The sequence below is a fragment of the Peromyscus eremicus genome, chromosome 8b (genome assembly GCF_949786415.1).
Source record: "Peromyscus eremicus chromosome 8b, PerEre_H2_v1, whole genome shotgun sequence".
Taxonomy (NCBI): domain Eukaryota; kingdom Metazoa; phylum Chordata; class Mammalia; order Rodentia; family Cricetidae; genus Peromyscus; species Peromyscus eremicus.
In genome coordinates, this window is record NC_081424.1 from 50467666 (window position 1) to 50539754 (window position 72089).

Sequence of the window (72089 nt, forward strand, 5' to 3'; positions counted from 1 at the left end):
ATTTTTATGATGGTGTAAATTAATAAGCATGAAGATGTGGTTTATGGACCCTAGAGGTCTCTAAGAGTCATGAAGTCAACAAGGTAAAAATGTATTTTAACAATTCTATAAAGTCATGTGGCTTTTATTAGATTAAGTTGGAGATAATATGGAAAGCATGGTTGATAAAGCTGCCAGCACTGTGAATCAACTCTGTTCTGCTACTCACCACTGTCTTCCTCACATTCACGGTACAATAAAAAGAAAACAAGCCCCACCCTAGACAGATACATCTCTGCACTTTGACAAGTTGTGAGCTTCTGTATTAACCACACCCCACTGCACAGAGATGCTTCTCTGTTGAGGTCTGAACGTTATCCTGTATAGAGATTTATATTTAGAAAGCAGTTTGATACCATGTCCATTAACAAACTAACAAAAGTAGGTTTACCCATGGATTCTGTGAGGTCTGCAACCGAGTTCTTGGCCAGATTTACAAGACATGGGAAGAGTTTATTCCTGTGGATGAGGCCTTAAATCTAATCAGAAAGTGCTTTTTACCTCTATGACACTCATGCTATATATCTTGACAGGCTTGTCATTATTGTAGCTGGCAGGAGTCACAGCTGGGAAAGACTGATGACCACTCTTCTTCCCATTGCAACCTGAAGAGCATCTTCTGGTACTGGGAAAGCTGGCCAGCAGAAAGGAAGCTTCCAGAACAGTATCCACTTCACTTTTCCAAGTCCTGTGACCAAAAATGTATGATATCTTCAGCAAAGGGGGTCTTATCATCAAGTCCTGGTGGACAACCAAGAGTGATGACAATAGCTTGCACTGTTGGGGAGAATCTTATCCCTTTTGCACCAACAACTGCAAGAGAAAATGGCATCGATGCATGAATAAAAGTTAAGTTTATAAAATTTCAACCAGTGGAGGCTGAGGAGATGGCTCAGCAAGTGGAAGGACTTGTGCAAGCACGAGGACCTGAGTGCAAATCCTTAGAACTCACATAAAAATCTGGGTGTGGCTGTTGGAGTACTGTGACCCCAGCACTGTGCAGCTCAGATATAGAAGGATTGCTGGGACTCTGGCCTCCAGCATAGCTCCAGATTCAGTAAAAAGAGAGTAAGGCATCATTGAGCAATAGAAGAGGACACCCAACATCCTCCTCTGGCCTCTGCACACTCATTGCACGTACATCATGTGTGCATAGACTACACGTATATACATTACACACATATAAACACAAAGAGATCCTGACCCTTGACATGCTGTGTGAGGAAATAGGAAGTACACACAGAACACTTCGGCCACCACAAGCCACAGAGGGTTGCCACTTACAAGGAAAAGCCCTTGGGAGGTTGTAACAGCTCTAATGGGAACCATGTACTTTTTTTACCATGGGACACTACTTTTATTTGAAGAATGATTGAAAGACAGCTGTCTACATTCAGAACCATATGTTTGGCTGATATTTTATTTAAAACAAAGAAGGTGAGTCTACCACTTCTGATAGGACTGAAAGCATTAATTATCAATGAGGAAGTTCTGGCTTCCCAACAAAACTGGAAATATTAAAAAAAAAAATTTAAAAAGAGCTCAACAGCATCACAATATTGAGAATTTCTCCTACATGGTGTGGATAGCTGTTAGTAGAATGGAGTCCTTTGCCATTTGGAAAGTGATAAAATGCCATGAACTAATAGTCCCAAAAGACCTTTGGGCAATATTACAAAGTCATGATTCAGTAGATTATTCACTCAAAACAGGAGATCGGCTGAAGAATCTGCAAGTACCACAGGAGCTAAGTGTGGCTTCAATTCCCATAACCCAACTTCCCATTAAGAAATGAAGACATGGTACTAACTGAGTTTAGTACCAAAGGAAAATAGCCACAATTATTTATAAAGACTGCTAAAACTTTCTCCTCTTTCCAATCACATATCTGAGTAAATTCAAGCATTCTTGTTTTCTTTATATACTTCAATCACCCATGATGCACCTGATTGAGACAGAATCAGGTATGAGAACTTAATTACCTACTTCTAAACCATACAGTTAAAGGAATGGCCCGGGCATAGCACCATTCTTCCTACTGTTTTTTTCCTGTTCCTAGAGGAAAATTGGGGAAGATAATCCTTAAAAATAAATAAAATTACTTATTTTTCTGTGTAATGTTTGTATTGTTAATTTTACTAAATTGATAAAGAAATGTGGTTTTCTAAATTTCTCAGTTTCAACGTCTAATGTGATGAATGATGATAAACACAACCTACTGTATTAAGTACTTTTCTCACTACTGCAACCAATTACCTGGTGAGATGCAAATTTTAAAAGGAAGGGTTTATTTGGGCTTATAGTGTGAGGGGATACAGTTCTACATGACAGGGAAGGCATGGTAATTAGGAGTGAGGTAGTTGGTCAGGTTGTAACTGCAATGAAAGAGCAGTGTGTGGACAAGAAGTAGGGCTGGCCTATAAATCCAGGGACTACCCCCCCCAATGATCCATTTCCTTCAGCAAAGCTCCACCTGCTCCAGGGTCTACAACATCAGACGAAGACCAAGGGTTCTAACACATGAGACAGTTTGGTATATTTTACATTCAAGCTATAACACCTGCATAAAAAGAAGTATTTTGAGTATTCAATAGTTTTGAAGTGAGACTGATAAAGAGTAAGTACTGTTCAATAATAAAATGATAAGAGACTGTAAACCTCCATAGGCAGAAACTGAAAAATGAAACCCAAATTTTTTAAAAACTGAGCTTCTACACTTGAAGAAAGGCATGAAGTCCTATGAATTAATGACTTAAGCTAGTTATTCATAATAATTATTTGAAAGGCTGACAGTCACACTGTTATTAGAACATTCAGGCCCTTAGAAAGATAAAAACTCTTAGGGATAAGTTTGTGCCATTAAATATCCTGTAATATTTCTTGACAATGAACTTGAAGACAAAGGGCATGCTCTTTTAAATACATGTAATCTTGGAAAACTGCTCTGTAGTTGATTCTCACTCTTTTATCTTACATAAGAGGAACCAATTAACAGCAAAGAATGTAAGTCTCAAGAAAACAGACAGTAGCGTCTGGGTTTGGGGCTACTTTTAAAATTTAAGGTTCAGGGATTTTACTGGCTCTACTTCAGATATCCTCTTAGGTTTATCACATAGAAATTGGTGAAGAGTTTTTATTTTTAATTTAGCTTTTTATTTTTTAAACTCTAAACCAAGGAATCTTACTCCATTTTATTGAAGGGCCGTGCAGTATTCCAGTAGTCTAAAACAATATTGTATCAGAACTCAACTGCCTTCTTATTAGCTGTGCACATTTATTAGTAGGATAAGCTACAAAACACATATCATGTTCTCCTGATGAAGTCCTATATGGTCTTCCTTTCCTGAGCTTCTAACCACTGTAATTAGTCCATTCATGGTATTTATGACTCTGGCTCTCATTAACAGCTGTTAATCATGTGTTCCATTAACAGCCCCTCTCAAAAACAATCATGACTAAACTGCTAAAATGAGTGTGCATTGATGGCCATCATATGAATACCTAAAGCCAATAGATATGAAATCCAAGAAAGAGGAGCAACTTTTAGCTCATATCAGAATCCATCCATATGGTGACCAAATGCATTTCTTTAAAGCAAACAAATTCATGAAATGTGTTTCCTTATATGAATTTTATTATATTAAATTAAATCTAGACCAGTAGGTAATAAGTTATTCTTGATTCAAATGGAAAACCAAGGTTCAACAAGAAACATCAGTGAAAAATCAGATATTCCCACAGACAACATACTATGGCTCTAAGAAATTAAAGGTCTCATGGGTAATCCAGGCTGTATAAAATATTTAGGATTTCAGTTTGCTGTGTCATTTTTGAATAGTATGCCTCTGTTTATGGAAGATTTAAGCTTCCACAAAGACCTTTGGATCACTCTGGAAGGAAATGAGCAATTATAGAGAAAGCTAAGAAATAACAGAAGTTGAACTTGGGGTCTTTTCATAGTCTGTTGAGTGACATGAAACTATTATTTCTATATAACTTTTCAATAGACCTTTCAGGGCTAATTTAACACTTGTATTTGGCAGATAAATTTTCTTTGTCAGCATTTTCTCAAAGTATATATTAAATAAATAGGACATACAGGAAATGAATAGGAAAATAGGTGAGAAAGAAAAAGAGACAGACAGACAGACAGACAGATTGATTGATTGATTGATGAAGACATGAAATGGTGTTCAGGAAATGTTTCATTTGGAGTAATCGAAGGATGATAATTACTCTCTGTGAAGCATGAGAAACAGAAATAGAAGGGAAATATTGATCTCAAATGAGAACATATCATTGAATAAAGTTCAGGTTCTTACTCTGAAAAGGAAACTATGACTCAATAAGGTAAAGTAACCTATTCAGACTCACACTGTTTGAGATGACAGGACTATATCACAAAACAATCTGACAGCAAAGGCAGCAGGAAGCACCATGTGCTGACTTGTCTTCACATGAAGGGAGTGAGGATGGTTCTGTGCATCCTCAGAAGACCGATGAATGAGTGAGCACACAGATTTGAGCTCAATCATGTGAATTGACACATTTATTCCTAGAATAATGCATTTAAAGGTATTTTAGCAGTCACTGGGAAATCTTATCTACATTAGTGCTGAAATTACACCCTTTAATGGAAAAGGGTAAAAATAATACTGAACATTGGCCCAAAGTCTATGATTAATAGTTTAGCTGTGAGTTATCTGTTTTCAAGATGAATGTCTAAAAGTAAAATTGGAATTACGTGTTCCTTCTAAGCTTGTTTTCCACAGTCTATAAGAATACAGTTAAACTTCCCACAACCAATCAAGCCCATTTAATTTCAATGTTTATAGTTAAAAACTATGGGTATGCACAAGCATGTGCATGCACAGGGATGAAAAGAAAAAGAAAACACACTATTGTTGAATTTAAACTTGTATTCCTTCAGAAGCACTTGTGAACTTAGACATGAGATCAAATTTTTTAAACGCATCCTTGTTCTTCATGGGTCTTATCTGGGCTGTTTCACACTCAAAGGAGCCATGTGGATCTTTTTAGGAATCTCTACCATAGAAAGAGTAAAGCAGCGCAATTTCTTCTTAGTTCAGTCACCTGCTCCCCAGAAGCTTGTGACCCACCCCCCCCCGAAGGAAGGGTAAAAGCTAAAGGAGAAATCTTTCTAAGCAGGTCCATGAGAGGAGCTAGGAGAGGCAGTGTGGTCGTTAGTGGATTTTACTGGGTTTTGCCCCTCCTCCCTCATGTCTGTGCTTCCTCTTCCCTGGGACAAATTCAGATGCAAAGAGACCACCCAATCCAAGATAAATTGAGGGAATGGGGGCACAAGAAATAGGCTTCCCTCACAAAATTTTTCTTTTTCAGAGAAAGACCCTTGTTGCTTCAAAACAGATTTGTAGGGCTCAAAATTTGAGAAACTGGAGTTATATTTTCGCTTCAGACATGGGGATCTTGGGAAAGAAGAAAAATCGTGGGTCTCCAGCACCAAATCATTGCATTGGGCACTTGAGTGGGAAGAGTGTGGAGATTTAAGGGTCATTGAGAATGTAACAGATCAATGACTTCCCTGGCTGATTAGAAAAAGAAAAACAGTGCTGGAAAAAAAAATAGGCATGCGAACCCCCTACCTTATGCATCCTTGTTGCAAAGAAACTTAGCTGCCTCTCTTCCCACCCTTCTCTGCGACGTCCCTGTTTCTGCCCCCCACCTCACCCCACTTTACACTCGTTTTGCTCGGAAGTGCATGGAGAGAGGGGAGACTGACTCTCAGAGTTGCTTTGCGCAAAATCCACGCCTTCTCCTCTCTCCTCCCTCCTCTCCAGCCCCTGGATCCCTCACAGGCTCCCTCCCTTCCACCCAGTGAGCAGTGCTTTGGGATGCTAGGGATGCGGCTCCGTGTACTTCTAAGGTGGGAGGGGGCTCCAAGCAGAGGAGAATAATATCAGACGCTCAGGCGTTCCCTTCAGGCTGACGCTCTTCTCTGGTTCCGCCAGGGCTGGTCTGTGTAAGAAACGGACGGAGCTGAGGCAGCTGGGAGAGGAAGAGGCTGGGGATCCTGAAACCCAAAAAGTCTTGGTGCTCTCAGTTACTGTCCACATCGAGTCCGCGGCAGGCCTTCAGCACCATGGACAGCCGCACCGGCCCGGGGAACACCAGCGACTGTTCTGACCCCTTGGCTCCGAGTTGCTCCCCAGCACCTGCCTCCTGGCTCAACTTGTCCCATGTAGAGGGCAACCAGTCTGACCCATGCGGTCTGAACCGCACCGGGCTTGGCGGGAGCGACAGCCTGTGCCCTTCCGCCGGCAGTCCTTCCATGGTCACAGCCATAACCATCATGGCCCTCTACTCTATCGTGTGCGTAGTGGGCCTCTTCGGAAACTTCCTGGTCATGTATGTGATCGTCAGGTAAGGAATGCCCTGAGCGCCACCGAGCTCCACAGCGGGGAAGGAGACAAAGTCTGTGAGGGACAGAGGGGAAGGAAACAGGGTACAAAGCTGGGGTGACTTGGATAGAGCACTTGCTGTTTGTGTGTGAAATTTTACTTTTCTGGGTTTTCCTCCCTCCCTTGATAAATCAGTATTCAACATTTCAAAACCAAGAAGTTTCTTTGGGCAAAGATTTTAAGATATGGGCTCGGGGGGGGAGCTTCATCTTAGATCACTTTCTTATTCTAAGCTAAGCATCTCAATCATCCCTCTGCATGAGCTACAAGAACAGTGAGTTGTAAAGAGAGGTAAAAAAAAATCTAGTTAGCTTTCCCTAATTGAAGGGCAGAGGCTTCTTAGTAGGTTAAAGAGATAAACTCTGCTAACTTTCTCAGACCTGCTGGTTTAGGTTGGACCACAGCCCCACCCATTCTCCTGTGTTTGAGGAGTTTTTATCTTATTCTTCTTCCATCCTGAGGCTACCTACCCCAGGTGGAGGGAGCTTTCTTAGCATCTCTCCGGGGCAGGGTGGCTTGGATGTAGCAAGCATGCTGCTGTGATGTTTAAGCCCAGTTTGCACTTTCTTCCTGCAGATCTGCTCAGGGAATCCTGAGTGGCATCTGGAATTGCTGGGTAGCTCAGGGCATCTACAGGGCATAATAATTCTTCAGTGCTTGCAAATGTGGAAGTCAATTAGGGATGATAAAAGCAACAACATTATGTATTACGGGGAGCTGTTCAGGATGGTCTGGAGAGGAAAGTGTCTCTGTTTTACTTCCAAAGAGTTTGAGGTCTACTTCCTGTTGTTTGGGGGTGTAATAGATGAATTTGGCAAAGATTGAGCAAGGTATTGTTCAGTGTGTTGTGTTGAGTTACTGTGTTGGTATTGAGTTACATGTTCAGATTCTGCCTGTTAGTGTGGAATACTTACCTACGCACTTTTATTAAAGTAGATGGCTATCCCAGCACTTTAAAATGGCTCCTGATTTAAGTCCTTCTTCCCAGTGGGGTTATATGGCATCATGAGCTTGGCACTTTCATGTTTAGTTACAATATTTGCTTTACCTATCCAGCACACATGTCACAGGCTTCAACAGAGTGCTCAGGTCATTGAAAGATCGTTTCCCTCATTATCCCTTTGTTCCCAAGGTACTGCAAATTGCTTGTCTGATTTCTTTAATTAATGATTGTTTAAAGTAAGACTGATTCCTCTGATCTTTGGGTGAGGAATAGGTCTCTGAGAAAAGAGCACCACCTATTGAGAGGAAGGCTAACAGCAGAAGGAAAAAAACAGGAAGGAAATCAATACGAAAATGTATGCTTTCAAACACCTACTTTCTGCAATTCAGCACGGAGATTCAAATGAGAGATTAAAAACCAGTCTCATCCCACAGTTAAGGCAGTAATTTAAAGATGACTTTCAGTAAGGAAAATATGTTGTTCATTGTTCCTGGAGGAAAAAAAGAATCACAGAATCATAAAATGAAAGAACTAGAATGGACTAGGGGTTATCTATGCGAGACGAGTGAACCAATACAAAGAAAATCAATTGTTTACCCAAGAAAAGATATTCATTAGTGCAACAACCCAGATGTCACTTAGCTCACATAATTTTCTGTTAATTAGGATAGAAATTGATTATTTGAGTTAATTCTGTTGCTAGATCAACAGAGAAATCTTGGTTTACAATAATAATACTAAAATAACAAAATACCCCAAATTTATGGGTGGGTTCTTGGGCTTAAAAGGCATGAAACAATTGCCAAAGCATCCAAGAGTCTTTTCTCCTTATTAGCCTGCAGCATCCTCCTTCCTCGTTTTTTATCTCCTCTGGCTTCTATTTTCTATAAAGAGTAGCTCAGGAACCAGCTGAGGCAGACAGTTTGCTCTTTTCCCAGTGCTGAGGAGGTTTCTCGCTGGGTGGATTCATTTTAAAGGTATTGCCTCTCACTTGTTCACTTGGAAGTCACATGGTGACACTGTGTCACACTGGGAACATGGCATTGTGCTTTATTCTCTGTACTGAAAGTTCTGACAGAAGCAGTTCTATTTGAAAGGTCAATCCAAACACCCACCTGTGGCAGAGCAGGTGCTCAATTCCACGGGCAGATAACCTTCTGGGAATAAGAATGTGCAACAGAAAAATTGGTAGTTCAGTGACAGATAAAGTGCTGGTGAAGCATCTGTGGGTTGAAGAAACTGTGCCTAGGTAGCTGAGCATACTTAACTGAATGTCTGGAGGTTGTATGTCCCAGATAATCTCAGAGACTTCATCACTCTGTTACAAATGGAAAGTACAATAACGAGTCCATGCAGTTATGAGAAGAGCTCACTAACGTCTACCTGCTTGAAATAACAAATACGATTAAGTAGTCTAATAGTTACAGCTCCTAGAGAGATGGAGGTAGTATCCTCAAGAATAGCTTAGCATATTGAGTGAATCATAGATGACTACAACAAAAACAGCAACAAAAATAACTGAGATCCTGATGATATGATTAATGTCTTTTTTCTCAGGACCATCCTCATGATCCCTTCCACAACACCAGAAATGAGCAAACCTTATGTAGGTTTTCTTGTAAAGTTCTGTTCTAAGGAGTGTAAAAGATAAAATAGGATTCTGTCCTAGATCAAAGATATGAAATACAAAAATGACTCCATAGAAATGTCATAGGTAGCCATCACCTAAGAAGACTTTTGGTTTTAAAATGAGGAAAACAGCTTTGTAGCTTTGTGGAGAGAGAGAGAGAGAGAGAGAGAGAGAGAGAGAGAGAGAGAGAGAGAGAGAGAGAGAGAGAGAGAGAGATTTTCTCCAACAGAGACATGCATATATGTGCATAAATACACATACAGCTCCATCAGCTTTGAATTGATACCAGATTGCTACTGTCACCATGGGAATAAGAAAGTAAAAAGAAATGAGTTCAGTGGTTTTCATCATTCATCATGGTACACTCTCTGAAAAGTCTCCATGACTACCATAGCATTGTTGTAAGCCTCTGGTTGAAAAACGTTCATCGACTAATCAATACATAAACCTGTTCCATGTGTGTTTCTATTTAAGGATGTCCTGTTTAATACACATTACAGATCAATTTCCACTGAACTCACAGCCGGCCGTGCATGTCTGAAGTCACATGCACACAAAGTCGAACGTGCATACTTCCTCTATAAGGCACTTAACAATTTCCCTGTGTTTGGGATTCTAGACAGCATTTTATCACTATACACGTGGGCATTTCCAACAGCAAAGTTGCTGTGGTTGATGAAGACTAGGAAGGTCTCCGACACCACCAAACTGTCACTTCTATCTAGTGTTTCCTACTTCCTGACATGATCAGAGAAATAATTAGTGGGGGGGGGAGAATTAGAATTAGGAAGAAGTTCCCTTACAGAGCAAATGTTAGCCCCCAAGAGGAAGTGAGGGCTTCTCAGAAGAATGTAACAACACCAAGTATTTTGGACCACTCAGTTTTACAGAAAAACATTTATAGAGGGGAGGATCATTCATGAAATAAGGTGAGGGATTCCAGGAAAGGGGTGGGGTTTTCCTGGAATAGGGTTTGCTACACTTTTCTATCCTTATATGGAGTTGAGGGGATGTCATAGAATGAGATGCACGATGGGAACATCCAGTTCTGGAAGGCTAACAGTAAGGTACCATACTGAAGCATAGCACAGTTAATTGGGGACTTGGCCAGTTGCACTAGTCACAGGCAGTTTGGGTACCCTTGGTTTTTACTGTTTGAGCAATCCCATCACACTCAGCTGTCTCACACAGCTCTGTGGCTGCACTGCCTCCAGCCACCATGTAAGGTGCCTCTCTTTTCCCTATCCCTAGCTGGCCTACCTCAGACTCAGAGACAAAAAACCTACAAAGAAGCAAACGGGGCAAAGCCTAGCCTTCAGAAGGGACACCAGCACACAGCAGCAGAGTCCAGAGGCAGAGCGTCCCCTTCGGAGTCACCTGGGAACTTACACACAGGGCTCTTCAAGTAATGCAGGGTTCTCTACCAACCCACACAAGCTCTAGGGTGAATGCAAAAGCCCGTAAGCACCTTTTTTTTAAGGCTAAATAATTTCAATCATGTCTCCTCTACAGTTTCCTCCTGGAGTAAGGATTGGCAGCAGACATAACAATCTTCAAGGACATAGTGTGAACTCTTGGTACCCAAAGGGGATTTGGCCCTAGGACTCCCGTAAATACCAAGTCCAGAAGCTCCAAGCCTTTGTATTAAATGGTCCATTATTTGCCTTCAACTTTGATTCTTAAATTACATCTTGCGTATAATTTTAATATAATGGAAATGCTGTACAAATTGATGGCATGCTGCACTTTTTAGGGCATAACAACAAGACAAGAAGTCTGTACACGTTGAGTACAGTGCAAAATCTCCCAAATACTTTTGAACTGCAGTTGCTTAAGTCTACAGATGCAGGGTTTTCTGATACTCAGAACTGACTCAAATAAGACAACCAAGAAGTTCAGCTATACATGATTACATACAGCAGTGAGCTCACCACGCAAAGATGATTTCCATGCTTTGAGCATACACTACCATCAAACAGAATAGAAAGAAAGCAAGGTGAATACCCATAATTTCCTCATCACTTCAGCACTAGATACCTAGGTGTATCACACACACTCAAAATCAGACATGGCATATTTTATTTTGTGTATTAGAGTAAGACTGTCAAAATTAAATTGTTTTCCATGTATTCCTAAAGACAGTGGGTTAAGCAAAATTGAAATTGTGTAGTGGAAACATAGAATGTCTGGAGAGCATAATTTGGGATTCAGTTCCATTGTCTGAATTCTTACCCTTCATTTCCAAAGCAGTTCTAAAATAAAGGGGGCAATTACCTAATAGGTAGTAACTGGTCTGTAGCTATAGCATCACAATGATTTGATACCTACATTTAGCAAATTTTAGAAGCCATTTGAAGCAACAAAATCTTTATTCTAGTTTTTAATGGTTCATTTAATCAGGGCTCTGCCTACAACTTGATGACTCTAGGTCTGTAAATCTGTCTGCTTTCTCCAACACTGAAGATGGTAGAAATATACAATCAGCTGCAGATTCAATCTGTAAAATTAAAATCTGCTTTATTACCCTAAATTGTTTCATTAGATAAAGTAAAATTTGAGCTTAAATTACTCCAAGCACGGTTCACCTCACTTTGGAGCACTCAGATGCACACATGACTGCTGTCCACGGGATGATGAATAGATAGCCACCTTGTCCAGCATTTCTTATAAAAGGCTAGAAAGTAAACGCTTTGTTTCTACAACCAAATGATCCCTGTTCTAATGGCTGAGCTCTGTGATCATAGCTTAGAAGAAGCCACAGACATCATGTAAACAAAGAGAAACAATTATGTCTCAATAAAACTTTATATGGACACTGAAGTTTGAACTGCCATATTAGACTCATCTGCCTAAAAATATTTTTCTTTTGATTTTTTTCAACCATGTAAAAATCACAAAATCATTCTTTGCTGACAAATCATAGAAAGAAGTGGTTGGCTAGATTTGGTCCACAAGATCTCGTTAGTCAAAGTCTATTAAAGAGGTATAAAATTTTATATTCATGCAGTGGCCATATTCATAACAGATACAAAGAATTTTGTTGAAATAACGTATTTTTCAAGCTCCAAAAACAGCAATAGAAATAGGAAGCCAATACACACAGCACAGTAGCCGCAGATGGTTGTGGCAGCAGCATTGGTTTTCCCAAATTGGTGCTACGTTGGGTTTTAGTAGTAGACACACGGGATTGCCTCTAAATCTTCCCAGACTTCCATCTCTTCTCCATTGGTCCAAATGATTGCCAACATTCCTGACCACCCTTAGCCAGTGATTAAGGGTGAGTGCTAAGAGAAGAGGATTTCCAAAGGTTTCCCTCTCTTAAATATTCTTTGTGCTCGTCTTGATTCCAGGCAACTTTGCAGACTTTTGCTCAGCATTTTCACTTTTAATCACTTGAAGGCTTTTGAGAAAAACTGAAATTGTCGTATGTGAATTCTTATTAACTTCTTGGGACATATTAAATCTACCCTCAAAGCCATATATGCCTGCATGCCAGACATGCTGAGCCTACCATGCACAGCCAGATGGTGACTGCAGCTTCTAGGTGTCACTCAGGTGTTTTTAAATTGATTTATTTCATTACTGATGAATATTTAAGCCCTTCTCCTCCAAGATTTTACATATATTGTTCATACATAAGATGGGTTTCATTATGGCATTTTTATAATGCATGTCAGTCATCTGCCCCTTACCCTCTTCTGTTCCTTTCTCCCACCCACTAGTCACCTTCTTCCTACCTAGTACCACTCTCATGATTTTTTTGTAATGGCTCATTTGATTTCATTTGTGTTGTTTACACGAGCGTTGGCAATATTTAAGTGGCCACCCCACTGAAGAAAATGTCTCCCCTTCCCTCATCAACCAATAACTACTTTTAAATTCTCAGGAAAGGACAGGGCCCTATGAGCCTATCAATATCTTTATGGAATTTGAAACACAAACCTGATCGGTTTTTTTTTTTCTTTATTTTTTCTTTCTGACTTATGTAACACAATTGTGTTTTAAACATTTGATAACTATAGTTCCCAAAAGTTGTTTTGAACACTGTCACTCCCTTATTTCAGTCTGTTCAGCTGGTAAGAGGGACCATTAAAGGTCAAGATGTTCTGAGGCTGTGGGTGATTCCTGACTTCTGTCCATGGGTTTTTCAATGACTTTGTGTACATTGTTTGAAATCCTCTTCATACCTGATTCCATGCCTTGATGCAGTTTCCTCCATCCACATTTAAATGATCGATCTTTTCATAAGTTGTGCCCAGCGGATACCTCTTTGTGGGTACCACAGTTCTTTAGCTTAGACAGATGACTACCAGGCTAAAATCTGCACAAAGAGTTGTTTATGTAGGGTGATGTAGAGTCCATTAAAAATCAAATTCTTTCTTAAATTTTCTTAAGTGAGAACTGGATCTAAGTTCTAGCCAGGAACCCAGTCTACATAAAAAGAATAATAAAATGTGATTTGCCTTTTAACTAACCATGGAACATCAAACCCATTGCACAAAGCCTTACAACACCCTTAAGCACATGGGAGCAGCTTTTCAGAACAATGGTTCTCTCCTAGTTACAAATTAACATTACCTAAGAAGTTCTTTTTAAAAAGAAGTTGTAAGAGGAGGAAAAGGAGAAGGAGGAAAAAGGGGAGGAGGAAGAAGAGGAAGAGGAAGATGAGGAGGAGGAGGAAGAGGGGGAGAACGAGGAGGAGGAAGAGAAGAGGGACAAGGAGAAGGAGGATGAGGAGAGGCCACTGCCCATAGAGAGCTAATTAGTTTACAGTCTCTAAGAACTGGTCTGGGAATTGGCATGTAGAAAGCTCTTCCCCACGCTTAATGTGCATCTGAGTTCCTACTGCTCCAGTCTGGTCCACCTTGCTGGTCTAGTGAATAAGAAACTGAGTCCTGTTCTAAGGAGGTATAAAAGATCTGAACTCTAGGAGATTGTGTATAGTGTAACTAGTAAATTAACTTCCAGGAAAGTTCAAGCCCAAGAGCTTTTAAATTTTTCCTTAAATGTGGTCTGGCAGTTCTCTTCAGAATAGACATAGTAGATGGAGTGCTAAACCTGCAGCAAAAAGACATGTTTGAATCTCTGCCTATTATTAAATGTTTATGCCAGCTACCCAAGCAACTTGAATCTTATTAGTGAGTGTTTTGTGAAGAATACTAACCATGTTCAATCTCAGATGGATTTCAGATCTAAGTTTATATACTATACTAAAAATCTTTGCTTACTCTGAAGTGCTCTCTCTGCAAGAGAGAAAAGATTTGTTGATTGCTTCCAAACTTCTTCACACTCTAACCCCACAGGACACAGGCCATCATTATCAGCACAGTGGCATGCATCCAGAGCCTGTACTTATGCTAGATCACAATTTTTGTCCATTAAAATGTATTTAGCTGTAGATTACATTTTTAGCTTATAGAAACAAAGCAAAGCACCACATGGGTATCACTGCGGTCAATCTTCTTGTCCTTCCTGTTAACTCTTTCTCAAGGCATTGGGTCACTCCAAACCCATCTTGCTGGAGAGAAGAAATTCTGCAGACAGATTGTGCATTTTGTTCCCTGTTGATGAATCTTTTTATATTGCCTAATAAATTCAGAAGGGGGGAATACAAACAAAATTTTGAACAAAATATGTCATGAATTCAAACCCATCTTGGGCTGCAGGATGAATTCTAGGCCAGATTGAGAAACTTGTCTCCAAAAATATCAAACTGAGACTAGATAATTTGATATTTAAATATTTCACTTTTAGATTTGTATGGTAATGGAAGATGAGTCCTGACAACATAGGATAAAACTCTTATTTACTCAAGACTTGTTCATATGAGTCAGAATAAATTACTTAAACCCACAGCTCTGTCTGCACATGAGCTGTGGAAATTTAGGTACTTAAAAACTTCATCCCAATGAAGAGTCACTCTGACTTTTGTTAGTTTGATTCTCTAATCAAAGTGAAATAGGTCAAAAGATGAAGTGCTTCTAGGAGGTAGTGGAGATTTCGAGACTCTACTTGTCCCATTTATTCCAAATGCCTGAATAATGGATTTTTCCAAGACTTGAAAACAATGCCTATCAACTGCCAAAGTCAAGGCAGCAATCTGTAAAATAAAGCAAGCATTGAACGTGGTGGGGGATTAACACCTTTGAGGCACACTGGGCCCTCTCAGAACGAAGACTACAAGGAACAGCAGAACAATAGAAGTGGGGGCTTTCTTTGTTTCTCAACATTCTTCCATTGAAATGCTGGGTTCCATGCCAGGGTGAGGTTGAACTTTCTGTGGGGGAAGATTAAATGTTAATTGAAAAATGTTGCCAGCAGTACAACCTGAACATCCGCACCTGGTTGTGCTTGCCAAGAAGAATAAAGGAAATTATTACTGACATTATTTCATTCTTACTCATGCCCCATCAGCTCTGGAAAGAAAAGCACATGGATTGAGTGAAATTAAATGGGAGTTTGCTTCCTATGACGGGCTAAGGTTGCTAAAATACGTGACTGTATTAAAAGCAGACAGCACTAATAAAGAACCTTCTAAGATTTTTTTCCTTCTGATGAAAAAAGGAAGTTAAAATTACTCCTTTGTAAAAATAAAACATGTACCTAAGGACTAAAATTGGTGCCTTAAAATTGTGTGGATTTTAAAGTCTTTGTTATGTTGAATAATGGAGTTCTCGTACATTGTAACTATAATCAGGGAAGAAAATGGCATTGAGTTTGGGGGGTTGTTGCCTGAGACAGGCTCTCATGTAGCCCAGGCTGGCCTCAAATTCTCCTTGTAATTCAAAGATGACCTTGAACTCCTGATCCTCCTGTTGCCCTTTCCCACATACTGGTATTGTCTGGTAGTGTGTGTGTGTGTGTGTGTGTGTGTGTGTGTGTGTGTGTGTGTGTCCACACCAGGTTGAAATTGTTTAACAGACCATGGATGCTTTAAATAAGACCATCCTTCACAGGCTCAGATGTTGGAATACTTTGTCTGTAGTTGATGGCACTCTTTAGGTAAATTTAGAAGGTTTGGTCCTGCTGAAGGAAGCATGTCACTGAGGGTTGTCTTAAACCATCCCATTCTCTGTGTGTGTGTCTCTCTTTGTCTGTCTCTGTCTGTCTCTCTCTCTCTGTGTCAGTCTCTCTCTGTCTCAGTCTGTCTGTCTCTCTGTCTATCTCTGTCTCTCTGTCTCTATCTCTCTCTCTATCTGTGTCAGTCTCTGTCTCTCTTTCTTTCTGTGTCTCTCCATGCTACATGCTTGTGGTTAGAGATGTGAGCTCTCAGCATCCTGCTCCAACTTCTCTGCCTGCTGCTTCCCCACAATGATCCCTCTGGAACCGTAAGCCCAGTAGATTCTTCCTTCTATAAGCTGCCTTGGCTGTGGTGTTTCATGACAGCCACAGAAAAGCAACTAATACACAGAGTGATGTTAAAGAAGATTAAACATAGTTTTTATGTTTGTTGACCACTAACTATGAACAAAGCACTCTCTTTGATGTACCAGATTTAGCTCAGAGTGGCCAAACTTGTTGGCATCCTCCTTCTCCTCCAAAGTGCAGTCTAAGGAAGGAGATTTCACCATCACTGTTCTCCCAGCAATTTAGAAGTTCCAAATAATAACAAGTGAAACAAAGAATGAACATGAACGTACCCTCTACGTGCCTTTGCTTTCAAGCACCTTCAAAATGTATTTGACATAAGGACATGTCTTCTAAGGTATTAAAATCACTCTGACTCTGATACAATGACAAGACAAATATGCTCCAGTACATCTGTTACATTTCCCCTCACACAGTTTTTTGATGCTAAGTTGATATACACAATACAATGTATTGATTAGCATTCTAGTTGGAACAGACAAAGTCATAGAATGGAAACCCTGAAACGTTTTGGAATGGTAGTTCCTCTAAGAAACGGTTCAGAAACAGTTGTGTTTTTAGAACAATGATGGGTCAGGATGTTACCTTTAGTGCACATGTGCAACATCTAGAACCCATGTTAGGACAAGGAAAAGTAATCATAAATACAAACCCAGAAAAATAAACAGGAACAAAACAGAAGATGTGGTCCCTAGAAATCTGTCCATGGGTACCATCATGGTCATTATTGTCTCCATTATTGGCTTTTTCTGGATGTTACAATGGCGTTACAACGTCCTAGATTCCTCTACTAGCCATCCTAAATTACACTACTGTTTTAAACATTCTCAGGCTTATCTCAACAGATTAAGAAAAGTAGTAACATTTTCCAACCTTCTTCGGTGACAAACTTATTAAGTCCAAATCCATCTAACTAAAAAATTGACAGAACTAATATTTGAGCAAAATTCTAGATGACACTTAACTTTTCAGTCTTTAAAACCGCTACATCCGACTGTGTTGAGGACGGATGTGTGAGCTAGCTGTTGAGGGCCCATTTGGATGTCTGCCTGGTATATTCTCTCCATTTCTGTCTTCCCAGAATAGTCCCTAAGTAACAACCTATTGGTGACTATTCTATCACTGACAGATCGTGCTTCACAGAAGTAAGAAACGGAGGAAGTAGGCGACTCACCCCTTACAAGCAGGGTATTCTTTCTATCACCCTGTGACATTTTCACATAACCTTTCTTCTCAGGCCAACTGGGTCTAGTCTAATTTTCTGAGTCCGAATTTCCTTTCAGCTTGGGAAAATAGAATCCATTAATTATTTGTGGGCTTTTACTTGTGAAAGCTCAGTTACGATCTGAAGATACTGCCATATACTATCACTGCCAGCATTTCACATCTGTGACCAGCAAAGCTGATACTCATGTCAGTAAATGATCAGGAGACAGTCACTGTGCCAGGCTTAGCTTTGTAGATCTATCATTCATCCAAGAACCACGGCGTTTTCCATAATTCCACTACACACACACACACACACACACACACCAGAAATTTCCTACTTGGTGAAAACAAGTTTCTGAAGGATAGATATGCCTTTCTTCATCTTTCCAGTCTTATATTTTAAAGCTCAGCAGGCTATGGGATGTAAGACAGCTGAACTGTTTCAGTACACTAATTTATTATAATATTTTAGTTAATTTTATAAAGTTTATTATTTTAAAATAAAAACTTGTAAACAAATAAAAACACCACATACCAATACCAGCCAGACCTAAAGTCTATATAATTAAATAACTTCTATACAGTTAGAATTGGCATTTACAATGGAAGCTGTATAGCTTCATGCTAAATTTTACGTTTCATTATCAAATGTATTTTATGCATTTATCCATCACCTCCCCTCCCCCCAAAAGAACCAGAATTAGAGTACCAATTAGCTTAATCTCCACTTTCATAACTCAGGTCCATTACCTGCATTCAGTTCTTCCTCATCCCCTTATATTTAGTATTTAGCCTTTCTTCTTTTTATTCATGTTATAATGTACCCACATGTATATTCATTTACATACATATTACATACATTATTGGCCAGATTATATTATGCTAATGCTGCAATAATTTTTAACCCTTTGCTTTTCAATGTCCTGTTTCTGGTGAAAATAACAGTGCTGGGCTGAGGATACAGTTCAGTGGTAGGAAGCTTGGCAGACAACTGTGAGGCCCTGGGTTCAATTCCCAGCACTATCAAGAAAAAAAGGAGGAAATGAATAAACAGAAAAATGTTTAGAGGGATGCTCCTAAGCAGCTAACAACTAAAAGAAACTTGGAATTCTCAAAAGGAAAATGCTTGGGATTGGAGAGAGGGCTCAGTGGTTAAGAGCACCTGCATCGCACAGGAGTTTCTGGGAGGTGATGTCAGATGTCCCGACTTCTACTGTACACCCAGCACTTCACAAATACCTGACATAAGACACTCAGGGCAGTAAAGAAAGTGTTACTTCACAGAGCAGAAAATGCAATGGCCACAAAATTACTAAAAATCTCCCTAGTTGTAAAATTGAGTAATAAAGTTTGTGAATTCCAATGCACTTAACAGATGTTTATATTTGATTTCAGAAAACTCAATAGCAGTCTGCTGCAGAAATTAGACTAACATTTGTTTTTGAAAAACAGCAATAACTAGTTCAATTTAGGACTAATCCTAAACTAGCAGTTTCCCGTCACTATCAGAGACAAAACACTTGGCAAGTTAAGGCCAAGAAGATAACCCCAGATACATACCTGTCATTTTCTTGGGTGTTCTCAACTAATCAAACACGTTTTTAATAACTGCCGTATCCTAGCCACTTAAATACTAAACCATTATCTTCTCAACATTGGCTCAGCTCACACACACACACACACACACACACACACACACACTTTGCCATCGCATCTACCCTTCCACTTTAAAACAACTTGGTTCTTGAAGGTTCCTCCAAGGTAGGTCAAGAAGGTTCCGCCAAGGTAGGTCAGATGTGTCTCTCAGTGGGAGTCCACATTTACTGAAAAGAAATGTGAGAACGTGTCATGTGATTGCATGCTGCAGTGTCAATCACTAAGGAGATATTTGATGAGGGAACAAAGTAATCATGGAAATGTGTATTTTACGAAAATTTAAAATACTGATTTGGGTGCCAAGATGCTATAAAGCATGAAGTCCCATAAATTTGTACATAAAGTCTAATAATATTTTTATTTTTAGCTAGAAGAAGCTGTGAAGTGTATCATTTTGATCACAAAGTAAAGATATTAAATACATCAAACTGCTCTCCAAGTTACCTGTATACATTGATAGTGATTTGTATTGTAGCACATATTTATACATATACATACATACATATTTCTAAACTCCTCACATTGTTTAAATAAACCCTATGGTAGAGACAGAAACAATTACTAATACAAAACTAAAAGAAGTTTCAAAAATAGTAGATGATCCCCAGAAGCAATATAATACCACATAGAGAGCTTTCACAGGAAAATATAAATCATCTTTGTGCTTAGTGTTAGTTTTTTTAGCTGCGTTGTGTTCTTACCCAGCAAGGAAATGCCACGAAACACGACAGAATCCGCTAACAAAGAGTTTTATTAAAGGTAAAGGGACAGAGAGTGAACAGGCCTGCGGGAAACACGTGTGTGGAGAGAGGGGAGCCAGGAGCATGGCGCCTGATTTTAAATGCTGGGCGTGGACAGATCAGCGTCACTACTACACGCAAGCGCGTAGGTCACATGGCCACGTTGCGCGCTTACGTGGCCAGTGAAACGTCACGCATCTCAGTCGCGCGAGATGCCCTGACCCGGAAATGGCTATCCTGACCTGGGCCTGGCTAGACGGAAGTGTCCGCCAGGCATATGCGAACACGCCTGACCGTGGGGGCGTGTTGTAAATCTTTCATTCCTGACTCTTTGTTTTTAAAAAAGAAAAAAATTGTGGTTGACTGGGTATGGGGGCGACGTTTCTCTCAAAGACTGCTTCCAGCTGAATAGTGGGCGTTGGTTGGCTCTTGGGGGCAGGGGGATGAGAGAGTATCTTGTGAAGTCCTGGAATGATGGTGGGCAGGTCCTGGAATGAAGTTCTGCCGTCCCCTCGTTCTGCAGCTGTCCATCCGTGCTGTGGCTGAGAACCTTCCGTGCTGTGGCTAGGAACCTTCTGTTTGACAAGATACTGTTGACATAGAAAAGACTTAGAGAGAAAGAATCATTATTATTTTATTTTGGAGTTTGTATTTGTCTGAGGTAGATCTGGCTTGTCCAGATAGAGACATGTGATATTTACCTGAGGTAGATCTGGCCTTAGAACTCTGCTTAATTTTTATCTGAGACAAGCCTTATTAGAGGTAGTTTATTTAAGGCACCTGTTTCCCTTATTAGGTTAGCACTTAGGAAACGCAGGTGATCAGTTGCTGAGTATTGAAGAATGATAGATTATTGTATTACATTATTCCTTACCGCCTGGATATTGATGGTCCTTTTTGCCTCCGGCTCTGTGTGGCCCTGGTTGGGAAATGAAGGGGTGATACCTTATTCCTCTGGAATTGGTGACAAGGCAGTGGATCCTGGTGTCCTCTGGAGCTTGAGAGTGAGAGGCCCTGTTTGTTTCACTGTATATGAAGAGAGATTTTTCTGGGGTGGAGGTGAGATAAAAGGTTTTAGATGAGACAGGTGGACCCAGTGAGGAAAGCCCTCGAGTTTAGCAGCTGTAGGAGTCACAAGAATTACCTTGAAGGGTCCCTGCCACTTAGGGGAAAGGGGTGAAGGGCGCTGGCCTGGAGGAAAGAGAAGAACCTGATCCCCAATATGTATTGGAGGTGGACAATTATTGTCACACGGCTGAGGTAATGAACAGTCTGCATAGCTCCATAGAATAGACCTTAGGTGACATAAAAGAGGAGTTAACAGGCTATCTGGAATAGTTGGAGGTTTGGATAAAAGACCTGGTGTTAGAACTGGCCTTCCATACATTAGTTCAAACGGAGAGATTGAAAGAGGCTTTTTAGGAAGAGCCCTGAGCCTGAGGAGAGCTAGAGGCAATAATCTTACCCAGTCGAGATGAAGTTCCTGTGACATCTTAGTAAGAATAGTTTTTAAAGACCGGTTGGTACGCTCCACCTTTCCTGAGGATTGAGGACGGTATGGGATATGAAAATTCCAGGGAATATTTAACGCCTTAGCTAGTGTCTGAGAGACCTGAGAAGTGAATTCTGGGCCATTGTCAGACTGGAGAGAAGCAGGGACTCCGAACCGAGGAATAATTTCTCGGAGAAGGAGGTCTGCAACTGTCTGAGCCCGCTTATTAGAAACCGGATATGCCTCCACCCAATTTGAAAATGAGTCCACCATCACAAGGAGATACTTAACTTTCCTGACGGTGGGCATATGAGTAAAATCGAGCTGCCAGTCAGTCCCTGGAAGGGAACCTCTAGCCTGGTGGGTGGGAAAAGGCTGACTCCTGTACTTGGTATTGGGATCTGTTTTTTGGCAGATCTCACAAGAGGCAGTAATAGTTCTTAAGAACTGTAAATCCTCCGAGGTGGGCTGCAGGTGAGCTTTTACGAATTGAGACAGAGCAAGATTATTAGGATGAAAGAGCTGGTGTAGATAGGAAAGAATTTGTCTAGTGTCTGGAGTTCCCTGTGAGGGTGTAGGCTGTACTGTATGGATTCCCTGTGGTGGGTGAGGTGAGACTTGGCCCTGGAGGGCCGCTGTCCTGGCTGCCTGGTCAGCCCGGTTGTTTCCCCTAGAGATGATGGAGCTATCGGTCTGATGAGACCGGCAGTGGACAATTCCTATAGCCCTGGGGAGGTGGGAAGCCTCCAGCATGGCCATTATTTGGCCTGAGTTAGATATGGATCCCCCTTTTGTTGTAAGAAGCCCACGCTCCCTCCAAATAGCAGCATGGGACAGGAGAATATGAAAAGCATATTTGGAGTCTGTGTAAACATTTAGGGATTGTCCCTGTGCCAATTGGAAGGCACGGGTGAGAGCTATCAGCTCAGCCTGCTGGTTAGTGGTGTGTGTAGGTAATGCCTGTGCCTCCACTGTCTCAATATCTGACACTATGGCATAACCTGCTTTACGGGTCCCTTCATATAAGAAGGAGCTGCCATCTGTGTACCAGGTATAAGTAGCCTGAGGCAATGTGCCCTCCTGTATGTGTGAAGGGTGAGGTAACAGCTCTTCTAAGGTTTCAGTGCAGGAATGAGAAGGAGAATAGTCACCGTTAGGTTGAGGAAGGAGGCTTGAAATATTGAGAGGTGGACAGGTCCGGAAAGTAAGCGTCGCATCCTCTAGTAATGCCACCTGGAGAGAAAGAACTCGGGAAGGAGGTAAAGTTTGTAAGCCTTTATAAGTTAAAAGATGGGACAGGTTATGGTGAGAGAAAACAGTAATGGATGACCCAAAACTTAGCTTCTTTGATTCCCGAATAAGGAGCTCTGCAGCTGCTAAGGCACGGATGCAAGGTGCCCAGCCCTGACTGGTAAGGTCTAGCTTCTTTGACAGATAGGCTACAGGTGCAAAGGAGGGTCCCAGCTGATGCCCTACAGTTCCCAGGGCAAATCCCTCCTTCTCTGCTACATAGAGGGAGAAGGGACGGGTTAAGTCTGGGAGATGGAGCGCTGGAGCCTGAAGAAGAGCCTGCTGGAGCCTATGGAAAGGTTTAGTGACAGGATGAAGGAGGGGCTCGTGCAGTGAGCCCTGAGCTGCCTCGTATAAGGGGCGAGCAAGGAGAGAAAAAGATGGAATCCAGGACCGTACAAAGCCAGCCATTCCTAGGAAAGACAGAATCTCCTGTTTAGTAGAAGGGACTGTGAGGGACTGGATTAGACGCTTCCTGTCTACAGTAATAGCCTTGTGAGTTGGAGTAATGGATAGACCCAAATAGGTGACCTGGGGAGTTGACAACTGAACTTTGGAAGGAGATACCCTGTAACCCCGGCTGGATAAGAAATTTAGGAGAGCAGAGGTGTTAGTTTGGCTAACCTGTAAGGATGGGCTACAGAGTAAAATATCATCTACATATTGTATTAGTTTAGAGCCAGGGAGAGACAGAGAAAGCAGGTCAGAGGCCAGAGCCTGACCAAATAGGTGTGGACTGTCTCTGAATCCCTGTGGCAGAACAGTCCAGGTCAGCTGTGTGGACCGGTGAGTGTCAGGGTCAGTCCAGGTAAAAGCAAAGATATTTTGAGACTGAGAGGAATAGAAAAGAAGGCGTCTTTGAGATCTAGAACTGAGAAGTGAGAGGTTCCTGAAGGGATAGTGGACAGGAGAGTATAAGGGTTAGGCACTACAGGATGGAGAGGGACCACTGCAGAGTTAATGAGCCGGAGGTCTTGAACCAGGCGGTAGGTTCCATTAGACTTTTTAACTGCAAGAATGGGAGTGTTAAAAGGTGAAGAGGTTAGGCGAAGCAGCTTTTTCCTGAGAAGGTCAGAAATGATAGGCTTAAGTCCTCTCAGGCTCTGGAGTGAGAGAGGATACTGAGCTTGGGTGATATACCTGGCAGGATCTTGTAGCTGGATAATAACAGGCTGATGGTGCCTAGCAATAGAAGGGTTCTGGGTATCCCAGACTTTTGGGTCTACCTGAGAAGCTGGCAGGGGAAAAGGATTTTTAGAGTCAGAAGAGTTAGTGGCTAGGAGGAGGAGGAGAGGAGCTGCTGGCGCGTCTGGGATGAGGCGAATATGTGGAGCGAAAGAAATGGACGCTCCTACCTTAGCTAGAAGATCCCTCCCCATTAAAGGTACAGGGCAGCTTGGCACCACTAAGAATGTGTGTGTGAGAGGGATGCCCCTGAAAATGCAATTAAGTGGTGGTGTCTGGTGAGGTAGATAAGGCTGTCCCCCAACCCCGACAATAGGGAGACGAGCAGGAGAGGTGGGCCCCCAAAACTCTCTCAGGACAGAGTAGGTAGCTCCGGTGTCCAAAAGGAACGAGATGGGGCGCCCATTGACTTTTATAATTACCCTAGGTTCCCTGTGTGAGATGGGAGTGGCCGGGGCGGAAACCGGGCAGCGTCAGTCCTCGCTGTAAGCCAAGCCTACAAAGTCAGCTGGGGGTTGGTCTTCATCTGGCGTTCCTATGTCGCTTGGGACATTAGGACAGTCAGCTGACCAGTGACCCTTTTGGTAACAGTTTTGACAAGGCTTTGTCGGTGCCCTTCGTGGGCCGGCGGTACAAGCCCGGGCCCAATGGCCTTCTCTCCCACACTTGAAACAGGGACCAGACGGCTTTCGAGGAGCCGGTCGGGCAGTGCTTGCCAGCATCTGGCAGCTCCTTCTATGGGCTTTTTCATCTCTACCATGGTACACCTTAAATGCTATCGCCAGCATATCTGCCTGTGGAGTTAGAGGGCCATTCTCCAAACGTTTAAGTTTATCCCTAATGTCAGGGAAGCTCTGTGAGACAAAGTGGGTCATTAGCAGCTGCCTGCCCTCAGGGCTCTCTGGGTCTAAGCTAGTGAACTGAAGTAGAGCCTTGGTGAGCCGCTCTAGGAAATGAGACGGATTTTCGTCCTTATCTTGAATAACCATTTTTAGTTTTTCATAGTTTACTGGTTTTAGGGCAGCCTTACGGAGACCTGTCAGGAGACAGGTAATAAACCTATCTCTGGCTAGACAGCCACCCTGGGTGTTATAATCCCAGTGTGGCTCCCGGTCAGGAACCGCCTCAGCTCCTGGAGGGTGTGAAAGGTTAGTTTGATGGATTTCGTCTGCGTGAATCCTAGCCTGCTCCCAAACCCGCCTGCGCTCCTCAGGAAGTAAGTTATTAGAAAGTATCATGAATATATCATGAAAGGTGAGACTATAAGATTGAGTTATATATTGAAACTGTTTAATAAATGCAGCAGAATTAGAAGTATAAGAACCCAGCTTACTTTCTATCTGAGAGAGTTCTGCTAGAGAGAATGGAACATGAACTTTAATCAGTCCATCCACACCAGCCACCTCTCGCAAAGGGAGAACAGTGGAAGGTTTTGGATGGCTGGAATCCGGCAATTTAGCAGCCCGAGAGCGGGTAGTAGGAGGAGTGAAGTTTGGAGCTAGGGCAGGGCCTTTGGAACTGGCTGCTGCCGAGGAAGGAACAGGTTTAGAAGAAGAATCCGGAAGAGGAGCGGTAGGAACGTTAGTTCTAGGAGCCGGAGCTGGAGGCCGAATAGGTGGAGGTTCGTTAGCAGGATCTAGAGTCAGAGATTCCGGAGTTAGAGAATCCTCCGGTTCAGGCATAGCTAAGAGCATATGAGCAGGAGAGAAGGAATCCAGAAGAGACGGTTTAGCACTGAGAAAGAAAAACGCAATTATGTACGGAAACTCTTTCCATCTGCCTGAGAGCTGACAGTAATTAGATAACTCCCGTAAAATATCGGGATCTAAAGAGCCGCTCGGCGGCCATTTTTTGTTGTTTTCTAAAGCATACTTTGGCCATTTTTTAGAACATAGACGAATTAGCTTAGGAATCTTTATGTGAGGCATTAAACTGAGAGGTTTTAAAGCTTCAACCAGACACCCTAACGGAGAGGAAGGAGTAACAGGGTTGGAAGCCTTGTTTCCCATGTCTGCAGCAGAGAGGCAGAAAAAAAATAAAAAAGAAAAAAAACAAACGTGATCCGGAGCCAAGGCCCCAGGCGTCCCCAAGGCCAAGGACGGATACCGGGCACAAGCCGCTCCTTGGCTCGTCAGCCACAGAAGCGGGGACCCCTGCCACGTGAGGAAAGGATTCCCCGGGAATCCAGACAGCGTCTGCCGCTTCGTCAAGTCGGATGAACGCGTCGGCCCCACGTGGCCCCCAGGACGCACCCAACGGCGGTGGTCCCAACGCGAGATATATCTCAGGCTGCAGACGTGGGAGAGGGCTAGAAATCTCAGGCCTGCGATAGGGGCCGACCGTAGCCAATGAAGACCGTGGCCGGGGGTTCCCCCGGTCTCAAGAATAATTGTGAGGCGCCGGACGATCAACGGTCGTTCTCACAAATTCAGGAAACCGTTTACGCTGGCCAAAAATGGGGGGACTCACCAATCGGAGAAAGCGGTGTTGCATGTAATTTTTGCGGTCAGGCGAAATGGAGAGCGGTCTGTCGCGTACGGAGCAGAGTGTTGCAGTCCCCGGTTTACGGGTTTCCAGGCGCAGGGCGCCTGGAAGCGCCCGCTCGGTCTCGGCACCAAATGTTAGTTTTTTTAGCTGCGTTGTGTTCTTACCCAGCAAGGAAATGCCACGAAACACGACAGAATCCGCTAACAAAGAGTTTTATTAAAGGTAAAGGGACAGAGAGTGAACAGGCCTGCGGGAAACACGTGTGTGGAGAGAGGGGAGCCAGGAGCATGGCGCCTGATTTTAAATGCTGGGCGTGGACAGATCAGCGTCACTACTACACGCAAGCGCGTAGGTCACATGGCCACGTTGCGCGCTTACGTGGCCAGTGAAACGTCACGCATCTCAGTCGCGCGAGATGCCCTGACCCGGAAATGGCTATCCTGACCTGGGCCTGGCTAGACGGAAGTGTCCGCCAGGCATATGCGAACACGCCTGACCGTGGGGGCGTGTTGTAAATCTTTCACTTAGAGTTTTTCTATTAAAACCACACTTGCATTCCTTATTTGTGACTGAAACATTGTTAGTGCCAAAGGAGTCCATTCCAAGTTGGAAGACAACCTCTGCATTGGTTTAATAACCCCGTCACACTGTAAGACTGAACTTCCAGCCTTTAAAAACTAATGGGACTTCTTTGCTTTGCCAAATTACTGGTTTATTCATGAATCATATTTTCCCCTAACAAATGCTATTGAGTTCTCCACAGGGGAAGGGAAATACCTTCCAAAAAATCTCTCCCTGAAAATACTTAGAAGGAAAAAAAGCTCAATAAGCTGCTTTCTGTTTCCTAGAAAAAGTCCAGATTGGCATGATATTTAAGTTCAAAAAAATTATGTAATTATTGGATGGAAAACAGTCATCATAAATATGTAATTTTATGTAAATCAGGATCCCAGGGAGCTAAATTGCATTACTTTTATTTTTCTTTCAATTGGCCCTGAAAGCTGCTATTGCAGATATAATGAAATGCTAAACTACTTAGGTAGCAGCAGGTATCCAGGCACACTAGAAGGGTGAGAAGGGAATGCCCAGCTGCAGTTTTGACAAATGGGATTTCAAGTTAAATTGCCACGAACATTAATCAGATTACTTTTAAAAACTCAGCAACCATCAGAACAGCTTTTTTTTCCACATTTAATTCCTCTCCTTCTGAAACTTGGCATATAGTTCTAATGTTTTATGCTACCATTTAACATTGTATGTTGTTATAATTCCAAAGAATTCCAAACTCCATGATTATAAACTCTAGACAACAACAACAAGAAAAAAAAAATCCTAATTATCCACATCTTCTATTAGCATACCAAGGAGCATCAATATACTTCTAACTACAGTGTTAAATAATTTCCTGGCTGAAATTTGATAGGAATCTCAGTGGTATTTAAAATATGGGGTCTTAACTGCTGCCAGGGATTTTGTGAGCATTTGCACACACATGGGTTGAGATGTTTATGAACCTTTCTAACCTTTGTAAAACTGATTATCATGCAGATAGTTCGTGTTCTGGGTGTGTACATTGCAGCAGTGAACTGTAGAGCTGAGGAAACCATACTTCACAACAAACAGATAGCAGGTATAAATTCTGCCTCTATTACTCCTTTTACTCTGACTCATTTTTTTCCTTTGGAGTAATACTGACACAATATAGAAATTTATTGTTTTAATTATTTTTAAAGTGTGTGTGTGTGTGTGTGTGTGTGTGTGTGTGTGAGAGAGAGAGAGAGAGAGAGAGAGAAGAGAGAGAGAGAAGAGAGAGAGAGAGAGAGAGAGAAGAGAGAGAGAGAAGAGAGAGAGAGAGAAGAGAGAGAGAGAGAAGAGAGAGAGAGAGAGAGAGAGAGAGAGAGAGAGAGAGAGAGAGAGAGAGAGAGAGAAGAGAGCACACTTGTGTTGAGGTCAGAGTACAATTTTCTGGAGTTTACTCTCTCCCTCCCTCTGCCCTAGGTCATGGGATCAAACTCAGCTCCTCAGGCTTGAACAGCAAGTGCCTTTACCTTCTGTACCATTTTGCCAATCCTATTTTAATGATTTTTATAGATTTATTTTATTATTTGTCTTTGTGTGCATGTGTGTACAGCTGTGTGCAGGTGCCCACAGATGCCAGAAGAGGGCATCAGATCTCCTAGACTTACAGGACTTACAATATGCTGCAAACCCTGTTCGGCAATGTTCTGTTTAGAACTTTTTACATCAATTTTTTCATAAGTTTATTTATACATCGATTGTAGATTTCTTTGCTGGTCATGATTTTTGAACCTTGATGTCACATCAGTGGTAGCCTCCTGAAAAGAATGAGGAAGTGATTGCTTTATCTTCTTTGATACTTTAAACACATTTGATGATTGGTAGCAGGTCTGTCTAGATGTCTGATGTCCAGAGGTTTTATTTATTGGAAGAGTTGGATGGTTATTGACTTGATCCCTTACTGTTTATCAATCTAGTCACAATTCCTGCTTCCTGATGGTGCTTTTTAAGGCATTAGTATCTTGTGTAGAAAACAAAATGTGAACTTGCAAAGCAAGGTTAGAGAAATACTAGCTTTTAGACTCACATTTTTACTCTCAGGTATGTAACTCATGAAGACTACAGAAGTGTGTAGCTACAAACCACTAGTATAATAATGCTAGCTTTTATAATTGCCTATCAACTTTCTGTTAGTGAGATCTTATCTTCATATGGCCTCAAGTTATTGTCAACTATGTCTTCATTTTAGCCTGCAAGACCCCCTTTAGGATGTCTTGAAATGCAAGGGTTAGCGAATTTCATCAATTTTTGTTTATCTGGAAATGTCTTAATTTCTCCCTCACATTTGGAGAAGTTTGGTCGGTGTATTCTTACATGATAATGTTTTCCTTTTGACACTTTAAATATACTAACCGTCTGACTGCCTTCCAGCTTCCAATGTTTCTGATGAGAAATCTGCTAAGGTAAATCCTCACATGTGACAACAGCTTGATGCTTTTAAGCTTCTCTTTGTCTCTGGGCAGGTTCACTGTGCATCTCAAAACAAGTTTCCGACTCCATCCTACCTAGGGGGTCGCCATCTTCTTGGATGCTTGCATGTTCACACCATCCACTTAACGTAAGGAGTGTCTGGCAGTGTTTCAAACACTCTCACTTCTCTCTTTCCGTTTTATGTCTTAGTCCTCTTTGTATCTCCCTACTCATCCCTGCGGTTCTGTTCTTCCATCCTTTCTGTTCTTCAGATTCAATCCCTCCAATTTGGATGACCCTCACTCAGTGATTCTTCTGCTCATTTAAATCTGCCCTGACATCCCTCCTGTTCATCTCCATTTTAGTTACCATAATCTCCAGCTCTAGGATTTCCCTCTGGTTCATTTCAGCTTCTCCACCTCTGCCCAGTATGTCCATCTTGCACTTTCCCTCTTTTCCTGATTTTTCCACATTGGTCCATCATTTGGGACCTTGGTTAAGACTTGTTTTCAAGGTTGTTGTTCTCCCTACTTGGCCTGACACCCTACCTCCTTCAGCCTCTCCTTTATTTCTCTGCCTGCCTTTGTTCTTCTCCTTCTAAATAGTCAATACTTTCCTATGTCTGTGCCGTATGGTATTTTTGGCAAAAATCTAGCTTAAATACGATAACATGTTAAATCTGAGAACCAGATTCTCTCCTTTCTCTGAAGTCCATGGGTATTTGTTTTGGTTTTGGTTTTAAATCACATAGATCATCATCTGTTCCAAGCATCAGCCAGAAATGAAAATTTATGGTCTTTCCTACCCTTTCCAAGCCTATACTTTTCACTGGCCATAAATAGTCACTTTCTCATTTTCTTTATGTATGCACTTTCTGTTGGCTGTCTTAATCTTTCATGTCTGAATTCCAAAAGAAAGGTGGTTTAAAAAAAAAAATGAAGGAAGTGAGAGGGAAAATCCCAGGACCTTTATATCCCCTTGAAGTTGCTTCAGCTGTAGGAGGAGGGATTTGCACCACTGAAGGGATTTCACCAATGCTCCATGACACTGTATCTGCACCTGTGTGACCAGAACACACACATTGATATTTGCAGGGCGGGGCTCTTGCTGCCTACCTTGTTTGGTGCACTTACACCTTATGTCCAAGTTGCTCTTGCAGCTTGTATATGTCTTGCCACTGGGCTGGGGGTTAGCTGGTTAAAAAGTGAAAACTGACCAAAATTAACTGCAGTTAGCTGCCCAAATGTTCCTATAGAAGTTGTAAGTCTTCGATGTACTCCAAAGTTCCAAAATATTTACATCGGACAGATGCTGTCAGTGCAATCATAGCTCAGTGGGGGAGATAGCTTCTTAGAGCTTCCTACTCAGCCGTCTGCTCAGATCCCTTGCCTCAGTTATTCCTGAGTGAGTTATTCAGCCTTCAGGAATCCTAGTTTATTCAGCTACCAAGAAATAATGAGACCCATCCTGTAAGTTTGTTACGAAGATTGAGAAAAGTCCAAGGAAACGTCTTAGAATGATGCCCAGCACACAGTGAGCAAGCCGTACCTGCTGGCTGCTGCTGCAAGGCACAGAAGCAGGATGTATCTCCATTATCTTTTCATTTGGTTCAGCAGTCATCTTTATTGATAGTGAAATCAATTCTTTATGATGCAGAAATCAAGGCTCAGTCACATGACTAAGGTCACAGACAAAGTGCTCAGACCTATAGGTCCTAATTTTAAGCACAATGTCCCTATCAGGCTATACCTGAATGTTTACTTCTAACTTGATAAAGAATGCAAATTAAAGGAAATTAACAGAATCAAAAAAGTTTCTCCTACTCACTGGTCTATAGGTTCATAGTCCTTGAATAGGGTTAGGCTTGCTCTTAGGATGGTTGCTCAGGCATCCAGGACATTGCTACACCTAAGATTTTAACTCAAAGAACACTACACACTCATTGTAACATGTAAGCTAACCCTAGAAGGTATGAAAGTACCCACTATAAATATAAATCAGTTGATATTTAAAAAGCTCTTCGCTTTGAGGGCATCTAGAGTTAAAGTCTGGTTTGGAGTATTTTGTTGGTGGTGGTGATGGTGGTTGTTCCTCTTTGGGGCTAGGATTTGAAGAAGTGAGATATATCTTATAGGTAGAGATAACCTAGAGTGTGATAAAGATAGAGCTACAGGCATGGTGCCTGGCCAGAGGCTCTGAAAAAGGGAGACAGTGCGGACAGACAACATGGTGAGATGGTACAAAACACTTGCCTCCGTAACTGCCTAGCTCCAGCTGGAATGGATATTTCCTATTCTACAGACATTGCTGAGTGCACATGCCAAAACATTAGTGGTACAGCAGCTGCCATAGCTATAGTAGCCCCCCGAATGGCCTGTTCTCATCTCTTCACATCACTGGAGAATTTCTAATGCCTCTCTCCATGGCTGATTTTCTTTGGCCTCCTGGTGATGGTACAACCTCCCAATTTACATTACAATGTCCAAGTGCACTCCACAATCAATGTGCATGAGCCCCAAAACAGCAGGGATATGTCTATGGTTTAAAAAAAAATCATAGATTTGATAAGCTTGCTATACCAAGAAAGAGGGACCGTCATAAAAATTTGAGGTTGGTTATCACAAGAGAATTCAAAGAAACAGGAGTTTATGTGAAAGAGCATGCAAAGGTAACTCAATAAAAAAAGCATCAATAACTTTATATGTAGTGAACTATAGTTAAGAGATAAGGATGGGGTCATCTGCCTGAGAAGCAGGGGTCATGTTTATCAGGAGATGTTTTGCATTATTCTTGTTGTGGGCAGATTCTATTTTATTTCTCTTAGAAACATGCTTATAAAGTCAACTTATTTTTGGTTGTTGGTTTTTTTGTTGGTGGTGGTTTGTTTTTGTTTGTTTGTTTGTTTATTGCATCATGGAAAACCTTTGTATGATGTTGATACCCAGTGCAACTCTGTTCCACACAGGAGAACCCCACTGTGTACAACTAAACTAATTCTCTGAACACTGTCTGGGGCTCTTTGTCTTTCTCGCTATGACTCAACTTCAACACTATTATATCTCACTATTACTTCTCCAGCAGCAGTGAAGGAACTTAAACATGAGGATTGATATGGAAATGCTAAGGAGACAGAACTAGTAGATTTCATTCCCATAGGAGTAGAGTCTTTGAAAACTTTTAAGACTCCAGACCAAAGCTGTCATAATCGATGATAGCGGTACATGTGAACATCAGAGCCAGGAAAATTCACAGGCTGCTGAGGTTGAGCAAAGCAGAATAGTCCAGACATTGTAGATGGCAGACAGCTCTGGAGCATAGCAAACGCCAATACACAGAGCAGCCGGTACTCTGATAAACATTACTCATTTTCAGCGGAACTATGGTTTCATGTATAATCATAATAAATTTGAAATGGATAATCAAGTCCATGGATAACACAAGACTAGCCTTTATTTGATTTTCTGTACTGTTTGAAGTAAATCCAATCTTTATTTTCAACATGGTCCACTATGAATAACCAAAAAATTCTGTTGTTTGCCCTCATATCCAGACTACCCTAGAAATTATCTTTGAAAGAATATAAGTAAATAACATATCAATGGCTAGTCACACATAAATTTATGAAAACAATAAAATTCTTATTGGCTAATGCATCAGTTTAAGGAGTCCTGTTAAGTGTTACTGTTTTCCCTGGTAATGTTTTAATTCATTGTGGGAACATAAAACGAATTAGCGGATGAGGAAGAAAAACCATTGTCCTTGCTACTGATCAATACAATTGCAGTGGATGTGACTGAGTTGTATCCCGCTGTCTTCCTGTTCCTAATCCAGATTGCAACACCAGCCCACCTTGTCACAAACCTGAGCTGGTGACCTCTCTATGAGGAGAACAGTTATTTAAAGGTTACGAGAAACAGAGCTGTGGGACATAAGTGAATTTCCGTTCAGAAGACAAATCGCACAGAGAGGGAGATAAAGGAAAACTAAACACATACATTTTTTTTTAATTTTATACTGTAAGATCAGTGTTTTAATCCTTCTTTTTAAAGGGGCAAATAAGAGAACTGAGAAAAGTGAGACTGTTGGAGTCACGGAGTTAGAAGGAAGAATGTTCTCCTAGCCAGACAGACAGCCTGGGTGAGTAGTTAGGACGCAGAAGTCACCACGTAAGGGCCAGGCTGTGGAGGGAACACCAATGTCATTACATTATGAAAAGGAGTTCTACATAATGGCAGTCACTGTGTCCGTTGACACTGGGTGTCTTCTGATCCCCAGAATGCACAAAGGCAATAGTGCGGTGGTTGGGGCAGAAATGCTAGGCTGCATCTGGGAGAGGAGCAAGTCTCTGGAGGATTAGAAGGCACTCAACATCAAATTAGTAGCCACTGGCACATCATGTGTTAACAAAGTCCAACCCATCCACTATACCAACTAAGAACTGGATAATTCCAGCCATGACTCCAGACAGGCTGCAGGATATTGACTTCAGAGATCTCTGTCAACTCTGTAGTCATCATACTGCTCATGCATGGCAGTGTTAGATCATGAAGGAGACAAGCGCGAACACAACAGCCCCCCAAAAAGCCACAAAAAGCAATCAGACAATGACTTTAAAATATTATACTTAATATTTTCAAATGAATAAAATCAATATTTCCATGGGACAGGGAGGATCACATGAAATTGGATTTGGGTAACAATATCTATTAAAAACTAACATTATCTATTAAAAACATGAACCAAGGGATGGAAGAAAGGTAATAGTTGTTGAAACCACTACCCATACATCCTGAACTGGACCGGCCACCAAGTACCACATACAATACATTTTTTTCAAATTAAACAGACATTTTTACATAAAGAAAAGAAAACTTAAAATACTATAAGAAAGGAAACTATGAAAACTATATTTCTTAAGATAATTAGATGACTTCTTTTCAATATAATTGGAGAAAAAGAAAACAGCGAATAGACTACTATAATCAAAGTGAATGCAAAGCCAGCTGGACGCTTCTAGACTGCATCCTCAACATATGCCGGGTGTTTTTATTAGCCATATTAAGTAAACAACACCATCAGTACAAAATGGTCTTCGAGATATAAAAATGAAGTGGAGAAAATGGGGCTAATGTTTCATCACAAGGATGATCTCATTTTTGTTTTATTTATTTATTTTCTGCTCATGAGTGTTCTGCTTGGTGACCATGGAGGTCAGAAGAGGGTGTTGGATCCCTTAGAACTGGCATTATGTATGGGTACCAACCACCATGTTAACAGGGATCTGAATTCAGGTCCTCTGCAAGATCAACGAGAGCTCTCAACCACTGAGCTATCCCTGCAGCCCCAATCTTATTTTTGTATCGCTAATATAAGCATTCTGAGTGCCTACTATGTACTGAAGAACTCTCAGATTCAGCCCTGCCTTGATTCCCTCTCTGTTAGAGGTGGGCAGCGAAGAACTGTGAACAGACTCAGTGAAATTCCATTCTCTAATTCATTGTTATTACTATTTAGATCATTTTAATGACCTCAGGGTAAGGAAAGCCTTTATGAATAACATACATGCACACACATAGACACACAGATGCACATGCACACATGGACATGCACGCTTGCACACATGCACACACACAGATACACATGCACACACGGACATGCACACATGCACACACACACACACATCATGTAAAACTGATTTCAGCACTACTCTAAGCAGATATATCTTTGCCAAGAAAATAAAAGTTTCCTGCAGTTTCTCTGGTTTAACTGGACCACAAGCAGAGATTTTCAGCAGCCAAGTGTTTTATAACCTCATTGGCAAAGCACTCATCAATATGCAAGGCTCACAAGGCAGTATAGTGAGTATATTTCAGTTCCCAATGCAGTCTGGAGAAATGGAGCAGAGAGGACACCCTCACACTCACGGTTCTCTGTGCCTTGGGTCCTTTCCCATAACACAGGGTATTCCACAATGTGGCTTTGAGATATTCTATCTCAGACTTATTCCATGAGCTTATGTGACGAAGTCAATCGATGTCTTTAAACTTCGATGAGGAATTAGCCAGACAAAAATACATACTCTCTCTTCATTTTATTTCAAATTTTCGGCATTGCTAAGAAAACTTGGCTCATATCACAATGAATTAAATTGCTATAGTCCTTTTCCTTTATTCAGCCCTTTCAGTAAGCGTCTGGCGGTGCCCATCTTGTGCTGGGTGTTTTAAAGGGCGGATGATTTCTATCTGTTTCTATTGCTTTTTTTCCTTCTCTGTATCACTGCTCATCTCCTACTTATATTGGCTGACTACAACATCACCAAATTACCACCAAAAACAAGGTCAGCAAACACCACCAAAAGTGCCTATGAGCCATTAAACCTACTGAGCTAATTTCAAAAGAAAACTATTTACCAATAGCCTGTGTTCTCTGAAGAATTTTAACTTGCACATACACGAGCATCACAAGCTTCTGCAATTTAGTTATCTAATACTGAAGTTGACATTTGTTTCAAAAAACATATTAATAAGGTTGACACTGTTTTATCATATTTCAGAGTTCTCTTCATGGTTCCTTCAATACTAAAGAAATGTCTGCAGACACAGCATTATTTGAGGTTGCTAGATTTTTTTTGCATTGTGAGTGCACAGAACACATTTCCTTTCCTCTCAGAAGCTCTGACTTTAAAAGCTATGTTTTTAAAGAATGTTACTATTCATGAACCAAAAAACTGTAGCTCTGATGGTGTTTTCAAACCGTGTGTGTGTGTGTGTGTGTGTGTGTGTGTGTGTGTGTGTGTGTGTTCTGTTTATTAGCAAAAAAAAAAGTTCTAGGTTACAAATAAGAAAATTTTATTCAACTCTAACTGCTTATTTACATCACACAATGCAGCAAAGTAATGTTTCTCTAAAATATGTATTTATCATAGAATCAAAAACTTTTTAAGGCAAACCATGTTTTTTTCTTGTAAACTTAGTACATGACAGTCACACTGATGGCCCTGTCACAAAAGAAAACAAATGTGAACATGAGAGAAAGAGAGACAGACATAGAGACAGAAACCAAGGGAGATTTGTGGGGAAGAAGAGATGTACACAGGCATGGTAGAGAGGTGGGGCACTGAAAGTAGTCAGTATACACTGTATACATGTAATTTAAAAATTAATAAAATGTATTCAGTAAAGTAATAGAAAATTGCAAACAACCAGATAGAAAGTCAAATTAAATGAAATGAAGACTAGTATTAGTAAGAAACTTAGAACAATAAAAATGTATCCCCAGTAGATGTCAAGCAAGGGGAGATATGCACTTTACTCTTACTTTTATTAGGCCCAGATGTGAAAGTAAAAGTAATATCAGTTATTCACTTTAAATTTTCTATGCATAAAGCTCACCAATGCTCCAAGAAATTAACACTTTATGTAACTTTCTCTGGAAGATTCTTTTCTCATGACATCACCAGGAGAACCAGGGGTTCAAAAAAGTAGAGTAAACAAGGAGAAACCCGGTACAGAGCACACGGGTAAAGAGAAGGTGAGCTCAGCCAAGGGTCCCTTATTCTAGGGACACATGGAGAATTGCTAATTCACCATGGGAAGATTATGCTTCTTTGTTTAATTTTCTGGAAACTTCTATCTGTCTTCTCTTGAGGTCAAAGTGACAAGTTACCTTTCACCTATAGAGGAAGATTCACATCTGAGGTCACTCAACTGTACTCTGCTAGCATTGGCTCGTAGGAAATGGGATCAATGGCCATGTAGCATGGCTTGAAAGAAACACCAATTAAGTGTTTTAAGCATTTTACAGAGAGATCCCTGTTTCCTCCTTAACCAAGGTGGTAGAAAATATAACAGAAAATAGCAAACTAACATATAGCCTCTTTCCATATTCATGGAAAATGATGCTTCCTTTCAGACTTGTTATTAGAGAATTCTTCTCTCCTCCTCATTCCCTGCCTCTCCTCAGCCTCATCCACTCATATACACCCCAGCCTGGATAATAATGGAGAAATTCAGACAGGTGTTCACTTGACAATGTCTCCACTTGCATAATTACCTGCAATGTAGGACAAGCATTTTTATTTCATTTGATTTACCTCATTCATCATGAGATTGAAAAGATAATGCTCAAAGGAGTGCTTCCTCCTCCATTAAAAATATGGATTTCTGTGTGGGGATGTGAACACAAAGGTCACAGCAAAACAAGGAGGCATTTCCAATACCATACCAAATTTATAAAAGAAACTCACCAAGCCTTGTTGAATTAAACCTCTTCCTTCCTCGTTCAAATTGGTAAAATCCTGAAAAGTTAGAAAGGGCCCAAGGCTAGGAGACATTTCTTCTACAAATCTCATAGGCTTTACTGTAAATACCTAAAGTATGATGGAGGAAAGAAAGGGTGAGCTATGTGAAGGATATATGATATATATGATATCTGGTATATACGATATAAAGCCATCAAATCAAACTGGAAAATTACATACTTACTGTTTTCAGACTCCCTCTGTCAGTTCTATTTCTGAACTAAAAGTCGTCACAATTCAAAGAATTAACTCAAAAACAAAACAGAAGAAAGGCTGTCCAAGGCCACTGGTAGATCGTCACACAGGTAGTTGGATCGCTGTGGTTTCTTTTACCCTTAGTGAAATCAAATCTATGAGGTCTTAGAAAGTAGCAGTCATGGGGGAATGAAGGATGAGTGTAGCAACAGAGAGTAGTTGCTTCGTGTAGACATTTGTAAGCAAAAGATATATACATGTGCCATGTGAGAGGCGAAAGGTACCAATGAAAGAGGCTTTGCAATGCCTCACCACAGCCTGGGACCTGGGTTGTTCAGACAGATACTCTAGTGATCAAGCATGGATGGTCCTAAGATGAACACAAAATGTGAAGCAATTTTGCATAGTAATGCCTTTAAGTGTAAGGAACATAGCTAATCAATCATCTAGAATATATTATTTTAAGTATTTATTATGAAATTTGTAACGGGATAATTAGAAAGGCAGTATTTAGGTCACTGCTTAGTAGAGAAAGGTGCAGCCAACATCAGGAAGGGCCTGGGAGTCCAGAAGACAGTCACCCAGGCTGCATGCCTCACTCATTCACTCTGAGTACCTTCTCATTTCCTTCACATTACTCCCATTCACTTTGCACAGTAAGAACCAGAAAAATTAAAGGAGGTAGAAGGGATTCCTTTTATTATTACATTTATTATTATATTTATTATTTATTATATATTATATTATATCCATGGGTTCTGTCAAGACCCATTCAAGCAAGGGAACAGTAAAGACAATCCTTCCTTTGGCTTGCTTCTTTGTCCACTCGCTAATTCTGGTGTGTTTTCTCCATATGGTTTCTAGTGTGTCTCTGATAATTCATTTAAGTTTCTCAGGACAACATTTATACCACCACATCAGAGCAGAACGTAATGAAAGGCTCCTTTGCCGAGTAGCAGTCCCCCTTCCTCCAGCAAACCATTTCTCCAGATGAAGGACTGTGGCAGCATGCTGAGGGCATCAGCAAAGCTCCAGTATCCATAATTCTCTTTCACATACTGAGAAAGCTACTGGTATGACTCAAAGCATGAGTAACTGGTGTTAAAATCCCAGTCCACTTACAAGGAAGGATCTACAGACATAATAGGAAAAACTAAATATCCTTGCTCCTATAAAACGCCAGTGAAAAGGTCTTCACAATATTTCCTTTGCTTGATTTATTTGACAGGTAATATTGTATGTGTTAACCACATGTAATATGATGGTGTGATATGCACATGCATTGTAGAATGGAAAAATTAATACACCCTCCACTCACTTCTCCTTTCATGATAAATACTAATCAAATTTTGTTTCGCAAACACCTCATTCCAAGGGAGGAGGGAATTATTTTTTTAACTGAAATAATCTATGCATTCTAAGTACCTAGTGAGCAAGTAAGTTTAAAGAAAATGCCAAGAGTGCAATGAGCCAGAAAACTGCCTTGAGGTCCTCTCTCTAGAGTGTGACTAATGTCATGAGGTATGCCTTTGGATCACAGGCCTATTACCAATAGCTTATCTTTTTTAAAAAATCCATTTTCTGCTTTGGGGAAAATCTTTCCACTTATCAAAACATTGAAACTGTTTAAATTTGTTGAACATCAAAGTGAGTGATTTTAAAAGCTTAAAATCGCAATTATAATTTGATTTCCATATGTTTGCTTCTGTTGAAATGATCTACTTTGTGTTTGTCAGGCATTTGGTCCTTTACTGAATCACATTGACTTATCTCAAGTTAACTGGCTGTCTCTACCCTCCTATATTAAAATCTTTTAAGGAAGGAATAGTTCTAAAACAATTCAGGGTAGTCTTGCATCCAAAACCCACCAGCTGTTCTGTAAGCTCTGCAGAGGGAACCAGGTGTCCAAAGTGGAACTCAGGAAACAGTCCCAGCTGGTTGGTCCTGGTGATATCCATGAAATAGTCTGAAGGTTCAGCTCCCTGCTGTTCGTGGAGACCAAAACAGTTGTGGAACATCGAATTAAGGCCCTATACCAGAGGCTCTATAATACCATATCCCACAGAAATCAGCTGCTTGGGGCTGAGTGAGTTAGATTTTTTTTAACTTGCCAGACTGAAAATCCCTAAGCACAAACTGAAATTTAAAAGGAACTTACTATCTTCTGTAAATAAAAGTTCAAGGAAGCCCTTGCTTCAAGTATTGCATTCTCTTTAAAAATCCTCAGACGGGGAGCTTTGAAAACCCATTTTCAAATGAGTTTTCCCCACAGCTGTAGATTATAAAACCTCTCAGGTTTGATCCCTCCTTTTTGTTTTTGTTTTTGAAAACCTCCCCTGATGGTGGTGGTGGAGGGGAACTCTAGTTTTTTGAATTAGATCATTTCCCAAGTTTATGGAAAAATAACTCAGGCAGGATAAAGAAAGAGGTTTATACAGGTCACAATTTTAGAGTCCAAAATTCCAAATAGCATGTCATTAGCCCTGGTGAGAGTCCTTCTTTGTGTCATGACAGGCATTCATGCTAGAGGAAGGTACCACATAGCCCGAGGAAGCCCAGAAAGATGCTGGGCAGTGGTCCTTCTTACCCTTTTCTAGCATTCCTCTCTCAAGTCCCAACCAGGGTTAGAATGACCAGGTCAATTCATTTTGAGGACAAAACCCAAACCAACAGCCTGGAGATCTCCTGCTACTCTTGTCTCTTTAAAAGCCCCCTCATTGTTAAGTATCATCACACTAGAGGCCAAACTGTGAATAAGTGAACTATGTAAAAAAAAAAAAAATCAAACTATAGCGGTTCCACTGAAACCTGAGGCCATCTCTAGTTCCTATAACCCCCATCTCTTAAATTCTTCATGCCCTGAACTAATAACAGAGCCTACTGAACAACTCACGGAAAGAGAATAGGAAGAAAGTCATTCCCCAGAGTAAAGCTGGGATACTATTAAAGAATTTGAATATATAAACACTTAATGGGGAAACAACAGGAGGTAACTATATGCAGAACACGTTCTACCATCAATCTACTTTACTATTATAAATGCTCATCAGACATCTTTCTGTAGTCTTTCAAGACAAACAACACTCCCAGCTACATAGCTAGGAGGGGAAAATGCATTCTATTTTTAGTTCTAATTCTAATGCTCACAATAGATTAATACACTACAGACAAAACGTGTATGCCAGTCACTTCCTGTTGACGAATGACTGGGTTAAGGAGCTGGGGTATACTCATGCAATGATAAACTTCTTGGCAATATAAAGGGAAGGATTTTTGATGCATGCAACCAAACACTGATTTTGATGACAGTGATTTCACAGATATACATATGTCAAAACTTACCAAATTGTACTATGTATAATTTCTTACATGTCAATAACAATTCAATAAAGACCTTAAATAAAGCAAAAAAAAAATCTTAAATTTCTATCACCACTGGGTGAGGGCTTATTCATCCTAACACACACTTTCCCCTACTACCTTGCCTCTGTATTACTTTCCTCTCATATTCACTGCCATTTCTTGGTAAAAATTTTGCCCTTCAGCATGCCAAATATGTTCATTGTACCATTTCAACTCTACGCCTTGACTGGAGTTTTTTTTTCTCCTTCTGGAATGGTCTATGCCCACCACCATGTTCTTACTTGAGCTTTAAGACAAAACATGGGCTTCTGGACTGCTTTCCACCTTACTTGTCCCTCACCTGTTCCATTCAATACCATGATCATTTCCATGCTCCCCAGCAGCCAGTACATGGGTATGCCTATGATGTGTACCAATGCACGTGTAGAGAAACACATGTCCTTGCACTACAATAGTGTTCGATAATTTCAAATGTATCCATACATCTAAAATGTTCTCTTATATGTTTAGAATCATTATCCACTCTCTGGTAGCTCCCCATGCCAGTTGCACCAATCACAGTGATGGCCACATTAAAAACAAGGAAACAAGCTAAGCATGGCAGTGCACATATAAGATCCCAGAACCTGGGAGTTAGAGGTAGGAGGATAATGAGTTCAAGACCAGCCATGCTGTATAGCAGGTTCAGTCTGGGATACATGAGACTATCTCCAGTCAATAAACAACACCAAAAATTGCCATGTTTTCTATTGTAATAACTATTTTATAGGAAAGAAAAGTTTAATTAGGAAAATTTATCTCATGGACACTCAGTTGTAAACAGTCTATTACTTTAAAAGAGTCCTGGGTCTACTCTCATGGTCTTCCATTAACCGTCGATGATTTCTTAAGGGAATGACCCCTGTCTTTCAAGTGTCTCTAATAATCCCTCTGTTCTTCTCCTGTTTCCTAGATACACCAAGATGAAGACTGCCACTAACATCTACATTTTCAACCTTGCTCTGGCAGACGCCTTAGCAACCAGTACACTGCCCTTTCAGAGTGTCAACTACCTGATGGGAACGTGGCCCTTCGGCACCATCCTCTGCAAGATCGTCATCTCAATTGATTACTACAACATGTTCACCAGCATATTCACCCTCTGCACCATGAGTGTGGACCGCTACATTGCTGTTTGCCACCCAGTCAAGGCCCTGGATTTCCGTACCCCCCGAAATGCCAAAATTGTCAATGTCTGCAACTGGATCCTCTCTTCTGCCATTGGTCTGCCTGTAATGTTCATGGCAACCACAAAGTACAGACATGGTAAGGGTAAACATGGGTCAAAGTCAGGGATGAGGGTACTTAGAGTCTGATGTGTTGGTGATGTCCTGAGCCAAGCAGAATTCATGGTTCAGAATCTTTGTCAAGCTGTACTTTGAATTAAGAAATTAGTTAATTAATTAAGAAATAAGAAAATGCCTTTAAATATACTGAAACAGGAAGATTTCTCTATAATTACAAGTCCTCCAGGTATTTTAATAAGTACAAAGCCTAGGTATTCCTGATTTCTCTGAACTTACTTTGTCAAAGTGCTAAATAAATAGGAACATAGCTTTTCCAAAAGTAATTAAAGCTTAAACCCAGAGAATGTTTCACTGAGGCTTGTTCTAAATTTTCAAGCAGTTGTCTGCCTGACAAATTTACCTGTCCTGACTTAACAGCAGCTGCCATCCTGAAGTGGAGGGGAGACATCCATTAGTGAGAAACTCCTGGGAACCTTGGACAATGATTATATCTTTTATAACAGCATAAATCCCACAAGCGTCTGATTCATTGTGAGATGTACATAACTTCTCACTTCATAAAATCTTAATGTGATCCAAGTGGGCAGAAAAATGGGAAATGTAGGAAGGGAGAGAAAAAGTAAGTAGCTTCTCTGTGAACAGAGAAGTAAACAGATGAGTTTCTTCCTTAATGTCTTTTCATTCTTTCCTTACATGTCTATGTAAAGCAACAACCTTCACTTAGCTTAGGTCAAAGCTATTAGTAGGCAAAGGAGCAACTTCAGTACCTAACGGTATAACTAAATGTCACTGCTAATTTTTCTTAAAAAATTCTTTTCTTCCAGGGTCCATAGATTGCACCCTCACGTTCTCCCACCCTACCTGGTACTGGGAGAACCTGCTCAAAATCTGCGTCTTCATCTTCGCCTTTATCATGCCGGTCCTCATCATCACCGTGTGTTATGGACTGATGATTTTACGACTCAAGAGCGTCCGCATGCTGTCAGGCTCCAAAGAAAAGGACAGGAACCTGCGTAGGATCACCAGAATGGTGCTGGTGGTCGTGGCTGTGTTTATCGTCTGCTGGACCCCTATCCACATCTACGTCATCATCAAAGCCCTGATCACGATTCCAGAGACCACCTTTCAGACGGTTTCCTGGCACTTCTGCATCGCTTTGGGTTACACAAACAGCTGCCTGAACCCAGTTCTTTACGCGTTCCTGGATGAAAACTTCAAACGATGCTTCCGAGAATTCTGCATCCCAACCTCCTCCACCATCGAACAGCAGAACTCCACTCGAATCCGTCAGAACACTAGAGACCACCCCTCCACGGCTAATACAGTGGATCGAACTAACCATCAGGTACGTGCTTTCCAGAATTATGTATAGCTTATAAAAATTACAGCACCTGGTACCAGTCCAAGATTTAAATTCTTCAGGAGGTCAGTTACTGGGGAGTTGAGGCCAGCCCCAAGAATAGAGAGGGGATGGGATCAAGTTCTGATCATAATGTCAGAAAGATGTGTCACATGAATGTGCTCAATATATTTGTACATGGTCATTTAGGTATAAAGATATGATGACTGACAATCTACTAAACTGCTAAAAAGTTACTCTCATCAGAGCCTTGCCTTCTTTGAAAATTAATGGTTTTAGTACATCATAGATGGAATCCTACTTTGGAGTCCTTGTTTCACACAGAAACTTTCTATATCCCAACAATATCATGCTAATATCTCTGCCACTTAAGAGCCAACCCACTCCAGTTCTGTAGTTAAAGAGCCTTGTCCACTGTGGTCATAGGTACAACATAGTCCCAAAAACCAGTGTCAGGGCAAGGGAAAAAAGAGAAAAATAAAACCAAGTATAGCCATCCCTGTCTGTTAAGGCTTTGGTTTGTAGAGTCTAGTGTCCGAACGCTAGAGCAAGTGCCCGCATATTACCTAACTAGTATGTTAAAATCAATTTTAAACACTTTCCATGCTATTTGGAAATGACTTAGGAGCGATTAGATGTTTGGACATCTAATCATCCAACAGAGTCCTACATCCAACAGAGAGTCCCAGGAAGATCCAAGATTTACTCACAATATTGTAACCATATAAGAAATGAACAAGGGGAGAGGGGATCACTTTGCAATAATTTGACATCTAACCTAAAACATCAGGACCCATATGACTTAATTATTAATAAAAAATTTAAATAAATAAGTGTTCCAAAATGCTTCCCATACCTAAAAATCACAGTGTATATAATTTTATGACACAGAGTTGGAATTCAAGCCTCTTGTAAAGTGCATGCTTGGGTCAAAGTTTTGGGTCAAGTTCCTATTCCAAGGGGCAGGACTATGAGGACAGCAGCTTCCTACAAAAGACTGTAAAGTCCAGCAGAGGAGCGGCCAGAGGACGGCCTGGTCTACCACGGTGACAGCTGCTCCCACCTGCTGGTGCTTCATCATACCCATCCCTCGCTGTCCCTTTTCACCCAGCTATGGCCACCCAGCCTAGCCGAGGCTCAGTCTTTCTAACTGACCTCACAGTTATGTAATACTGCCTAGATGAGTCTACCTCAGGAGACATGAATCCTCGTACCTGAATGAGAAATGCAGCTAGCACAAAACACGCAAGCCAGTACCCCTAGAGAGCATGTGGTTCAGGTGGCAGATTCATTCCCATCTCAAAGGCAAATACTAACAAATTTATCTCCCTGCTTCAAGCTCAGAAATAAAAGCCAGAAAGAAATCGGTTTCTCCTCTGCTTCCCCACCCCACCCCACCCCACCCCCTCTCTCTCTCATTATTATCCACATTGACATATCACCTGTTCCCTTTTTCTAAGCAGTCCTTCATTTTCAGTGGCTTTCAAACTCTTGCAGGTCACTTTAAAAGGGTAAGGATTTAAATTGATTCTTTTGTTCCCTCCAACCCAGGAGTAACACATTTTAGAGAACACAATTTGAAACTCCCTGTCCCCGGGCTTCAGATCCTTTGCATTGAATGAAATATTTTACTTTCATTACAGAAAAGGATGAGACTAAGGAAGCTTGGGCCCTTCCTCCCCTCCCTAAGTGCCATGCTGTGTCTTTCCTCCTGATAGGCTGACAGGGGTGTGGCTGCTTGGTGGCTTTATTCTAGGACACTGTTGGGCCTTCTTATCCTGCCTGATCCACCCCGACCTTCCTCTAACAGAAGCACAGCCCCCAACCTCTCTAGTTCAGCACATCCCAGACTTGAACAAGATTAACCTCTTCCCCTTCTCCCAGTGCTGCCTTTGACTCCCTTCCAGACCCCGTGTTTGCACATCAGTGTGGTTCTTGCACAGCCAGAGAGTGGAAGGGAAGCTAATTGGAGAAGTTCTGTCCTAAGTAACTAAAAGGTTTGCTTTAAAAATACATCCAATTAGCACTTATCGCTATGGCTGCCTCCGTGGAGCAGTGTCAGCATCAGATAACAGAGAAGCACATTAGCCTGGAACTGGCTGCTTCCCAAAGGCCCAGCTGGGAGAGCTGGACCAAGAAGAGAAGCTACAAGGAGCGGAAAAGATGCCCTGACATATTTGAAAATTAACAGAAATCAAAGCTCCTTTTCACCAAGCTCTACAGGTGTGTCTTTCTTTTTGGGCTAAGGCAGTCAGGCAAAGATCTCTGGAACAACAGGAAATCCTATGATGGTTATTTTCAAGCAGACATTCCAGTCAGATCTGAAGGAGGCCTGACTATGTGGCTCTGCCACTGGGAATCATTAGATTAGCTCAAAGAGAGTCAGAATCTGACAAGCTGGTGTTGTGTTTCTGTGGGTTTCGTGTTTGTTCGTTCATTTGTTTTAAATAGGAGCAATTAGGCAACAAGGCTAATCAGATGGGCATGGAACTTTTTAGTTAGAAGTATTAGAAGTTTGTCATGGTGATCAATGCTTATGTTCTGTCTATTTGTGTTTTCTCCAAAAATATGTATTATATTCTGCGTGTTACACGTCAAGCACATTAGTCAACTTCCTATTCTGCAGACCCAAGACCCAAGTTCAAACCTCCCCAGGGTGTCTGTATTATGACAGCTGTGCACTGAGGCCACGTCCACACAGCGCAAAGTGAAGTGGCGATGTGGCAGTTACCAAGGTAATTTGATAAGCCATACAAGAAAGTATGACCAGCTCTAAAAACATCTAAGTTTCTCATTTACAACAAAACATTTCAAAACCTAGAATCTAGAATTAACTGTCTACGCAGACTACAGTTGTATGATACAACAGTAATTTGGGCCAGGCTTGCCTGTGCTCTGAATTTTAGTTGTTTTCACTCAAGCCAGCCACTGTCAGAGCCATCAATCACCTAACCTAAGACAGCCATGGCAGGAATGGCTGGATCCATAGACTCTCATCCTCTAGAGTGTTATCTCAAGCTTGTCTTCATCCTGGCCACAGGTTCTGAGGAAGAGAAAAGAGAACAGTCCTCCTCAGACCTGGTGACAGAAATAAACAGTGTCCTGGGGAGATAACTCAGTGGCAAAAGGACTTGCTCCACAGGCCTGAGAACCAGAGTTCAGCTCTCCAGAAGCCATGTGAATGCTGAGGGGCAGGGGCCGAAGGTCTGCCTGTGGTTGCGTCACTGGGAAAACGTGAGATGGGTATCCCTAGAGAAAGCTGCTTAGAGAAACCAGTTGTGTTAGTGAGCTCTAGGCTCAATTGAGAGACCCTATCTCAATTAATAAGAGGGAAAGTGATCAAGAAAGACTCCCAATATCAACCTCAGGCCTCCACATGCATACACACACACACACACACACACACACACACACACACACACACACAATTCTTAAGTAAATAAAGTTACATCCATGCTTACTATGGATCAAACAACCCATCAACCTAGATTTGAATGGGTAAAAGGGAAAGACTACCTCCTGATGACAGGAGCTATGGTCACCTTGTGAAGAGACAGAGCGAGGTGGAAAGGTCACTGTGGTCACAGTTGTTCATGCTGCAGTAAACAGCTACCCCATTGCTTCCTGATGGTAGAAACACATCCATCTTGCTTCTTCTTGTGCCTCTTGTGTCTACCTAGCCCAGTCCCTGACACATTAGAAAGCACTCCACAGATATCTACAGAATGGCTGAATAAGGGGAGAGCTGTGGAATTTTAGATATAGAGGTATATAAAGGATCTCTTTCTTATGTGACCGACTGCAACTCAAATGACCCTGTAACACTGAAATTTGGGGCCCACTCTTCAGAAACAATGAACAGTAGGCTTTCTCCACCCCAACCTGGAGTATTCTGATCATAAGTTAGACTTTGCAACTTGTCTTCTAAATTGATTTTTAACAAATGATTTAAAGGACCAAGACCCGGACTCACTGCCCTGAAGAAGTCTTGTTGTTACTGAGAATGGGGCAAGGGAAATGTTCTCTTCTGAACTTTGTTCATCCCAGTCTCAGCATCCTGGTCTTTCTGCAGCTTCAGTGTGTCACCTTTATGGCTTTTTTTATCTTGATCAGGCGGAGCCCAGTGGTCCATCTGTTCCTGTTACAATTGAGTTTCCCCACCCACGTAGCATCTTGCTGTCCTGTTGAGCTGGACAGAACACTTCCCACTATGGACTCTAAGCAATATGAGTCTCTTTCAGACCTGAAATGTCACCATCCACTCAGAGCCTTTCCTGCCTGGTTTCTACCCCAACCTTACCCATTCAGGTACTTTCTACTTGATACCTGGGTGATTTTGAAAATGTTTAACATCATATAAGGAAAATGGGTGAATCTGTTAGGTCAGCATAGTTATTATTTAAATACAGTAATCATAATCATAGAAGAATGGTATGATACTTTCCTATACCAACACACAAATTAAAAGGGGATTGTGTATGGTCCCCCACATCTCTTTTCCCATAACATCCCTGACAGATAAGCATGAGAGGACAAATGTTCATGGAGGTTAAATAGTTATACAACACCCAATAATCAGTAAGAGGCACACTCCAGACAAGCACCACTGGTTTTAAGAATAATTGAGAGCTATTCTCTTCTATCCCTCCCCACCCCAATGTTATGCCTCTTTCTGTGAGTGTGGTATAACCATAGCCAGAGATTCTCAGCCTTTATGGTGAACTCCAGACAATGCAGGATCTGCAAAATGTCTTTGAAGGAATCATGGCTCATTGTGTGGGGCCAAGAATCAGTATCTTAAATAAAACATGATACCAGAATTTCTGATTTAAATAGTGGGCAAGGTGCTTACTACATGACCATGAAGATTCAAGTCTGCATTCTTCACATCCACATAAAACTCCAGGTCATGTGGCCTACATGTAATCTCCGGATCATGTGACACCTATGTACTCTCTAGGTCATGTGGTACGTATATCTGTAATCTCCATGTCATGTGACACAGATCTGTAATCTCCAGGTCATGTGGCACATATCTATAATCTCCAGGTCATGTGGAATGTATCTCTAATCTCCAGGTCATGTGGAATGTATCTCTAATCTCCAGGTCATGTGGCACAGATCTGTAATCTCAGCACTAGGGGAAGAGAGGCAGGCAGATCCCAGCCTGGAGTAGAGCTAAAACAGCAAGCTCCCAGTTTAGTGAGAGGCCCTATCCCAAAAGACGAGTTGAAGAGAAATAGAGGAAGATACCTGAATTCAACCACCAGCCTCTACACACACATATACATAGCATGCATATGCACTCATAGAACATATACACACACATATGCACAGTAAATAAATTGCATCTTTTCCTTCAATTACTGCTATATTTGATGAGCAATTGTTATTTTTCTCACCAAAGGAAAACCTGAGATTTCTAAAATAATATAGTTATCTTTGAAAACAAGCAGCCACTTTCACAAGGAGCCTTGCAGGGTTAAATCATGCTACAGCAGTAAAGCTAACGTCATGTTAACTTCTTTTCACTGGCATGGCAAGGCCATTCCTAAACCCTCCGATTACCATTTTGAAAGCATTTCCTTAGCATCTCAATCCAAGGAGCAGGCCAAATATCAGGAGATAGTTGCATTTGAATAAGCTATAAAACCACACTCTCCCCAGAGAAGGAAATGCAAAAGCCCGATCTTTAAAATGAACTACATCACTCTCAAAAACTGGATTCATGGGGGTTTATTTTTTTTGTAAGACATCTGTGGACAGCTAATTTGGGAAGGAAATGATTTCAATGCCATGACAAAAGCCCCAAATGAGAATAGCTCAGAAAATGACAGTACTGGACCATATTAAGGCATTCTTTGTGAATGAAACCCAAATGGCTTATCTTTCAGTTCTTTGGTTCAAAAAGAAAATGGCTCAATCATCGCGTGTGCATGTGTGTGTGTGTGTGTGTGTGTGTGTGTGTGTGTGTGTGTTATGAATGAGCATCTTTATGTATGTCTGAGATTAGAGTCATCTAGGCTTACATGAAGGTATACCACAGACAACAGAAGCAGCTAGTATGTTTTAACGTCATTTAACTATAATAACAGTAAAATATTGTTTAATTAGAAATATGTCTATTTACACAGTTGGCTTTACTAACATTCATAGATATGTGTGTAACTGGGAAAGTATATATTATTTAATCATTTGCAGTATGGATTATAACCTCTATAGTTGTGGGAAACAATGTTTATGGAGAATTTAGCCGGTGTCAGAGTTAAAATGCAGTGACTGAGGATGAACTCAAATTACAATTAATCTCGTGACCCAGGCTATCAATGTGACTTACTTCTTGGCTCTCTAGGTTTTGTTTTATGGTGATTTTGATGTGTATTTTTCTTTTGGCAGGGAGAGCTTTAAAGATTAGACGAACTGATACTACTAATATCTAATTTCCCTGTGCTTACTTTTCCCATTATTATACATAACTCTTCAAATATAGCAACTGTTTCTGTTTTTTTGAACTATTTTTAAATTAGATGTTATCTTACTTGGCTAAACTTAAGTGGTAAATTCTTAATTTGTAACCATCTTCGATGAAAATATTCTCATTTATGAAATTTATTATTTTGAAGATTTTTTTTAAATTATGTACGTGTGTGTGTGTGTGTGTGTGTGTGTGTGTGTGTGTGTGTTACTGTATGCAAGTGCTGTGCCCACTGAGGTCAGAAGATGGCATCAGACCTTCTGGAATGGAATAACAGGAGGTTACCAGCACAAGATGGATGCCTGATAAAATTTTCAGCTCTCTATGGAACACAAGCTGAAAGTGATGTCACAGTTAGGTCCAAGAATGAATGTATGGGAAAAAATAATTTGAGTCATGTGTCTACAGGAAGGCAGGAGAGGGTGGAGGGGAAGGAAGGGAGCAGATAGAAAGAGGATGAAGAAAGTAGGAAGACTAACCTGTACAGCACGGTTATGCTCCAAATCCACTACTACTTCCGGATGTTCTGTTCCCCATGCACACACCAGGAATCTCATGATGAAATATGTGAAATCTCACCCTGACCACCTAGGTGATGTCTACTATTCCCACATCATCAAGTCTTCATAGTAATCAAGAAGATGATTTATAAATAAAGGAGAAATTATCTGCTTCTGTTGATTCAAAGAAACTTAAATATCCCTGGGTTTTAGGGAGTTTGGAATATTTAAATGTCTTTAAAACAAAAGAAACAAATGACTTCTCATTGTGCCCTCAAGATAGGTGACAGGCAGAGTTTACAGAAGATGATTTTAAGAAATAATATTGCCAGGCAGTGGTGGCTCACGCCTTTAATCCCAGCACTCAGGAGGCAGAGGCAGGAAGATCTCTGTGAGTTCAAGGCCAGCCTGGGCTACAGAGTGAATTCCAGGAAAGGCTCAAAAAATATATCTTAATTGAGAAAAAGTCTTTTTAAAAAAATTTTTTTGACAACAAGCAAATCCAATTAATTAATTATAGAATTAATAAATATGGAATGGGATATGACTCTTATGCATTTGACAGAAATCAACTGTTAAATGCCTATTACAACTTACAGCTAAGAATATCTTTCCTGCAGAACTTCCTTCTGATTTCAGAAAAAATGCCATCATATCCAAAATCCCCTAAATATTATTAAATACAGTCTCATTCAGATCCTTCGGATCCCGTAACCTTAATGTTCCTTTGAGTTTCTCTTTCAGAGAAAATGACCTACAGCCTTAACCATTATCCAGAAAGAATTAAGAGCCAAGCAAGGTGTGTTGTTAATGCTGGGAAGGTCTGAATTAGGCCAAACCTCCTGGTAACAGCAGAGTCTTGAGAGGATTTGATGAATACAACTCCTGAAACATAAATCATAACCCAAGAATGAGAAGAGTCTCTGGCATATTTGGGAAAATAGAGTTCCAAGATTAATAGGAAAGAGCCAAACATGCACAAAATATCTAGCATTGTAAGTTTGTCCCAGAACCTGGGTCACTGAGAGAGCAGGTGCCTCTGAGAAGCAAGATTGCCTACGGCAAAGTTATAGAGAATGAAATTAACTACTGGATGGCACAGTTGGGTTAACTCAACAGTCAGTGTTTCAAGGAGATTTGAAAACCTCTACCAATGTCTATAACCCTATACTGTGTTTAGTTCTGATCTGAATTTAATGATGTCATGACATAGCTTTATAAGATTTTATTTAATTGTATTCTTCAGAGCCTCAATCAGTGGAGAAATACTGTGAATAATCCAACTGATTAGACAAGGTTCCCAGAATACTAGAATATAATACAAAATAAGAATAGAGAGGTTACTAGAGAAAAATTTGTAATCCGAAAATTCAATTATGGAAACAAAATGAGTATAAGAGTAGATATTTTAAGACTTCATAGAGGTTTTATTTCATGACCAGCAATATGAACCAAGGCACTTAAACCATGGTGACTAGATTAGAAAGACAATTCTAGTACCTGGGACTAAAGAAATGTTAGCCTCTTACAGACAGACCTCACATTTCAGTAACAGAATAAGCAAATTAGATAAGCATGCAAAATGGTGGGAGGAGTCAAAATATCTTCATGTAGTTACCTGAAATATCGTCATGTATGACCTGGAATGCACAAACTAGGGAAAGACATGACTCCAAAGGACCCGATAGTTACCATATATTTAGAGCAATGTGAACAGTGAACTGGCCTTATCCAGTATCACTCCACTAATAAAGCCAAGAAGAAAGTTATAGGAGAGGTATTTCAATACCACCAAAGAAAGAATTAAAAAAGCAAACTTTTATGGCAGTATTATTGAGAGTCAAAAAGTTGCAACTAATTCATATGTACAATTTGCTGAGTTTAGAAAAAAAAAATGTTTCCAAGCTTTGAGACTCTGTTATATCCTTGTTCCTAGAAGTTTCAAATGGTAAGAAGTGTGCATTGTGCCTACATTCAAGAGACACTGACAGACTTTTCATGTTAAGGCTTGATAATTCAGCAGCAAAGGGAATGAGGGTCTAATTAAGACGGTGTGTTTTTCTGGTCTGTCAGGTTCTTGTGAAACACTATTATGGTGAACTGTTAGTACCGTCCATTAAAAAAAAGGAAAATAAAATCTCAACAGACAAATGTCAGGCTGTGTAACTTATTTTCGATCTAGAAGGAATACAATGTGCACACCTCCATCATCAGAGAAGCCCCTTGCTCTATCAGGCTTAACAAGCCCACCATAGACCATTAGGCCTGAAGCTGTGAATCAATCTGCAGTTCAATGATTCATGAAAATAAACAGCAATGTCTCAGAATTCCAGACATTCACCAGAATTCTGGAATTGATTGTTAAAACTCTTATTCCCATGCATTTGAATAAGTGTCCTGAATACATCCATATACAAACAACATGCTAAAACTTTATGTCTCTGGAAGTGGAGCAGGTTGTGCTTTGGTTTGGGTTTTCATTTTTGTTTTGCTTTATTTTGAAGCTTAGCACTTCCCAGCTATAATTATGAGGGAAACAGTCTGTGTAGCTTTAGGATGTGTTTTTATCTAATTAAATTGCATGTTGCTAAGAGTAAGCCTCATAAGTGACACATTCTTTTGTTTTGGATACAATATCTTTGCAGAAAATAAATTTATTTTGAAAAGGCACATACATAGAGCTGGGAGAATCATGCCAAAGATATTATATCTCCTTATGGCAAATGCAAGCATGGAAACCAGATGCCACGCTTCTGGTGCTAAGCTCACAACCACTGGACTGAGTACATTGCATGCTGGTGGCTGCTGAAGGGACCTCTTCATGACCAGAAGTCCATTGACCTCATTTGCTCTAGAATTAGAACTTAGTCGATGGCATCATTCAGAGTCTGGGGCCAGCTTCTTTAACTGAGAAAAAAAAAATAGTCACCTAAGCTTTCTTCCACTGTAAAAAAAGGTCTAGTGTACAAAGACAAAATTTGCTCCACGTTAAAAGCAGGAGGAAGCATCCAGAATATCATGTGTGGATTCTTTGAACCACTCCTTTATCGCATTTGGTAAAAATGTGGCTGCATTTTTACCCATCTGTATCACTGACGATTAGAAATTTTATAACAAGGGCTGGGGAAACTGCTTAGTTTGGTCATGTGCTTACCTTGCTAGCATGAAGACCTGAGTTCAGACCCCAGAACCCATGCAAAAAGGCTAGACACGATGCTGTACGTTCTGGAAAGGTGGCCAGATGGATCCCTGTGGATTTCTCGCCATCCATTCTGACCTAATAGGTTGACTTGAGGTTCACTGAGAGACTCTGCCTCAAAGAACAGTGGACAGCACCTGAGGAATGACACCCAAAGCTGTCCTCTGAGCTCCACGGGTATGTGCACATGTTCTTACACACACACACAGAGAGAGAGAGAGAGAGAGAGAGAGAGAGAGAGAGAGAGAGGTGGGGGGGTCAGCGGGGGAAACAGACAAGCACACAGACAGACAAAGGTGCTTCAACAATTTTCTTGCCCCATGCAGCACTAGACCCAGTGGGGAATGAGAGGTCGAGAAAATGAATCCAGTGACTGGAGAGGAAAGATGCATCGTGCATAAACTTCTTTCCTGGAAGAGAATGTCTGCACATAACCCATTTGCATCAGTGTGCTTTAGAAATACTATAGGAAGCTTCTTGTCCCCATATCAGATATAGTCCTATACTGTATAATCAGGAATAAGCTGAAATCCCACTATGCCTGACTCAGGCAATAAGCCTTGAAGAAAGGATGAGCTCCTGTTACTTAGGAACACTGAGATCTTTGCCTATGAGTCATCGGCTCCAAATGGTTTTTGTGTGACTCGCTTTTTATGATTTCTCTAATGAATGGGGTTTTTGAAATCTATTATGGGCAAACACTGATCAGCTTCCAAAGTAACTGATTCAGTTACTGGCTTCAGTTGCAACTTCAGATGGCTTTGCAAATAGGGAAGAGAAAGTGGAAGGGCAGAAAAGGGTTGCAAAATAAAATATTAAATCAATGTTTTCATCCAGTGCACGTGGGCACATCCCTTTACTTCTCAAGGGTGTGTTATTTCCTTGTGCAGATTGACAAAGTTGAAAACCATACTCTCTTAAATTTTCTCCAGCCCTAAAACTACGGGAAATACTTCAATCTTTAGATTGAGAGGAACTAAATTCCTTAAATAAGCTTCACCTTGAAGCCTAAAAGCTTTTCAAACATTTTGGTTTTTTTTAATGGAGTAAAACAGAGCTTAAGGGGATTTTTCTAGTTGACTTCCCGGAAAAGTTACAGTTTGAAAGACTGTTGATATGAAAGGAAAAATTAACAGAATTATATCTATGCATCTAATGTATGGATCTAAGAATACTATCTAACATTGACTGCTAACTCCATGGACATATGTGACTACAATGTCCTTCTTGTCAGAAAGGAGCTTAGCTTTGATGGTTATGTCTCAGCAAGAACCTACCACAGATCCAAGGATGGCAAGAGTAGACACAGGGGAGCCAAGAAGACAGCAGAGCCAGCAGCATGGTAGTACAGTTCCTTTGCCCTGTGCCTCACCATACAACACAGTGAGACCAGAACACTGGCACCCATGGTGAGCGGCAGCACAACTTGGGAGCCCAGAGCAAAGGGCTCCATGTATTTTGTAGAAATTTAAAATAATCCGATCTTCCTTCCCCAAGAACAAGCATCACAAAGTAATCCTCTTGTAATCTTCATGTTGTTGGGCAGTGATGGTTCTAAACGATGTGACTAGCTGTCACTACTCAGGTTCACTAGAATTTACAGCCTCACTTAGTAAGCAAAGATAGGCAGAGATGCTCAGGGCACCTCATCTCCCCCAAATTCACCTGTCAATCTGCCATCTTCTTAGCCTGACACGTCCACATGGGCATGTCATCCCATCAACAATTGAGATTGGGTATTTGCAAATACTCAGACCAGATCTGTCCCCATTTATTTCAATCAACACTTGATTAGAATTACTGTCAACAGAATGCCCTCAACAGGATGACGTTGATGTGCAATATTGAGATTAAGCGTGTACTACACTACACCGGGCCACCAGGCAGATTCAACTATGTCCCAGAGAAGACCAAAAAGTCTAATTGCAGATAGCCACTTAGCTTCCTTACTCACAGTTTGCATACATTGTGCCAGCATGCTATGGGTACTAATCCAAAAACAATAAAAGCATTTGGAATCCATATCAACCCTCCACTCTGTTCAGCCAGACTATGGGTTAAGGCCAATCAGAGACCCATCTACCATCAGAGAATGTTGACTGTGATGCAACTGCTCATTTTTGGTAGTCCTTCCCATCTCACTGGCTGTAGTCTGTAGAGTGAAAGATAGATTCCTGATCTGCCTCTAGGATCTGAACTCTGATACCAGGGACAGCCCTCACAATGCTGTATGGAAGAAGGAAACCGTATATTCCCTGATACACATTCTCTACCTGGGGTCTCAATAAAGAAAATATTCACAGAGTGGACCATTACCACCAATGGTGGGTTATTAAGATGAGCTTGAGTCTGGAGAGATGGTTCAACACATAAAGTGTTTGCTACACAAACATAAGAACATGAGTTTGGATCCCAGTACCTGTATAAAAGCCAGGCCCAGCAAGGAACATCTGCACCCTAGCACTGGGTGAGGGAAACAGACACGGGGAAATCTCTTGAGTTCACAGCCAGCCAGCTTACTCAGATCATTGAACTTAGGAGTCAATGAGAGACCATGTCTCCTAATTGAGGTGGAGAATAATAGAGGCAGCTAACACATGTTGATCTGCCTTCTACATTCATGGACATACAGACAAAAATTGATGAGCCCAAGAACAATCTTACCCTTGGAAAGAAACCATATGGGCTCCTCTGCCTTTCATATAAACATACAACAGAATGGGGTGGGTTACTCATGTCACTGATATACTTGATTTGGACCATCATTGCATTGGTTTCATTAAGCCACATAGCCACAGTCGCCAGGCTGTAGTCTAGGCACTATGCATTGCATAACCTCGGGGCACTTAGATGTCAAGAGAAGCACACGCACGGCCGTGAGCATAACTAACATAACTCTCTGTGAGTTCACATAGGAGAGGGATTCATTGTGTAGAGCTGCCTCTAATAACACCAGGCACAGCATGATAGTTTAGGGCCAAGATCGCCAACAGCAGTTCTCCTGCTCCCACAGCAGGTGGACAGAGGTGGTAGGTGCTGCAGTAGCACAGTTGGCAGGTCACTGCTTATTTCTGGTGAGTCACGAGCTTGCTTGGCCAGACTGAAGCTGTGAGATAGCAGGAATGTTATTATGTCCTCCCTCTACCTCCAGGGTTGAAGGTGAAGTGGTTAGTGTCAGGGGTCAGGGTATAGGAGTTTACAACCCAAAGGGTATTGCTGGTTAGTGGCTGACTCCATTCCCAGAGACCTGCAATTCAAAAGGGGCTTCTGGCTAATCTATTGGGATAGCTTTCAATGCTACCTGCTGCTTAAGTTTCCAGCCAAATTTGATGAAATTCTCATTTAATCCAACAGAATGGATGGACAGATAACACCTGAAACAGTCCCTCTCAATGCCAGGCTTCCTTTCTGATGGGAGCAAGCCAAGGTCTCTAGGATTGGACCATACTTTTTCTAAGGTCTTCAACATAAATGTTTGATCTTTGTGTCTTATCAGAGTTAATGAGCTTCCGAAGACCATTTACTGGGGGCCTATGAATACAAAATCATCAACGTAATGGTGACTTGAGTTTTGATTCTCCCATATGGTGGCAAATAGCAGGAGAATTCAAACAGTACTTCCGGGGCTGGGGAGAGATGGTTGAATGACTAAGATCATGTACTTACTGCTCTTGCAGAGGACCTAAGTCAGTTCCTAGCGCACACATGGAGTGACTCACAGTTGTCTGTAACTCTGGTGTTTGGGCTGTACAACAACGTAATTTGGGTCAGGGAAAGAATCATCGTTGGTGGTCAATAGGATTAAGAAAAATACAAGATGAAAGTTGTGGTGGTTTGAACAAGAGCAGCCCCCATAGGCTCATATATTTGAATGCTTGGTCCCTGGTTGATAGGTTTGGGGGAAGGATTATGAGGTATGTTACCTTGGAGGGGGTGTCTCCCTGGCATGGGCTTTCAGATTACAAGATTTCAAAAGCCTAGTGTCTATTTATCTATCTATCTGTCTGTCTGTCTGTCTGTCTGTCTATCTGTCTCTCTGTCTGTCTCTGTCTCACTGTCTCTGTCTCTCTGTCTGTGTCTGTGTCTATGTCTCTCTCTCTCTCTCTCTCTCTCTCTCTCTCTCTCTCTCTCTCTCTCTCTCTCTCTCTCTCTCTCTCTGCCTCCTGCTTGTAGATCAGATGTGAGCTCTCAGCTACTGTTCCAGTGCCATGCCTGCCTGCCTGCTGCCATGCTTCCTGTCATGATGGTCACCGACTCACCCTCTAAACTATAACCAAACCCCCAATAAATGCTTTCTTTTATAAGTTGCTGTGGTCTCTTCATGGCAACAGAAAAAATAGTAACTAAGACCAAAGTCCAACATGGCATAGCATGTGCTGTCACAGTCAGTTGATTCATTTACAATTACAGTGCCCGGGACTGCAGGCTATAGACTGCAGCAGCCAGTGCAACCACGTTAACTGAATTCAGTTGGCGACCGTCCACTGTAAGCCTCCAGATCCCATTAGCTTTTGTCACTGACCACACAGCATGATTATTTCGAGATGTTGCATTTTTCATTAGTCTTGTTGGGTTAGCATCCTTTCATCAAGGCTGTGGTTTCCTATTCTCTTCCTAGAATTCTGAATCGTTTCCCTTTGAAACATAGAAGGGAACCGAAAGATGAGCTATGATCTCCTTGCACATCTCCCACAATCATCTTTCTATAAATGGTTCTTACAGAAGAGGAAAATCTCCCTGCTTGAACATCGCAAGTACTCACAAGACAAGCATGTCAATTATCAGTAGAAAAAGAGACAGTGGTGCCTAGCCAAAGGTCCAGTCAACCTCACTCACGTTCACAATGACTCCATGTCCTATCAAATGATTTAAAGTCTGTCTGATTAAGTGCATGACCCTAGCCATACAAGACAACCCAGTGCTTAGTGACCAGGTATATTTCAAAAAGAGATAGAGTTCATGTTCACCCTAACCCCTCTTGCCTGTATCTATTGTACATTTCATGGGATGAGTCCTCTGGTCTCCCAAGATCAGCAAAAAAGGCAGTAAAGAAGCAATTGCTCTAAGACAGCCACTCATGCTCTCCTAGCTCTTCTGGTAATCCCCACAAGAGAACTGTGCTCCATAGAAGCAAGATTTTAACCTGTGACAACATCTTCCTTTTCTCAGAGATCAAGTGTCATGGCTTGATGTTTGGACCAAGCTTCTCTGGTGATTGTCCAAATTGACTCTTCTTTGGGTATGCTAGTCTTCATGGGCATACCCATCTTGCCTTGGATGTTTTTATAATGGGTTGGTTTTTTCCCATTCTGGCTCTGTTTTGGGATTTCAGGGGTGTCCCATGACTTAGAGAGTGGTGCCTCTTCTCCTAGACAGCTTATGGCCTAAGTAAGCACACTGTCAGTGTAAGATCTCCTAGCAAGAATGGTTTTGTGAAGGATTTGACTTTTGAGACAGAAGGGCAATTTTGTAAACTCAATAGTTATAGTCCTGAGGAGGGAAGGTCTTTCCATTCAGCACAGAGTGAGTTGAAAGAATTACCAGTCTTCACATTTTGAATAGCTTCTTCATGGAATCATGCAGAGAAGTCTTCTCATGTTGATCATAGGTGGTGACTAAAACAGAAATTCAGAATAGTCATCAACAGTCATCTTCATTGTGAGAAGTGAAACTGTCCTGATGATAATAGTCATTCTCCTTAAACACAGGGTCTTGGGTGAAGTAGTCTGTGTGTTTCTGGTGGCCATGTAAAAGCGTAACCTTTGCCCAACCATCCTCACAATGATGGAAAGCCAACAGCCCACAGGGCATATCCTATTAAAGCATTCCTATTCTCTCTTCCTTTCTCTATCGATACTGGCTTGTACCGTGACACTCTCTCTGGGGACATGCTGCCCTTCAGATCTTCCTACTTGTAACTTAGGTCTAGGTTTTCCTGATAAAATTCATAGTATGTCCCCCCAGGCGGCAAATACAAACACTTGTTAAATTTTACCCCTCTCTCGTCAGCCTCCATACATTATCCCAACTCATTTTTATCTAGAGGTAGGACAGAGGTGGACCAGCCATTGCCTTCTCCTACACCACATTTCTACCAGCCACAGAAAATTTCCAAATGTGCCTGAACACAGACCATGAATCTTTGCCTATTTTAAAAATTCTTCACCTACCTTGACAGCCTGAATTTTTGTACCACTTTGGCGCTGAATCCCAACTTCTTCAAAGATGGCAAAAAGGAACAAGACTCCAAAGGAGATGACTGAGCGAGAGGGTGGCCTCACTACAGTCACTCTACAGATTGGAGCAAGAAGATAGTAAGACTCAGCTATCCCAGTACAGCAAACAACAGAGCGTGAGCATGTCGGTGCCACTGCCTCTATCTACAAATGCCATAGGGTAATGCAAAGAGCCCAGATGGCAGCTACACACACAGTGGGTTCTGTCACAGTTGGCAGACCCAAAGCTGAAGTCTCAGCACCTGAGGGAGCAATAACCAAGCCTCCTCAAGATCAAGCACCAATACAGTGGTCAGGGCTGTATTTTCCTGTGCCATCTCAGAGGCCTGTGTGACAAGTCACAGAAAAGGTCAGTTCAGGGAAGGCTGTATTCTGGTACAAGCATCAGCAGTGTTCAGGGACTTGTGGTCCATGATGGGCTGCCACACCTGGTGATGACATCAATCTGATCTGGTCTTTGTTCTTAGGAAATACATACTGGCATGACATTAAATGGGTTAAATATATAGTGTGTGTGAATGTGTGTGTGTGTGTACACAAAACCATGCATATGGATGAGAAGAGACAAAAGGAGAGAAAGCCTGCGGGATGACTGTTAACAGATGAATCTGTGTAACCAGTGAACAAACATCTTTTGTGCCATTCAACTCTTACACCTTTCCTGAAGTTTGAAACTTACTCAAACACATTAATTTTTGTAAAAACCCTTGCAACTCTTTGTACTTACCATGCAAACACCTTCATATCTCACCAGTTACAGCAACAGGAAAAACAATAACTTGCTTCATTGCAAGACATTCCGTTCTCATAATCCTCTTAGCTTATTGGATAAGGCCACGCGACATTCTCACATACGTGGGCAGAATTTGTGTTACTGCTCAATGGACATGCTTCACAGTGGGAGCTGAATGCCCGTGTACTCCATACCCAACACTTCAGACAGAAAAAAGAAAGAAGTTGTAATAATTGGTTGAAAATTTTAAAAAAAAAATGTTTTTATCTAGAAATAAATTGTAAAAGAAAGTTACTCAATTTCTTTTTGAGATTTTGGTCCAGTCATTAATGACGTAACAGGAAAAGAAAAGGTAAATAGAGCAAGAGAAAGAATTTTATTTAAAATTTATTTTCTAAGGCCTACCATAGTGGCACATTTCGGCAATCCTAGCACTCAAGAAGCTGAGGAAGGAGGATCTCAAATTTAAGCTCAGCATGGGTTACTGAATAAAATTCTAGCTAAAAAACATAAATAAAAATTTTTAAGAAAACCATCAGTTACAGCTTTATAATAAGTAGTATATATAAAAACATATTTATAATGACCTAAGAGACATTTATAATAACTAAAATATTAATGCCTGAGCACTTAACAAAAATGGGTTACAGATGAAGATACGCACGATAGTGTTCGGTACAGTCTTTTTTTTTTTTTTTTTTTTTTTTTTTTTTTTTGGTTTTTCGAGACAGGGTTTCTCTGTGTAGCTTTGTGCCTCTCCTGGAACTCACTTGGTAGCCCAGGCTGGCCTCGAACTCACAGAGATCCGCCTGGCTCTGCCTCCCAAGTGCTGGGATTAAAGGCGTGCGCCACCACCGCCCGGCTTCGGTACAGTCTTATACACTGAAGATAATCATAAATTTGTTCACTGACCAGTCCCCAATTCTCACTGTCTTTGCTCTTTCTCTTCTTTCAGCTAGAAAATCTGGAAGCAGAAACTGCTCCATTGCCCTAAATGGGTCCCATGCCATCCAGAACCTCTCTGAGCTTAGAGGCCGCCATCTACTTGGAATCAGGTTGCTGTCGGGGTGTGTAGGAGGCTCTGGTTTCCTAGGAAACCACCTGATCCTGCATCATTCATAGTCCGTCCTCTCTGGCTACTTCACTCTGCACATGAGAGACATTCATACTGCATCAAGCACTCGGAAGAAAGAGATGATGTTACACCACTGAATACGGCTTGTGTACAGAAACACACCCAGTGGACCACAATACTCTGTGGTATGTGAATCAGGGTCATCATAGAAGATGACCCTTCTGTATGTAGAATTTCTATTTTCAAGCAAATACTTATGACCTGATCAAAGAAAAACCATCAGTTGTTAAATTCATTGTAGTAACCCATAAAGTAAATGCTACCTCTGACCTCTGACCCAGTCACCTTCTATGGAAAGTTACAGCCTTTCTAGTCTTTTGTGAGGGAATACATTATGTTTGACCTATAATGTTCACCTTGAAATTATTGTCTAGTTAAGACATCAGTGGCACCTCCATTTCTTGGTTTTGTATTGTTTGAAAGAACACAACTTCTTTCTCCCCTGGCTCCACTATGAAAATGAAAAGGGTTTAAAACACAGCGTCAACTGCAGAATGGTTGATTCTCACACTGAAAGGACTTCCTGGGAGTTATGGGGGTGGTCCTTCCCGATTCCCTTGCTGTCCTCCAAGTGTTCACAAAGTCAAGTTCATGAAGTTACCCAGTGAGCTCATCATGCCATCCAAGCAGGAAGCCAAGACTTTTGCATCTTCTTTTCTCAGTAATTTCTTCACACTGCATGTTCTCTTTTATATTATTTCCTCTGATGCCTTCTGAATCAGCACAATAAAACAACAGATGTTTTTGTTGGGTACCAGGAAAGTTTAAGCAGTTTTTTAAATATGGACCCAATAAACATAATTAAAAGACAGACTCAAACAATCATATTAAAAAATGTGATCTGTTTTTCAATCCTATGTAGTTACTTGAACATGAAATATTAACAATACCCCAGGCCTCTTTCCCTAAAGATTTGCATGTATGTAATGTCATAATCATTATCCTGGTCTTTTTGTTCTTGGCTAAATATCAAGATTTCCTTGATAAGATGCCAATCTTTGATGTAGCGTCTCTAAGAAAAGTCCTGTCTGACTAGTTTTCATGGACATGACCTGCAGCTGAGATTTGGCAATCTCCTATTTTCAGATCTGGAAGAATGGCCGAGTCAGATGGCCCATGCAAGGAAGTTCTCCACTTTGAACTTTCGTCAGCACTGGTTCAATGAATTGAGTCTTTTGTTGTCTTCTATGGAGATGGGAGTAGAAAACAAGGGCCCTGGTCCCACACACACACCACAACACACACACACACACACACACACACACACACACACACACACACGGATTCCAGAGACTGCATGTAGCCAGGAGATGCTACTGTAAATGTGCATCCCTTCATCTGTCCAAGAAGACACAAACGCACTCCATAGTTTCTGGAAGACAGCTGCCATAGATCAGAATAACTGAATTTACTGTCTCAGATCTGATTGGCTATAATTACATGGACCCGGCCATGTATCCATTAGAGGAGAAAAGAAAAATCCAAGATAAGTGTTTTTGAATGTTTCCTTTCAATGATGCCTCTAATAACTTCCATTTCTCAGACGTTACATCCTAGGATAGATGGGCATTGTGTTGCAGCTTTTATATTTTCTGATAGAAGTAATTAAAACCAAAATCTTAGAAAGATTCAGAATTTTAAAATGAATAATGTAAATGAGACTCATTTGGGAGAATGAAATATCTGTATCTAAGCACTGAGGAAGAATGTTCTTGCTTCCAATATGCTATTTGACACAAGTTCTCTCAAGGGATAGCACAGTGTTGTTTCTGTTCACAGGGCTTCTCTTCAATTGACCCATTCTTGGTGTTACTTATCTGGCATGTGGCTGAGAGCAATTTGGATTTGATATAGGACTTGATCCATGGTTTTTTTTCATATATATGTGCATGAGGCTCTTCCATATCATAGACTCTACAAAAAAAATACACAATGAAAGGGTTCATTTTAAAAATACATTCTAAAGCCAGAAAGTGGTTGCCAGTAGTTTTCATGGAAAGCCACTTCCAATGTCCGTGTGCTAGAACTAACTTGCAGCTCAGTGGTAAAGAGAAGTGAGAGCCCTCAGTCTGGCGGAGTTAACTTTCTATTGTGATCTAAAGGTAAAAGAAAACGAACAAAAAGAAATGATCAGGATTAAACTACAGAATGTTTTTAAAAAATAATTTTGACCTGTCATGTATTAAATGTTTTCTATTATAAACGAAAACATCAATGTTGAAACAAATAAAACAATGACCATAGGAAGCTTAGAGACCCCACTGTCCATATCCACCTTTGGGATAACACTAACGCATCTTTGTTCCCGGCTTAGAGCACATAAAAGGGTCCAAGTTACTGGAGATGATTGAATTTCACCAGAAATGGTTTCACCCTACAGTCTTTACTCCCCACTGTCATAAAAAGTTCCAGGAATTATGGGATGGCCCACTGTTCAGGGAGTAAGCAAGGGCAGGTGCCAACAACTTCCTGTGTACAGTGTGTGAAGATGTTCATCGTGGACAGCCATAGCATTCCTTAGTGTGAGCAGATGGGTGGTGCTGATTAACATAACTAGCATAACTGTGTTTTAGGCACTATACATTGCAAACAGCAGATGACTGAAGCTTAGAATTGGGACTATAAAAAGTGGGTGGGGCCATTGGTGGGACACAGCAGGAGAAAGCAATACCCCTCCTGTCTTCCTCTGTGTGACATTTCAGTGCAGCCACAAGTACAGATTTATTGAAGTTCTCAGTTCAAACTCATGGGAAGTGCAAAGTGATTTGGAAAAGTCTGTTATTGAACCGATATTAAGTATGTGATGAGAAGAATCCTGAAAAGTGGCTCTTTCTCAGAATATGTGCCCAGCGTCTAGAAGCATCTTACATATAACTGCTTTAATAGATAGGTATATTTCCCTTCAGTGTTTTCCAACTTATACAGTATTCATTGGATAGTATCTGACAGTCTAAAGCTTCATCCCAATGCCCTACCCTCTTTCTTTCCTTTCTTATTTCTCACTTCTTCCCAAGACAGGTTCCTGCTTCACAGCCTAGGTTAACCTCCAGCTCACAATGTAACCCCAGCTGGCCTTGAACTTATGATCCTCCTGCTTCAGCCTAAGGGCTGCATTTACAGGTGTTACCATCACACACACATACACACACCTGGAAGAAGAAAAAAAAAACTTTGTTGGTACAATACAAACACAATGCCACTCCTTCATTTGTCTAAACCACCCAGTGTTAACCAGGGCCATCCTGTATGTTTCAACATCAACACAGACATATTTACAATGACCAAAGGACACTTTATCATTTCTGATTCTAAAAGAATATTAGCATTAATTCTGTCTCACAGAGAAGTTGTCTGCTCCTCTCCATGAGTGGTTGCTGCCATCCAGAGCTGCAAGGAATAGAGTTTGTTTCTCACGGCACAATCATGCTCATGAAATCTAAGATTTGCTTAAAATCGCTCTAATCACATTAGGCTTTCAGAAATATATGCAATTCCTCTGTAGACAATGCATGTCTCTTTTGTGATTTCAGAGAAGTAGAACAGAAGCCCTTTTGGAGAGATGGGGCACTTTTTTTCTCCACATTGTCACATGCACCATAACAGGAGTATTTAGCAGCCAAAAATATCTTTCAGGAAAAGAGTGTTTAAAGGCTGTCTATGAGTTCCTTCTTCCCACCTCGCGATCTGATTTTTAAAAGGAACTGAGTCTCAAAAGCAGGCTGTGATATTCCATTTCCTTTCAAACCTCTTGAAAGAAACTTCTGCTGTTTTGCTTCAAACATGGAAATGTTTTATTTAATTGGCATTTTCGACTAATGTTGGGAAATTTTCCATGAACACAAAGTTACTAAATGCCAAATGGAAACGCAAAGAGATGTAGTATAAGCTGAGGAAGAGGCAGGAAGAGAAAGGGGAGAAATAAAGGCAGCAGTAATTTCCCAAGAATTTGTTTTGAACTGAACAGTCACATACATGGAACAGCAGCCGTGAGCTGGGTAACCTAAGCACATTAAAACTGTTTTAACTAATGCATATCAGAGAGAAGGCAGAGAGGCTACATTCGCTCGACTTTGGAAATACAATTTCTCAAACAGGTCAGAGCAGAGGACTCTGGGATTTTCTCTGTTTCAAAGAGAGCAGAAGCAGCACAATACCTCACAATGCTTGACTCCAGTGTCTGATGCTCTCCATGTCCTGGCTCCCTCGGGAGATGGTCACCTAGTCTGCAGAGATACTTTGTGGATCTGGTACAGTGGCAATATCACTGTTTGGTGTGGCAGCCAAATAACCAAGTCTCAAATTCAGTGCCTATCTCCTCCAGGCTGCAGGTGCCTAGATAGCCTCAGTCAGGCTGCTAAGGTCCTTGGGAAAGCTCAGTGCAGGTGGCCAGTTCTCAGTATACCTTCCAAAGATCTGCAGGTGAGCCCCTGGATCGGGCTGGATCTTGAGTGACACTATGATTCTCATGGTCCTCACACAAGAATATACCATTTGCACTAGGTTTCCTTTCTAGAGCCCAGGGCTGAGATGTAGTGTTGGATTGTGTTCTTTCTGTAAGAACAGCATGTGGTTTTTCCTTTGCTGTGGGTAAAACTTCATTCATACTTAAATAAATGAGTGGACTTTATCCTCGTAGGATTCTACCCGACACTTTCAAAAGAGAAAAGGTCCTGTTGGAAGCAAATGTGGCCCAAATGGCCCACAAGTGTTGGTGAAGTCTGGGTCCTCCTCAGCCTGTTTTCTAAGAAGTGTGGGTTGTTATTGGCTTGCTTACTTTCTGACTGGGGAATATGTTGCTTGTGATTATGGCTCATCTTTTGTTGTGTGCAGGGTCTTTCATTTCTGCCTGAAACATGTGTCATTACACAGATGCGTTCACCTTAGAAATAACGCCCACCATCTCCCCCTCTCCCTTCCGCCCTAGATGGGTTTCCTTGTGTAATGCCCTGTCAGCACTTCCTACTGAGACAGGCCTAAGCCCCCGGCCTCACTTCTTGGCTGGCCATTACACTGTGCCATGTCTATTAAAGACTTGCTGTGCTCTATCATTTTAAATATAGAACCCGTTAGCACTTAATGTCCAGTATCCATCCTACCAACCTAAGAAACTCAACCAGCCGGGTTCTTGTTCTCCCGAACCTGAACCTCTGAAGGTGGCAAACCTGATTTGCATTTCTGCTCCTGCCTCGGCAGGGGTCCATACCGAAAAACCAGAAAATAACAAGGCCTCTTGGTACTCTCTTTAGCTATGATACAATTTGTTCCCTTCTGCCCCCAGGCTCACCCCTCCTCACTCAGTGGGGAGCTGCTGCTGATCGGGCTGTATTAACTCACAACTCATTTGCTCTATGGAAATTCTGGGCCTTTATTTCTCAAGGGAATAGAGAAATTCATCAGGCCTCCCACCCAGCTGGTTCTTTCCATGCAAGCTACTGAATCTATACAAATTAGATTCAAGCGAAGTGTTATTTTGGGGATTTATAATCGCAGAGCTGCAGACAGTAACCTGACAAGTGTTCTCAGAGTCCCCTTTGCCTGTGACTCAGTCACTCAACTTAGACATGAATTGGGGCAAAATAATAAAATCCTGAGGTAACCTGAAGAACTGTTGTTGGTGACTTTAGATTTTGGGTTTTCATTGTTGGGAGAGATTTTGTTTGGTTTTTGTTCTTTATGTTTTTTTGAGATAGGGTCTCACTCTGCATTCCAGGTTACCCTGACACTCAGTCAGTATTCTAGGTTAACCTTGAGCTCTTGGCGATCCTTCTGCCTCAGCTTCCTGAGTGCCAGGGTTATGAGCAAGAGCTACCCTACCAGGTTGTTTTTGACTGTTTTTATAAACTTTATCCATTTATTGAAGGAAGCAAAGGAAAATGACACTAATCCCAATGATGTATACCTGCACACCTTTATAATGGATGCCTTCTTTCCAAACAAATATTTTAAATAATCTATAAACCAAATTATACAAAACAATTCCCAGTAGTGGATGCTTTCTCTCCTATAATGCACAACACAACAATTCCTGTAAAATCTAGGCACTGGGACTACCCATTGTGGTGATCTGTAGGAAAAGACAGCAGGGGTGTGCTTATAAAAACTAGGGTATCTTTTAGAGTGCTGATTTCCTAATGGTAAGACTGAAGCTTTCAGTACACAATTGAGAGATCAATTAGGTTACTGTTTTCTTATTGATTCTGAAGCTAGAGGAAACAGCCTGCTGGCTATTCTCTGACTAGCCTGGCTTCTCAGAGACAGCTGGAAGCCAGCAACCGCAGACACCATGAAGAAAAGAGCTACCTACAGAACTGAAGGAGAGCAAAGAGGAATCCAGTGAGTGGGAACTGCCAGAAAATGGCAAGGCTATTTCTGACATAAATTTTAAACCAGAAGCATTCTTTCTGGCTTGCCTTTGCTTGGTATTCAGACATCTCTATAGAGAAAACTAGGAAAGCAGTATTAGATTGGTGCTGTATACAAAAGTCAGTTTGACTCTGTCATGGTAGAAGAGCCTAGGAGCTTACAGCTGGTTCTGTCTTTTATAATACTTTAAAGTGTAACCACTTCATGTCAGCATCATATGATGTTGGAGATTCCTGGACACAGAAATACAATTTGAATTTTAGTACACAGTTTGAGAAAATCATTCACAAAAACTAATCAGAACTGAATTAGAAATATTAATATGTATATATGTATACACACATATCCCTATTATGTGGCAATTATATAGGGATCATAATGTTATGAATGCCATTATATGAAACTCTATATGCCTTTAGGAACATATCTACCAATACAAAAGAAATATATAAACAGGTAGATAATGATATTTTAATTTAATTAGAATCAAAAATGAAATGGCAATTTCCACTTGGTGATACATTCCCTGAGCTTTTCACCTAATTAATAGTTACAATTTGAAATGTGAAGTGGTCTTGTTTTCATCTCATTATGTTACATGGAATATAAGTAAATAAGTTTGCAAATGGAGCTTTCTAAAAACATACTGAACAATAGCTATCAAATGTAACAAACAAGTTTCCTTTTTTTAAGGAAAAGCATAAGTCTAAACATCAGGTGTGTTGCTTGTCATTGAATTTTTTATAATACCAATGATGCATTCTTGATATTCAAAGACAATTTCTGCTAGAAAAAAAAAGAAAAAAAAAGACGTACTTCACAGTTTTAATTACATTTGACATTCTGGTAACCAATGACAATGTTTAAAAATAACCCATAATGCTTCAGCAGAGAAAAAAATCAAAATATAGTAATGAATCTGGTTAGATGCTCACGATATTAAGTTTAAATATTTTAAGTAGAGCATTTCCTGGGAGCTGCATTTCTCTCCAGCTGCAGAAGTGGAAGCAGAAAAGTGTCCTTTGGACCATAGAGCTGAGTCTACTCTAAGCAGAGCATCCATTGAGCCTCCCACTCATGCATCTCTTCCTTGCATTCTGAGGTACGAGAGACTGGAACTGACCCCTTTCCTCAAAGTTCAAGGGTGAAGTGAATCTGGAATCCTGCTGCTCAACGTATAAGGTCAGCTTCTATGACAATGGAACATTTTAAGTTATAGAGAAATGCCAGCAAGTAGCACACAAAATAGTTTTTTTAATAAAAAGGAAGAAGTGTGACATAGTTCATCCTTTGCAGATTTTTGTATCCATGTGAATGAAACCACAATCATATCTTCCAAAACTGTGTGTGAAATTCATGGGTACAGCAATGAACACAGAATGCTGCCTAGCTGAATTGTTTTTAACAGCCTCCCTCACACACACACACACACACACACACACACACACACGCACTCCACACACACTTGCCTTTCAAAAGTATTTCCTGGGAATCTGTGTTTTACCTCTTTGCCCTTGCCAGAGACAAACACACACACTTGGTTGTAATGATTCACAGAGGAATGGTCAAAAGCATACAGCATTCTTTTCTGAGAGTCCTTCCTTTAATGTTTGGGGGTTTTTTTGTTTACACTAGTGTGTTGGCCCTACAATAATGTTATATTACAAAAATAAACACCCTCACTTGCAGAAAAGACTAAGCTATCATTCTTTACTTGGTACACATTTCCAGGTAGGAAAAGATGGCCAAATGTAGCTTTTGCAAAAATGATCTGATGTATCACAATGACTCCTACACAGATCAAAGTATTGACTAGTATATTAAGCATTAAGAACACTGCTGAATTTTTTTTTTGCAGCATTCCTATTAGTCAATAGGAATGGAAGTTGTATGTAAAAAACAATATGTAAACTCTTGCACTGTGTTACTATTGATGTACCAGAATCTATAAACATTTGGGGCTGTATTGTGATTTTCTTGCATGTAATGTATGATTATCTATGACTAATAAAGAAATCCTACTAGCAAAGCAAATATAATTTTGTTCTTTTTATTCTCACACAATAACCAATCTGTTTGAAGTTATTAGTCTCATGAGGACCTGAGTTCAATCTCCAGCACCCATGTTAAAAATAAATAAATAAAAGCTGAGTATGATGGCATGCACTTGCAATCCCAGAGTTAGGAAGGTGAAGACATACAGATCCCACAGATCACTAGCCAGCCGTCCTACCCTAATCCATGAGCTCTAGGTCCTAGTAAGAGACCATGTCTCAAAAAATAAGGCAGATAGCACCTGAGGAATTATAACCAAGTTGACTTCTGGTCTCCACATGTATGCATATCTACATATAAACATGTACCCACATACAAGCAAACATTCATACACACACACACACACACACACACACACACACTAATATATTATGTATTTTCCAGATAAATATTGTAATGTAGGCTTAAGCTAAAGGATTATACTAGTAGTATATTAATTAATTAAATAACTAAAATTTTTTAAAAATATTATCTTTGGTACTCAATAAGTAATTCAATGGGAATGAAAGGAGTAGGCCTTTTGTATTCACAATTTCTAATTTTTAGAACCAAAGTAGCCCCAAACCTCAACAAGTATAGCTTTATTAGCTGAAATTGTCAATCAAGCCAAACAGTAAAATGGCAACAAAGTTTCTCTGCTGTAAACTATACAGTTGAAAATATGAATTGCTGAAGTCATTTCTAACATACTTTTCAAAAATAAGCTACTATCAATCCACATTAAGGAATGAAATTCTTTGTCAGAAATAAGGGTTTCAATAGGTAAGGTAGGGAACACATTTAGTGGCTAGGTATTATTTGGAGTGGGAAGATATCTCACCACACTTGGACATTTAGTGAGAAAAAGCTACTTCAATATCTGGATAGCTTCATATTTTTTTACTTACAGAGACTGTTAGATGTTACTGTGTGAATTCTATAGACCACCACCAGATGTAACTTCCTGACATAGGCTTTCATTACTCTTCTACTGCCCAAACCTTTGATGATGTTCCGTTCCCTAACAGTTAATGCCCAGTTCTGTCCCATGACCTCCAACAGCCTTCATACTTACAGAAAATATACCACAATAGACATCTAGGCTGCTCCCAGTCTTAGTACCATAAGCAATCCCCAGATGGACACATCTGGTTCACATGAGACAACCGTTTCCCTGAGTATTGTCCTGTCTGTAGTGTGATAAGGCAGTGAGACAGGCTGTAGGAGACCGAAAACAATTCTCTAAGACAAGGAGTGAAGTAAGGAAAACTTACTAACAAGGAAAATCCATGGGGCACATGCATGGGCTGACAGTACTGCTATACAGAAGATCCATGAAGACGGTATGTGGCCAATGGCACACTTCGGAAAGTTCACCAGTGGTGGCTGGCTGGACAAAAAAGCACCTGTCCTCCCCACAGTGCTCAGTCCTGGACTGTTTACT

At 41.0% G+C, this 72089-nt stretch overlaps 1 protein-coding gene across 1 annotated transcript; it reads left to right on the forward strand.

Moving 5' to 3' along the window:
* The first annotated feature begins 6160 nt into the window (after nucleotides 1-6160).
* On the forward strand, nucleotides 6161-53608 carry Oprm1 (opioid receptor mu 1). The gene is made up of 4 exons (XM_059272798.1): nucleotides 6161-6441; nucleotides 42277-42629; nucleotides 43435-43955; nucleotides 53591-53608. The coding sequence occupies exons 1-4, from the start codon at nucleotides 6161-6163 to the stop codon at nucleotides 53606-53608; spliced, it is 1173 nt and encodes a 390-aa protein (XP_059128781.1).
* The last annotated feature ends 18481 nt before the right edge of the window (nucleotides 53609-72089 follow it).

Excerpts from the sequence above, each read along its gene's own strand:
- Oprm1 (XM_059272798.1), top strand. The coding sequence starts at position 6,161 with ATGGACAGCCGCACCGGCCCGGGGAACACCAGCGACTGTTCTGACCCC. Across the intron at positions 6,442-42,276 it reads GTCATGTATGTGATCGTCAG|ATACACCAAGATGAAGACTG; the intron begins GTAAGGAATGCC and ends CCTGTTTCCTAG. Across the intron at positions 42,630-43,434 it reads AACCACAAAGTACAGACATG|GGTCCATAGATTGCACCCTC; the intron begins GTAAGGGTAAAC and ends CTTTTCTTCCAG.